The 72,089-nt window shown below is 33.0% G+C and overlaps 4 protein-coding genes across 13 annotated transcripts; 1 reads left to right on the top strand and 3 right to left on the bottom strand.

Moving 5' to 3' along the window:
• The first annotated feature begins 14,357 nt into the window (after positions 1-14,357).
• LOC105789167 (homeobox protein HD1) lies at positions 14,358-31,119 on the top strand. 2 transcript variants are annotated; one of them, XM_052627664.1, is made up of 5 exons: positions 14,358-15,195; positions 15,303-15,423; positions 17,263-17,453; positions 17,579-17,710; positions 30,964-31,119. In XM_052627664.1, the coding sequence occupies exons 1-5, from the start codon at positions 14,881-14,883 to the stop codon at positions 31,102-31,104; spliced, it is 900 nt and encodes a 299-aa protein (XP_052483624.1). In that variant the 5' UTR covers positions 14,358-14,880; the 3' UTR covers positions 31,105-31,119. The 2 variants fall into 2 exon arrangements, with proteins under 2 accessions (XP_052483624.1, XP_012471884.1); XM_012616430.2 differs by lacking the exon at positions 30,964-31,119 and adding an exon at positions 17,799-18,199 and having other exon boundaries at positions 14,367-15,195.
• Positions 25,142-44,070, bottom strand: LOC105789164 (putative disease resistance protein RGA1). 2 transcript variants are annotated; one of them, XM_052627663.1, is made up of 2 exons: positions 43,969-44,070; positions 25,142-27,541 (listed from the first exon to the last, which is right to left on the bottom strand). In XM_052627663.1, the coding sequence occupies exons 1-2, from the start codon at positions 44,046-44,048 to the stop codon at positions 25,651-25,653; spliced, it is 1,971 nt and encodes a 656-aa protein (XP_052483623.1). In that variant the 5' UTR covers positions 44,049-44,070; the 3' UTR covers positions 25,142-25,650. The 2 variants fall into 2 exon arrangements, with proteins under 2 accessions (XP_052483623.1, XP_052483622.1); XM_052627662.1 differs by lacking the exon at positions 43,969-44,070 and having other exon boundaries at positions 25,142-25,337; positions 25,448-28,150.
• A 3,989-nt stretch (positions 44,071-48,059) lies between these two features.
• On the bottom strand, positions 48,060-51,453 carry LOC128039263 (putative disease resistance protein RGA3). The gene is made up of 2 exons (XM_052627652.1): positions 48,662-51,453; positions 48,060-48,293 (listed from the first exon to the last, which is right to left on the bottom strand). The coding sequence occupies exon 1, from the start codon at positions 51,291-51,293 to the stop codon at positions 48,693-48,695; it is 2,601 nt and encodes an 866-aa protein (XP_052483612.1). The 5' UTR covers positions 51,294-51,453; the 3' UTR covers positions 48,060-48,293; positions 48,662-48,692.
• A 5,588-nt stretch (positions 51,454-57,041) lies between these two features.
• On the bottom strand, positions 57,042-62,855 carry LOC105789169 (putative disease resistance protein RGA1). Of its 8 annotated transcripts, none has more exons than XM_052627653.1 (6): positions 60,131-62,855; positions 59,743-59,793; positions 58,964-59,325; positions 58,403-58,520; positions 57,431-57,596; positions 57,042-57,300 (listed from the first exon to the last, which is right to left on the bottom strand). In XM_052627653.1, the coding sequence occupies exon 1, from the start codon at positions 62,692-62,694 to the stop codon at positions 60,136-60,138; it is 2,559 nt and encodes an 852-aa protein (XP_052483613.1). In that variant the 5' UTR covers positions 62,695-62,855; the 3' UTR covers positions 57,042-57,300; positions 57,431-57,596; positions 58,403-58,520; positions 58,964-59,325; positions 59,743-59,793; positions 60,131-60,135. The 8 variants fall into 8 exon arrangements, with proteins under 8 accessions (XP_052483613.1, XP_052483615.1, XP_052483614.1 ...); XM_052627655.1 differs by having other exon boundaries at positions 58,964-59,134; XM_052627654.1 differs by having other exon boundaries at positions 59,743-59,790.
• Positions 62,856-72,089: the final 9,234 nt, after the last annotated feature.

The raw sequence follows: 72,089 nt of genomic DNA, 5'->3' as shown, positions 1-72,089 counted from the left end.
TTTCCAAATGAAAAATGTTTTCCGCCAAACAAACACTGGACAAGTTGGAAAACAATTTCCGGAAAATCAAATCCTACAATCAAATGGACCCTTAGTTGAGGTATTGGTTTGAAAGAAGGCATTAGACCATTGATTTGTAAATTGATACGAACCGGTTGAACTAGGTTTTTTTTATTTAAATATATTTTTATTTTTCATGAATTTCTAATGATTTATTCAATTAAATCAGTTGGTCAGCGAATTAGTGGTCTAACTGGTTCGACTACAATCTAATTCTAAAAACTTATTTTTTTAGTATTTTTCATATCTGTTTTACAATTTATATTTAAAGTTTATGATTGTTTTTATGATTGTTCCTCTTAACAATATCTTCAAGATTCGAATATGGTTTCTTTCTTTAAAAATGTAATATATATTATCACTCCGTTGAACGCTAATTAGCAATTGCCACTATATCAAGAATTTAACCTTTTCTTTTTTATAATTTTGATTCATTTTATATTTTAATCAAATAGATCACTGGATGTGAAAGTGTGGAAAAGTTGTGGCATGGAAGCGAAAGCGGAGATGGTGATGGTGATTGAGCATAAGAAACAAAGGGGCAACATTTGGGTATTACATCGATGAAATGAAAGAAGAGAGGCGTAGAGCATGTTCTCTCTGGTCAATTCCCCCCAAAACGTCACTGTCTACTTTGTCAGTGTCCATCACCGGACCAGACCAGACCAAGGTTTTGGGCCTTCTTTCTTATCCTTTTATTTGACTTCATGAGAATGGATACCAAGAATTATACGTAACACAAGGTTAATTCTTATTTGGTATCTTGGTAATTATTTTGATGTTAAGATTTGAATTTTTTATAAGTTAAATTCTAAATTTGACATTTGTTCTCGTAGAGTTTGAACTAAACTATTAATTATTTCTATATTGGGGTTTAAATTTTTTTATTAAGTTAATCTCTGAACTTGATTTCTGTATTGGGCTTGAACTTGGTTCTCATATTGGGGTTTGAACTTAGCAATTGTTCTACATTAGTGCTTGAACTTTAGGATTTTCAAGACTAACTTGGACAAAAAAACCCTTCAAATGGAAATAAGTGCCAAATACAGGGCCTAACTTGAATAAAAGAAAGTTTAAGTCCTAATGTAAAAAGTTGTCAAATTCAGGCACTAAAAAGTGATTTAGCCCTACACATATGAAAACTTTCTAACTCCACTTTGTGAAGTTTTTTAAATCTTCGTAGATCTTTTCAAGGGTTGCCTTATATATCTAATTTCGAAAGTACATTTGGAATATATGAGGTTTGAACTAAAGTATAAGGGTTAATAAATGAATTCATACAAAAAATTAGGTATATTTAAAATATAGGTTGAGTTTGGACTCTAACATTCAAAGCAGGAGCCCTATTTAGCTCTTTCTTATTTGGGTTAATGTACTATTTACCCCCACAAAGTTACACGCAATTATCACTAGTGCCTAAAAAATTATTTTATCAGTTTGGTACTTGAAGTTTTCAATCCGTTATTATTTTGTCCGGCCGTTAGCAGACTTAAAAAAGGGTGATGTGACTCACTGAGCGTGCCACGTCACTCAAACTTTATTTTTCAGAAATAAAGTAAAAAAATAAAAACAGGGAAAATAAGAAAAAAATAGAATTATATAAAAACCAAGAATTTACAAAATATTCTTTTTTTTTTAAATACAAAAGTTTTCAAAAATTTAGAAAATCTCAAAATTTTTAACAAATTAGAAAAGATATATAGAAAGTTATATAAAATTTTGAGAAATTAAAAAATATTTTTCTGTTTAAAAATACATAAAGTTAAAAGAAAGTGTGAAAATACAAAAATTCAAAAAATTCAGAAAATCTCATTTTTTTAGAATTAGAAAAATATGGAAAGGTTTAAAATATTGAATTTTTTTTCACTTTGCCCATAGTGTAACATATTTTTAAAGATTTTGAATTTAATAATTAAATTTAAAGTTTTCCACATAAAATAAAGAAAAAACCAACCATTTTAATTTTATATTTCCGTTCACACATTTTAATTCTTTCCATATTTTTCTGATTTCTAAAAGAATTGAGATTTTTCTGAATTTTTGGCATTTCTTTTGTAATTTTCTCTTTTTAAATACTATTTTTAATAGAAAATATTTTTAAAAATTTTGGAAATTTTAAATAACTTTTCATATATTTTTTCTGATTTGTTATTTTTTAAAATTTTTCTGAATTTGTTTGACAATGTTTTGTATTTTATCTCTTTTTGTGTTTTATGTATTTTATAAAATTAAATTATATAGTTTTTAAATTCAGGAATTTTTATATAATCCTATATTTTTTTCCTATTTTTAAAAAATGAGAATTTTTTATATAATTCTATATATTTTTAATTTAATTTTGGAAAATAAAGTTTGGGTGGCATGGTGCACTCTCAGCGTGCCAAGCCACCCTTTTAACGCCGTATAACAGCTGGGGCAAACTGATAATTAATTGAAAACTTTGGGTATCAAAGTGATAATTGAGTATAATTTTGGGGGGCAAATATTACATTAATCCTTTTATTTTGTAATACATTTTAATTTTAATTTTATATATTATGTAATTTATATCAAATAAAACTGAATATACAATATTATAATGTAAAAATAAAAACATGTTAACTTATTTATGTTTAAAATTTTAATAATAGAAAAACATATTAAATTAAAACTGATATTTTTTAAAAAATAAAAATAATAATATGTGCAAAAAAAAACGAGCTTGAATTAATTATTTACAAATGTAAGTGAATTTGAACAAAATTTAAAATTTATGTTTGAGTCAGTCCAAACTTAATGAATTAAGCGTAAAGTATTTTAATATTTATATCATACATAGTTGTAGTCTGGAGCTCAACTCAGCCATAAATACTTCTATTCTTGAGAAAATATTCGATATAAAATAAACATTTAAGAATTTTCTAATATTAATATTAGTTTTCAAATTTAATAAACAACATTAAGAGATAGATGGGGATTTTTTAAAACAATTATTAAAAATAAAATTTAGAAATATTATATTGTCCATTTTAAAATAATAAAAACAATAAAATAGTTACTCAAGAAAAATATGTTATTTATTTCGTTTAAAGAATATAAATTCCCAAATAAAAACATTGACCATATGACTCTCTGCTTTGTCTTGCAGTTCACTTAAGTCGCCTTCAATCCAACACTATTGTTCTTCTACATTCTCAAAATTATTTTTTATTGCTTAAGGATGCCTTTAACATTGTTTGGAATTAAAAATAGATAAGAAATAGCTTTTGTTAATGAATCTTGGTTGAGGGATATTATATTTAAGTTTTTACTATGTCTGGATTCTGTTCAGATTTATTTTAATTTAAGTCTCATCATGTGCATGTTATATATGTAGAACAATCAATAGATAACGGGAAAAGAAAACATAGAGGAAAGCTGAATTGAATTGATTAAATTCTGAAAACAATTGAATGCCTTATATATATAGGCTTACATTAACACTCCCCCTTGACACCAATTTACTTCCTTTCCAACATACAGAGCTGATGACAGAAACCTTCGATCTTGTTGCCATTCAAGCCCTTCATGAATAAGTCTGCAACTTGCTCTTCCGTCTTAACATGTTGCAACCCAATCTCATCTTGCAACGCTTTCTCTTTGATGAAGTGATAATGAACCTCCACATGTTTAGTTCTTGTATGAAAAACCGAGTTCTCCACCAAACGTATTGCTAACATGTTGTCATAGAACAAAGGAGCAGCATACTGTGTTGGCTAATGCAAATCTCGCAACACTTGCATGAACCAAGTACTCTCTTGAGCTTCCATCGTTGTAGCTCAATATTCAGCTTCTATTGTCGACAATGACACAATCGACTGCCTTTTACTACACCAAGAAACCACTCCTGACAAAGCAAAAACACATACCTAATTGTTGAGCATTGAGTATCATGATCACCCACATAATTAACATCATAAAAACCAACTAGCTTGTAGTCTCCTCCTTTCTTGTACATAACACCATAACCAAGTGTCACGAGCCGTAGTTCAAAGCCCGTGACCATCGCACCAAATGCATCCAATGGAGGTCTATTGCTCAGATGGGGATCATTTGGCCTACGAGAACTGGCCCGATTCAAAGAACTATTGGACAAGCCTGTCAGATTGAAGCCTAGTTGGCCCGATAATGAAGAGATGGCAACTTAGGCTAATATGGTAACTAATCTTAGAAGATAGAGGGAATCATATCTTGTAAAGATTAGATTAGATTAGATAAGGCTTATCTTGTAAATCCCTAAAATTAAGGGATATGGGTTAATCTCATCCGTCGATGTAAATGTATCTTGACCGTCGGTTTTGGGGGAGCTCAACTATAAATAGAGAGCCTCCCCCTCATTTATATTCACTCCTGTAATTGTTTCATTATTCTTTGTGAATGAGAGAATTGAGAGCGCTCTTTTTGTTGCTCTTTGGTTCAGCTTCTTTTGGCATAAATCGCTTCCACTTTTTAATTTGGTACCTTGGAGGAGTTCTAAAAGAATCCTCACTTGAGTTAAGGCTGACTTGGGCGAGTTTGGACGAACGGATCGCCTAAGGCCGCACGGATTGCGAGACGAAAGGTCTAGCCCCGTGACACAAGAGTACTCTTCATATACCTCAAAATTCGCCGAACAACTTCCAAGTGAGGCTTCTTTAGACTTTGCATATATCAACTCATCACCCCAATTGTATAAGAAAAATCAGGTTTTGTCAAAGTTAGATTAAACTACCAACTAATTGCCAATACATTGTTGCAATTTCCAAAGCCTTCCCTTTATGAGCACACATCTTGGCATTTGGTTCCATGTGTGACTAAATTTGCTTGCAGTTCAATATTCCAAAATTTTTCAACAAGTCTTTAGCATACTATTGCTGATGAAAAAGGATCCCATCTTGACTACAATCAACTTCCAAACTAAGAAAGTTTTTTAGTTGTCCAAGTTCTTTCATATAAAAATGCACAAGCTTGAATCTGCACACGTTATCGAATAGTTGTTATGAGTCAAGAATTCAGCAATCTTTCCATACTAGGCCCTCAGTGCTTGCTTAAAACCATAGGGCACCTTTCGAAGCTTGCACGCATACTCTAGATAATCTCAATTCTAAAAATCCATCGGCTGATTCATGTAAATCTCCAAGTCTAGCTCCTCGTGAAGAAACACATTCTTCACATCCATTTGCCACAAGTTCATGCATTTACTGGCTGCAAGTGCAAGCTAAACTCGCATCGTTGTAAGCTTCGCCACCGGACTAAATGTTTCATCATAGTCTAGTCTATACTACTGACAAAATCCTCAAGCCACCCAACGACTCTTATGCCTCTCAATTGATCCATCTGTGCGATGCTTTGTCTTATAAATCCACTTGCAAGAGATAGACTTTACATCTTTTGGCTTTAACACAAATTCCCATGTTTCATTTATTTCTAGTGCAATAATCTCTTCTTCCACGGCTTTGAGCCACTTCAGACTTTTAAATGTTTCCTTAAACATATTTGGTTCCTTCTCATCTTCTTCGACTATAGCAGTGTTGGCCTTTGCATACTTGGGATTTGGCTTTCTTTCTCTTCCTAATTTTTTTAGTGGAGCTAATGCTTCTGGTTCATTCTACTCATCTTCACCATTCAGTGGTTGATGCACATCAATTTTGGTTAAATGTTGCAGTACATCAGTTTCAACTGGGCATAGATGCACACTGATTCGCCAAGGTCTTTGAGTTTCAGCTTCATCATCAACAACCTCAGCTTCTCCCAAACAAAAGTGAATTTGAGAATCCTGCCACTCATGCCTAAAAGCATCTGATTGTGGAGATACCTCCTTCTCTGATGGACACCATGAAGATGACTCATCAAACACTGCATTCTGAGATGCATAACACTTCCTGGTTGTAGGATGACAACATCTCCATCCTTTCCTTTGGCTGTTATATCTTACAAATATACACAAAATAACTTTCTTGTCCAACTTGCCACGTAAATTATCATAAACAAATACATAACAAACACATTCGAACACCTGAAAATAACTAATTATAGGTGTCATGCTCCACAATTTCTCAAAAGGAAAAAGAAAATAACCTTTGTTGAGGAAGCCTATTGATCACATCAAGTCACCTCTAACTATATTGTAAAAGAAAATTTTCATGGTTCTAGAAATTAATAGTCCAACTTTACATGGTAATCATGTAAAAAAAGCCCACCTCGGATCCTTAAACTCTTAAAATAGGACTCTTTCCACCATTAAGCGGATATACATGTTCAAGGTACGAAAACTTAGGGGTGTGCAAATTTCAGGTAAAATTGAATTAATTTGGTTAACCGACTGAATTAGGTTAATCGGTCAGTTAACCGAATTAATTCGGTCGAGAGTCGGTTAATAATTTTTTAGAAGTTCAGTTAACGGTTAATTCAGTTCGAAATTGGTCTGTTAATCGAATTAATTGAATTTAATAAATAATATTATAATATATAAGTATTCGGTCAGTTCGATTAATTTTTTAGAAATATAAATTAATCGGTCGATTAAGTCGGTTAATTTTTGATATGTTTTATACTTGTTTTAACCAAAAGTAAAAAATATATATAAATTTCGGTTAATTCGGTTAACCAACCAAATTAACCGAAAAAACTGGGTTCGGTTAACAGTTAAGGATTTAAAAGAGTCCATTAATTCAGTTAATGATTATTCGACTCGATTAATCAGTCGATTAATCGATTAAACACCCTTACCAAAACTCTGTCCAACCTCTCCCAAAGCACCTCAAACTTTTAAGCACCCCTTGTAGTGTCTTTCAACACCGCTAGAATATAAAACACACGCGACCTCCGTCACAAAATCTTGCATCAACCATACTTAAAAACTAAAGCTATTACTTTAGATTGCTCATGATTATCCTAAATTATTTAATTAAAAAATCTAATCGATTTAGACTTGAATTTGTCTTCTACTTAAGGTAATAACCGACATGATATGCCACACCGACAAATTAGATAAACTGCATCATATTATATTTAATATTTTAGGTGGGTAGTTGGAAATTGTTTACAAAAATCATACTTTTTATCTTTTGTGGGTTATCCTCAAAATCATGATTTTCCACTTTGAAGGTGCGTATAAATCGTAATGTTAGAGAAGAATCGAGCAATGTAGGAAGATAACGAGGATATCTTTGAATATTAATAACATTATTGCTTTTAATAATATTGCAGATTTTCCAATCTTGACAAGTTAAATCAATGTGTATTTTCAACCATACACGTACATGTAATTAGAGAATAATTTAGCTTTATTTAAGAGTAATAATGAAATTAATCTTTAATAATGTTTACAATTTTTCTTAATTTGATTCTATTTCATAGTTAAATTTAATTATTAATATTTTTAAAAAATCAAATCATATACATAATAGTTAATGCATTCATTTTTTTAATGATCTTTGCAAACAACTGAATGCCAATCTATATATACTTTATGCTGACATAGCACTATTTATCTTATTTGTCACGTCACAAAATCATTTAAAAAATTATAAAAATATTTTAAAAAATATAACAAAGTTAAAAAAAAAACATGAAGTGCATGTGGATTGCCATGCAATTTGCCATATTTAAAATAAAAAAAATAAAAGAACTAAGTTCTTAATTTGAAATAAAGCTAGAGTGATTAAATTCTAAATGTACGCAGAGTATAGAGGCTTAGAGCATTTTAACTTTCAACAAGTCATATCTAAGTTGTCAATATGTTAAGTACAAATATATTTAAAATTTAATCTATATATTTCAAAAATATCGCACATCAAATTTGATCTAAAATTAACAACTAAGCTTACAACTAATTTGAGGGAATGACCTAATTAATGTGATATGTACCCTTTATGGTTCATTCAAAATTTTTTTGAAAGATTGAGATTGATTTACATATTAGGTTATAGTTGAAGTATCTCTAATAAAATTAGTCTTATTTTTAGTATGGGAAGGGACAAATTTTTTAATTAGTAAGTATAAATTTATAAAAGGTAAACTATTAAAATAGTCACTTTTATTTGTCTCGTGTTATATTTTAATTATTCATGTTTGAAATGTTACGTTTTAGTCACTTATGTTATTGTTTTGTTTCGAAATTGTCACTTTGTCATTAAGATCTGTTACCTCTCAAATGATAGTTTGACGTGGCAATTAAAATGGGTTTAAATGCCAACGTGGATGTCCAGCCAAGTAAATTAATTACTTTTTTAATTAAATAAATTTAATTAATTGAATTTTCTAAATTAATTAAAGGAAAACATTAATTTAGTTTCCCACAATAATCAGATTAATCCTTTAAACGGAAAAAAGAACCTTTTGGTCTCCTTTTTGTTTTAGTTTTCGTTTCCATTTTGACTGAAAAAACCACCCATTTTCATAATCATCTTTGTTGAATCAAAACAATAGAAATCAAATTAAGTGCTTCATCAATCGGTTGGATTTTGGAAGAACAAAGGATCAATTCAATAAAGGGTCCAAGCATGAATTATAGTAAGTACGTAATGGATCTTTTTGTTCTTTACCCGAGTTTTGGGTTAAGATATTATGGTATTTTTGCAAAAAGATGGTCAATTTTTTCATGTTTTTCTGGATATGTACATAGATAAAGGACATGTTTCATCTTTGTTTATTTGTGTATTGTGGGCAGGTATAGAGGTTGGTGCATCCTTTTCTTCTTCTTCTTTTTTATCGTTCTGTTCTTCTCTTTTTTTTCTCTGGTGGTAAAAAGAAAAACTCAACTATTGCTTCTTTTTAAATCGAAAAAGATTAAGTTTTAAGGTAAAATTTTATATTCTATTTTGTTAAAAAAATTAACTTTTTTCATCTCAACTGGACATTCATGTTGGTATTTAAAACTCATTTTATCTGTCACGCCAGACTACTATTGGGAGGTAACAGATCTTAACAGTAGAGTGATCATTTCGTAACAAAATAATAACGTAAGTGACTAAAATTTAACATTTTAAAATTAAATAACTAAAATATAATCTGAAACAAACAAAAATGACTATTTTAACAATTTAACCAAACTATAAATAAACAAGTAAAAAACAAAACAACATAAATAAATGAATAGTGTGGTGAGGTGTGGTCCCCCGACGTTGGGTGTCGCCTGTCACGATCTTAGGTAGGGGGATAGGACAGAGTTACAGCTGTGACGTTGAACCCACTTCTACTTCCACCACCACCCCCAACGCCGATGCTTCTCTTTTTTGTTCTTTTCTTCCTTTGGAATTACGTCATTAACCTTCTATCTCTTTTGGTTTTTTTTTTTTTTCATTTTTCTTTCAATTATATCTAACATTTTTGTTTCTTTTCTGATGATTTTCTTTTTAATTTTTCGTGCAATTATCATATATATTGCTAAGATATTTGACTACTAACATATTTGTTAAGTTCTTGATTAGCTTCATCTTCTAGAAAATGGGGAATATTAATATGGTTTTTGAATAATATAATTGGAATTGTTTTGGTTTTATTTTATTTGGATCATTTTAACCCTCAGATTGTCATTTTCGATCTACTTCTGATATTTTGTGGGTTTCTTATAAGTTTTAGTCTATTTTATTAATGTTTTAAGGATTTTTATTTAAATATTGTTAATTTTAGTTTTTCCTAATATGTTAGTATGTTGTGATTATTTTTAGAATGTATTATATATATAATTATATGTGTCATCGTTTCATGGTTTGAGACTAATTTTATTTGGATCGAGTGGTATTTTAATAAAGCACTCCCAACGATAATGACTCTAAAATTTAGATTTAGTTCAAATACATGTAAGAGAAATCCATTTCAACAACATTAGATAACAAGAATATGTTATGTTTTAAAGTTTACAAACACATTACAATTGAAGTACAAGTACATATTCATGTATGATAACCACCAAGTGCATAATCAAATTATTATAGAACAAATGGACCAATAACTAGATCAAATAATCAAGCTATTACATCACAAGCAAATTATGATCGGAAACAAATTAGACTATGAATGGACTAACTGGACTGAAACCTACACATGGTAAGGCTTGAAGACCTACCCATTTAATTTGGGAGGGTTTGGATAATAATATTAAGCCCGAAAAATGGGTCTGGGTAAAAAAATAGGCCCATTTAAAATATTGGTCGAGCTCAAGCTTGAACATTCAAAGCTTGAGCTTGACCCCGCCCGACCCATTTTAAGTTTATAATACCTTATATTAGGTTATTTTTATATACTATGTAATTTATAACACAATAAAAAAATAAACCTAAAATCTCGTATGTTGACTTGATGGCTAGGGTGTTTACGGCCTAAGGTGTGGCCTGGGTTCGAGTCGCACTAGTCAATTGTTGTTAGGGCTTTTTCTTTTATTGTAATTCACACACACACAAAAAAAAAACTATACTAAATATATAATACTATTCTAATGTAAATATTAAAATAATAAACTTTCCATCCACGTCTAACTTGTTTGTGGGGGCATAAACCTGACAATCCAACAAGTAAATCGAGAATCGTAACATCAGTTCTTCTAGTTATAGAGTCTCCATTGATCGAAGACCCATCAACAGAGCTACATGTTTCGGCTTTATCAAGGTTACGCCGCATGAAATTAAAAGATTATAGGGATCGAGCCTCCATCTTTCAACAAGAGAAGATAAATATATAGGATAATTTAGGGTATGTAATATGGACTTTTGGTTTTCTGGTGATAAATAAATAAGTAGAATGAGATTTTTTTTTGTAAGATTTAGGGTTAGGATTCTATTGGAATTTTTAAATGGACCTTGACGACCTTAGGCTTCAAGATTAGTTTAACTTAAAAAATCGTGATTTTGATCCTTAGAGATTAGGAAGGGTATGTAATATGTTGTTATTTAATGGTTAAAATATGCTTTTAAGTCACTATATTCTTTATAGGTTTAGAATTTAGTCTCTCTCTATTTTTATTTTAAGTAAGTCTTTTACTTTTCAAATTTAAAAAGTCAGTTTAATTAGGAACATCGTGAAATTCATTTGTTAAACTCACTCGTGTGACATTTTGAAATAGAAAAATTATTAACTTAATAAACATGTAACAAAAAAAACGTTATATTGAATCTAAATTTAACACAAAATTTAAGGGTGTTTAATTACAACTGAATCAATTTTAGAATTTAAAAAGTAAATAAACTAAATTTTAAATTTACAAAAGTAAAAGGACTAGAAGCATATTTTCACCTTATTTAATCTTTCTTTAAGAAAATTGATGCTATAAAAGAAAATCATATGTACAAAAATTGCATAATATTCTATAAATGAGACATTACTTGTGAAACATTCATAAAAGAAAATTTAGTATATAAAACCATAATTAAAGAAAAATATACTTCTTTGCTTCCAAACCAAACATTTCCACCAAAATAACAAAAGTAAACAAAGGAAGCTACACTAATTTTACATGTTTTTATTGCTAGAAATAAAAAACTATTTTTTTTTGTTGCTAAAATCCTAAAGTGATTAGTAGGACCCAATGCCTAAAATTGTCCTAAAAATTGCCTACCACCAACAATTGGAGATATATAAAATTTACCGATCACCATGAATTGTATAGTTCGTTGTAAAAGACAATAATGATAATTATATTAATAACTCAAATATATTTGTTGATACACTATATCAATAGAATCGGAGAAAGAGGAGATAAGAAACGGATTGTCTAGAGAGTAGATTCCAAAAAAAAATTTTGGAAATGTATTTAAAGAAGGTTTTTCGGGTTGGATATTAAGTCACTAGAGTAAGTCGAACGGATCAGATTATGATATATTTTATTATAATTTTTTAACAATATTATATATAATTTGATTATATAGAGTTTATTTGATAGAATTAACGAAAACAAAGTTAATCGATTGAAAATAAGAATTTCCTACTCTAAGGACCATTTTAGAAACATATATTATACAAAATTATTTTATATAATAATGTTAATTTTACTTGAAGTATTTAAAATAATGTTAACTATAAAAAAGTTTGTGAGTGAACTTCTCAACAAATCGAAATTATCCTCATAATGCGAATGGTTTTCCTTATTAAGCAATCAACAAAGTACTTGACGAGGGTTTCTGTACCTTACGAACCTACCAACTCTTCAAGTGTTAGAAGAATTAAGAGACAAAATCCCCCCCAAAAAATATAGACACATCGACCTCGCCTCGACAAATAAATTATTATTTGCAAAAATATTAATTAAAATTAAAGGGTTATCATAAAAGCATTCCTCCAGCAAACCCGTCAAGATGGCAGCGCTTCCTCCAACTTAATTAATAAATTTGTACACAAAACGCCGAGTTTGGATGGGCGGTGAGATGCAGTGCAGTGAATTTAACTTACTTTTTATCTCATACTATAGTATCTAATCTTACCGTCACCGCTGTTTTTACACTAACGGCAAAGAAATACACCGTCCATCCAAACCTACCCAAAAATCGAATTAAAAAAAATTACCTCCAAACTATAAAATATATATATATATATTTAAAAACAAGCTTTTTAGCTATAAGTAAAATTATATTAGTTAATAATTATAAAATTTATACATCTGATTGATTACACATAAAATTAAACCTTATAAAACATAACTCAAATATAATCTACCATAAACCAGAATAACTTTGGACGGTAGGCCAATTAAATGAAAATTTTCCTTTTAAACCCTTAAAAAATTGAAACTATCAATTTAATTTTTGAAATATTTTAAATAAATTAAAAAAATGCATTTTGGTCTATTTTAAAAAACTAATAATTTATTTTAAGTCTTTTTAACTCAAATTTTAGCTTAATTAATTTAAAATTTTATAATTTTATCTCAACCTCTCGAATCTCTTCTTAACTCCGCTCTTACTAAATAGAATCCTAAATCTAAATAAGATATAAATCTAAACAAAACCCATACATAATTTATATAAGATAAGACACAGATCCAAATAATCAAAATTCAAACCTTTACCAATTACAGCAACATTTGAAAATTGTGGGTAACAAATACAAATATTTGATTGACATAAACCTTTTGCATATAACATATGAAATGATTACTATTTCTGATTTGATCAAACGATTATTTTTATCCAATCAAACGTCAATATCCTTATCCAACCCTTTCTGGTGGTCAGTCCACTCATATTCTAATAATAATAAAACAACATTATTGAACAATTAGTAGTTAAATTGTCCAAATAAAAGAAATCTGAATACATTAAATTTTAAATTTAATTAATTTTATTTTCAAAAAACATATGAATTTTAACATATATATTAACTAAAATTGTGTACGGACAAACATTGTTCAAAGATTGTAAAATACTCATTTAATTTGCAAAGAGAAAACATTAATTAGCAATTAGTATTAGAATTAAAGAAAAAGGAGAATCTAAATTAAGTAAAAAATAATAAAAGAAGAGCACCAGAGAAAGTAGGCAGAACAGTGACAAGTGACAGCTCAACCCTCAGCCGACTTTCTTAAATAACTAAACAATGACGAAGTTAATTCAAAGTTGCCTTTATCACTTGTATTTTCTTCTTCTTCTATTTTCTTTTAATTATTATTTTACTAACTTTATTTTTCTTAAATGGATGGTTGGATGATTAATTAATATGTAATTTCATTTTGCAATTTTACAGAAAAACAAAATAAATACGGGTGGGTTTGTACCATCATGCAAGCGAATTCATACGTAGAAAACACGAGTTAATTAATACCTATGACATTATATAATCTAGGAATCGTATCATATAAATAGATTTAATTCAATTAAACATTAAGTTTTTGAGGTAATTTTATGATGTTTGGATCTTTGGCGAGTTTGAATTAATTATTGATTATGACGATTAATTTTAATGATAATTAAAAGAAAAGAAGAAAATTATGATTAATAACCTTGAACCAAATCAACCAACCCAATTCTATTATGAAAAAGAAAATTCAAGGTTGATTATTAATTACATAATTCACCAAACTGAAATCAAAACCCCACTTGCTTATTTGCTTAAATAAAACAATATGTTGAAATAAAAGTAAAACAAATCAAATACCCAAGATTAGTTTTGTTTATCAAATTATAATTTTGGTTTTTCAATGTCATTATGAAATAAATACTAAATCGTAACTTTTAGATCTAACAAGGACCAAAACAAATATTTTTCCATTTTTAAAAAATTACAATAAAAGAGAAAAACAAAAAGAAATCAAAGTGTCAGTACATAGAACCAGCTTTATCTATTGGCTACATAATTTTTTTTTTTTTATATTTGGCCAAAATTTTCCATTGCTTTATTATCTGAGCTCTCTTCTTCCAAACAATGATTCTGATAGCCTCACACACCTTCTTTCTTTTTCTCTGATAAACCCTTTTCTCTTTAACCTTCAAAACCAAACAAAAGCTTTGAAAAATTCTCCCCATATCCACGCTTTTCTCTTTTTACACACACAGACATATATATTGAAAAATTTTCATGCTTCTTTAACTTTCCCTGCATATGTAAAAGTAAAAATGAAAACCCTGCAACATATAGCAGCAGTAAAGAGGGTGGTGCAGAAAGTCTTGTGACTCAGATCCCAATACACTTCCAATCTATATTACACCATTAACGAGAAAAAAATTATTTCACTCTCAAGCACAAAGGGTTCTTTCTTTCTTTCTTTATTTCCCTTGTGGTCCTTTATATATATATATATATCTATATATATATCAAAAACCCTCTTTTTCTCTTTAGAAGAAAAACCCACTTTTTTTTTTGTTGTTGTTGGGTAAAAGCCAAAAAAAAAAAAAAATGCAAGAACCAGGTGGGTTAGGTATGATGAGTAGTGGTGGTGGAAGTGAAACGATTGGAGGGTTAAGTAGCGGTGAAGTGTCAGTTTCCGGTGACCAGAACCGTCATCTCAAGGCGGAGATAGCTACACATCCACTTTATGAGCAACTTTTAGCAGCTCATGTGTCTTGTCTTCGTGTTGCTACACCGATTGATCAGTTGTCTTTGATTGATGCACAGTTAGCAGAGTCGCATAACATTTTGAGATCCTATGCTTCACAACAACAAGGTCACTCTTTATCACCACATGAAAGACAAGAGCTTGATAACTTTTTGGTCAGTTCATCTTGTTTTAAATCCATTTTTTTCTTTTTTCTTGTTTTGTCTTTTGTCTTTTTGAAAAGGGTTTTTTTTTTGGTTGTGGTTTGACATATTTGGTGCAGGCACAATATTTGATAGTGTTGTGTACTTTCAAAGAACAGCTTCAACAACATGTCAGAGTCCATGCCGTTGAAGCTGTCATGGCTTGCCGTGAAATTGAAAATAACTTACAAGCGCTCACTGGTTTGTCCCTTTTCTTTCTCTTGATAAAATAATTATCTTCATAGAATTATATGATTTTTTTTTTTATTTCTTTGTTTGAAGATATTCAATAATGTCGTGTTTTGGTGCGGTTGGTAGCAAGGCATGAAGGGATAAGGATTGATTATTTGGGTTAATTTTCTTACAAGGTTAACAGTCCGTACCAACATGTGGGTGCCGTAGGACCTACAAATAAAAGTCATACAATATTAGCCTCTATACATAAAAATATAGGTTATATATATAGGTAGGGTGGCTGCGGAATAGTTATAGTTTGGGGAAGAAGATTTTACCTTCGCTCCCACCCCAACCACCCTAGCCAATACTTTGATTCTAAGGTTTCATCACCATATTTGGAATCTAGGGTTGCTTTTATCCATATTACAATTTCGAGTTTAGTTTCTAAATTGTACCAATAAACTATTGATGGAGGTGATAGTTGCTTTGCCCCTAAGTATGATAACATAAACTGAACTCCTGAAAAACTTACTTGCTGAGAGGGTTTAGCTTTAAACACTCTTGACTCCATAAAAATTAAATCTTGAATTCAATTTTACCATGAAATATCCATCATATATGGATGGAACCCATATTTTTTGCTGAAACAATAATGAAGATATAAATATAATCTTACTTCTTAATCTTTAAATAAAAAAGAACAGAAAATACACACTTAAACTAATTCACCTCACCTTTCACTAATTATTAAAATAGCTAAAATATCAACTGAATTAAAGTTGAATTTGGGATACAACCAATGATTTTAAATTATGAAGCTATATGTAAATAGATCAAAGAGTAGGCTGTAGGGTCTAGAACTGAGGAAATGGTTGTCCCAATGGCATATATAAGTGGCTAAATTGGCTCAAGTTAATGCAACGATATTCGTGTCTTTCACAATTTGGTGCTAAATCCTGTCAGAAGTGTACAAAAAAAGTGGGCAGTTTGTAATGGTATATTGATGCTTTTAGGGTTTGGAAAAGCTTTGAAGATATCATTAAAGACAGTTTTTTGACAGCCATGCCTCGCATTGTTTACACCTTTAATGCTGACAGACAATAGGGGTCCAACCAGACCATTTTAATGGCCGTAACATATACATATACCTAGCCTGAGACAGTCGTTTCTAAAATAACAGTTTTGACCTTGACGATGACTGCAGGCTACTGAAGTCTAAGAACCTACCATGTTGTGTTTAAATAAACAACTTAATTAATATTTTGAAGGCTAAAAATAACATAGAGGATCCCTTGTATTTTATTTTTTATTAAAAAATATATAAATTAATATCAAATAAAAATTTACATATCTGACAAAATGAGTCACGTATATGTCATTATTATTATTTAAATTTATTTAAAAAACCTTAATTTTGCATTTCCAATGATAATGATTCTGAAAAAGAAATTCTCATCATAAGTTTATAAATGAAAATCAGATATTTAATGCATAGGTTTGGGAACATGGCATGTTTGTAGAAATTAAAACATTAGTGGAACAAATACATATATCATCATGGTAGTCTAAGTGTTTGGTATAATGACATGACCTGTTTGTATGATGAGTTAATAAAGTATAGTTTCATCATATGTCATCATCATCTAGTAATAGGGACATCATGTTCTATGTTTAATAAATAAAAGAAAAGATTAATCCTATTATTGCCTCATTTAAGAAGTGGGACAATAGCCCCCTCTATTTTTTGTAGATGCTTTTTCCCTTATTTAAAAATACAATTGAAAGAAAAATAAAAAATATATAAATTCATCTCTTATTTTTCTTTTTTGTCTGACTGTATGTATTACTTTTCCTATTTTGTAGGAGTAACCTTGGGTGAAGGCACAGGTGCAACAATGTCAGACGATGAGGATGAACTGCAAATGGACTTCTCTCTGGATCAATCTGGGTCCGACGGCCATGATTTGATGGGTTTTGGTCCCTTACTTCCCACAGAATCTGAAAGATCTTTAATGGAGAGGGTTCGTCAAGAGCTCAAGATTGAACTCAAACAGGTGCTTTTTTTTTTTTATCGAGATAAGTCAATATGAAAATTTTGATATTCAAATCCAAATATTTTGAAAACGACTCAAACCGAATCCAACAACAATTAACATAGATTATTTTTATGTCTGAACAGGGTTTCAAATCAAAAATTGAGGATGTGAGGGAGGAAATATTACGCAAAAGAAGGGCTGGAAAATTACCAGGTGACACCACTACAGTGCTCAAGAACTGGTGGCAACAACATTCAAAGTGGCCATACCCAACTGTAACCAACTAAACATCAACTTCCAGTTAAATTTTTTTTTTGCCTAAACATAAACCCTTAAATAAATTAATGAGTTGACAAAATGCAGGAAGATGACAAGGCCAAACTTGTGGAGGAAACTGGATTGCAACTAAAGCAAATCAACAACTGGTTCATCAACCAAAGGAAGCGCAATTGGCACAGCAATTCTCAGTCGGTCACCTCCTTGAAGTCCAAGCGGAAAAGGTAGACATCGAGTTCCAACGTGTTGATGGTGGTACAGCTTATCATGTAAGCTCGGGGGGGGGGGGGGTAAATAATTGTGGGCTAACATTTTGTGAAGGTGCTGAAAAGAATTTGGGAAGTTGGATGCTTTTTCTTTAAAAAAAACCAGGTATATAGGTTGTAATGGTAATGAGTTTTATGTTGCTTACACATATAAGTGTTTTGATTGAAGTTTCTGACGAAGTAAACTCGCATTCTTAGTGTCAGAATCTCTGTTTGTTTCAACATGTCTCTAATTTCTAATGTTTCATATAGTAGTTGCGATGCAAGCCATTGTTACAAGTCTAAACTCGAAAACTGGGGCTCATGCAAACTGATTTTCTTAATACTGATATGATTCTAATTGTCGAAACCATTTTTATTTTGTAAAAAAAAAAAAATTAGTTGTCGAAAAGGCTCGTGTAATAAAATTTAAAAGAATATTCAATTGTTTAGAATTTGTAAGGAAATCGGGCCCAATACGTTAGGGCACAATATCTCAAAATCCTAAGCATTGAATATTTCATTTATTGTTTTTTAGAAAAATCTTTATCTTGAGAAATTAACGCGTCACATCCAATACGTTAGGACACCACATGTTGAATTCCCAATGACAATCTTTATTTTGTTTGATTAAAGAGCAATTCTCGATTGTTAGATTTTACGAAGAAAATTGAAACCCAATACGTTAGGGCTCAATTTTCTTGAAAATCCTAAGTACGAGTATTATCTCTATTTTGAAAAATTTTCTATTGTTAAATTCAAGTAAAAGATGATATAATGTTATATTGTATGTATAAATAGATGTCGCTTAACAAATAACAATAATAAATGCAACAATGGTATAGAAATAATATAAACATAAATAAGGAAAAATAAACAATGACATGCAAAGTATCAAATAAATGAGCGAAATAAATAAGAAAATTTTAAAGTGTAAATGAAAACATAAATCAATAAACAAATGAAAATATAAAGAATAAAAGGTATATAATATATATATTGAAATTATAAAGAATAAAAGAAATACACATGGGTTTACATATAAAATTTTGGACTATAGAATTTATAACAAAAAATATATAATGCATTTATGAAAATAAAGAAAATATATAAATATATATATATATATTATAACATATGTGTGAAAAATATAAGTTTGTATTTAAGCAAATAAAAAAATAGACATGTATGTATATATATATATATAAAATATTCATTAGAAAATATATAAATACATACATGTACATATATACAAAAGTAAAAAAATTGAAACTAAATATAAAAGTATATATATGTATATAAAAGTTAGGAAGTAAAATAAAAATAAAAACATATGCATAAAATATATATAAGCATACGTATACTATATATAAAACTATATATATTACATAAAAACGATGCATACGCATGAATATAAAAATAATAATAATAATGATACAAGATTAATGATGTCACATAATAGTATAAATAATATTAAAATAATTAATTTAATAAAAAACTAAAATAACAAATAGAGGATTAAATAGCATCAATAATCAAAGACCAATGAATTTAAAATAAAAAAATATAAGGCAAAATAAAATGTAAACAAATTTGAAAATAATGAATTTGAAAATGAATAATAAGGGAAAAAGAGATTTGAAATCAACAATATACAAATCAATAAATAAATTATACACAAATCAACAAAATAAGAACAAGCCACGGAAAATAAGAACACAAGAGAGAGAGAAATTTGAGTAAATACTCTTAAGAATTATTATTTATCCCAACTCCCCCCATTTACAATGAAGGGAGAGGCCTCTATTTATAGTTGAGTCTCCCCAAATCCAACGGTACAGATCAATTACATCAACGGCTAAGATTAAAGGGTATCTACAAATTAAATCTCTAAGATTATAAAATCATATCTTCTAATATTGCATATCATATATAAGATTGTATATATCATATCTAAAATTGCATATATCATATCTAAGATTGCATATCCTTGAAGATTATGTTTCCATAAGCTTGTAGATGGACCTTCAACCTTTTCAAGTAATGGGCCATTCCGATCGGGCCAAATGATATAATTTTGTACTGGACTTAGACTTTGTTTTATTATTTTTTTGTGAGCCCGGGCTAAAATTGGGTATTACACTAATTATCTTTTTTTCTTCCAATTTTGGTTTTCCTTCGTAGACTTGATCATGGTGGTGTTTTATATATATATATATATATATATATATATATATATATATATATATCGATACAAGTTTAGAAAATTTTTAAATTGATAAGAATATTTTTATTTTTCATCATATGATAGAACTCTATGAATAAAATATAGAAAAATTATGATAATTACAAGTATAACTTAATTTATAATTATTAGTTAAAAATTACTGTAAAAAGGGAGATTTTAGTATTAATAAGTTAGAATTATATAAAAGGAATAAAGAGTTAGAGTCAAAGTTCTTTAAAGAGACAACATCAAGTCATATTCAAATAACAATGGCATCGGAGAAGGATTGAAGATTATGAAGTTCATATTGTGTGAAGTAAGCTCTCTTAAAATTATTATTTTTTATTCATCTGTTATTTCTTTGGTGTAGGTGAAAAAATAATTTTTAGGTTTGTTTTGAAAAATGACTCAAATTTCAACAACTTTTTTTAATCTCATCCCTAAATCATTTTTGATCCAATGATTTAAAAATGGTATAAACCCTGCCGGGCTTGTTTTCTAGACTCAACCTGAAAAATGAGCCTAAAATTTTGCCAAAGTCCGGTCCAGCCGCCCCTATTAAAATTTTTATATTATTATTTTTATATAAAAATAAATTTAAAAAATATAATACATCAAATACACTAAAAATATTAAAATAAAATGTTTCCCAACAAATTGAAAATAAATTTAATAAATATTTAATATTTATGCTTAAATAACACTAAGATATATGCAACTTAGCAAGCAAATTTCTTTAAAATAATAGCAAAGTAAATAATAAAATAAGAGTTATACAATATCTAAACAATAACAACAAAATAGTAGCAATATAATAACAAAATGACAGCAAAACAGTAGAAGCAGTAGTAGATTTTTTTTTTGCAAATTCGGGCCGGATTGGGCATAAGCCAAAAAACCTTACCTAAGGCCAGCCCATTTAGAAAACATGTCTCCTTTTTTGTTCAAACTTATTTTTTAAGTCTATATTTTTACTTAAACCCTCTCACTTTTCAAGCGAGCCTTTGGACCAAATAATCCGACCTAGGTGTAATTATACAAATAAAATTCTTCCCAAAATTTATATATAAAAAATGGAAAGGATCCGTGTATTATTTATCCTTACAAAATATCAAACAAAATAGAACGCTTTGAGAAAGAATATAATGAAATTTTTTGATTGATTTTTTCAGAGAGAGAAATGCTTAGTTTTATTTGACCCATGGGTCCAACAAAACCTAACCATTACACAATTAACAATTCCAATTAAATTAATATTTTTACTGTTTAAATATTCAAATGGACTAGAAAATTGGATTTAATAATTTAAATGGCACCGTAAATTATTTAATTAAATAAATGGATATAATAGAAATTAAATAGAATAAGAATAGAATTTAATAAAGTTCTCTAATTTCTAATTCGAATTTCGAATCTAAAACTAAAATAATAATAATAAATAAATAGAGATGTCTTATTCTTATTCGAAACGCCGCGTAATCTTTAACCAATTCTGCCTTTCAATATAATTACCAGGAGTAAATGCTATAGCCTGTTTCCAATACTCAACGGCTTGATCCAACCATAAAAATAAAAACATTTAAACTTTTTTAATTAATATCTAGAATAATATTCATAATGCTATCTCCCTTTTATGTTGATAAAAGAAAAGACCGGAGAATTAAATTTCGTGTTCGTCAAGCCTATAAAATTTTGAGTTTATTTATTTATAACAAAAGAAATAAGAAGCATAATTACACTTACACATAAAAAATCTAATTATTACATCATTGTCTTTGACACAAATCACATTACAAGCATACGTACATTGGGAATCAACCATTCATACTTTAACATGTATTGAAAACATCGAAGGCAACTTCAGCATCTTCAAAATTGACCTGTCATTTTAATAGATATACAAAATTTTAATACTAATGATAAATAAAGTAGTATTTGGTACCTAATTTGATTTAGAGATATTAGTATTTAAAAAGTTGATTCAAATAGCGTAGTGTTTGGTGACTTACCTTGTCTATTCATCATCTGTTGTTGAGGTCTTCATGGCTTCACAATAAAAGTCAGGGACATGAGCAACCTTAGACCAGTCTTCACCGGTTTCTTCAATGCATTTTTTTTTGTTTAACTTTGGACACCCTTCAATTCTTAATATTTTAAGTGCAGCGAGGTCTTGCATTCCTTCTGGCGGAGACGACAACTTTAAGCAATTTCTAATGTAAAGAATTTGAAGGGATGTGATATGTTGGAACCACGCCGGTAACATCAAGACATTCTCCAAGTTGCTGATGAACAAGTGCTGCAATGTTTTGGTGGATCCTAGTAGAATCCATTGGGGTAGTGACTCCAGCTTTGGCACTCCTCCAATCGCAAGGTTCCGGAGACTACCATATTCTTTTCTCTCAAGATCCAGCTCCCCATTAGTGAGATCAAGCTTTTCACAATCCGAAATTGCCAGAGTTTGCAATGTGGTTGGGTATTTTAAACCTTGTGGCAATGAAATCAAGTAGTTGCATTCATCGATGTACAATTCTCGAATGGCTGTGAGGTTTCGAATGCCTTCAAACAAATTCTCTAAATTTTCACATTTAAAAAAAACCCAAAGTCCGAAGAGAACTTAGGCACGATATTCTATTCTCTTGCAAACGTATGTTTGTTTTGTTGTTACCATTAATTTCCTAAGGCTAATTAGATACCTTATGTCTTTTGGTAACTCTTCAATTCCCCGACATTCATAAAGGTCAAGTGTTTGCAAACTCTGCAAATTGCAAATGGAATTTGGAAGTCTTTTTATATTTACATTGCTGGCTAGGTGCAAAATAACTTATATTGTTTGGCAAATGCTCAAAACTGCAGCCAGACAAATGTAGCACCCTTAAATGTTTAGACCTTGAGATGACTTTTGCAATAAGAGATTCGCTATCAGCCTTGCCTTCTTCATCTAACAAGAGAAGTGATTGCAGACGCCTCAAGTTATTTGGCAACTGGGAAGCATCTTGCTTCAATAGATCAAACAATAAATATTGAACATTCCCAGTCGAATAATGGTTACATGAATTCACCTCATTTTGCACCACTGATAATGCTAGATCATGTACAAGATCATGCATTTTGAAGCTGGAATGGAAAGGCTTATCTTCAACTTGGTGGAATAAAGATCTTGATAGCAACTCTTGTAGATATCGCTTCCCAATATCTTCTGGCTCTTCATTTTCGTACGGTGATTGCAAAAAGCCATTTGCCTTCCACAACGAGATCAAAAAGATATCATTCAATTCCAAATCTTTTGGAAAAACTGAACAAAAGGCAAAACATTGTTTTAAATACCAGGGCAAATGATCATAACTTAGTTTTAAAGCAGGCAAGATCTCATTTTCCTCCTGTTTCAACTTCCATAGTTCACTCTCTCTCACAAGTTCCCAATCATGTTGTACCCTAGTTGAACAGAGTAGGCTGCCTAAAGTCTTCACGGCCAAAGCAACGCCTTTGCATTTTTGAACAATTCCTTCCCCGATTCTTACAAGATTGACATGTTGTTTTTCTTCACCTTCTTTAAAGGCAAGTTTAAGAAACGATGATAGACAATTGTCATAAGAAAGATGCTCTAAATCATATCGAGGGATTGTACCTGTGACTGTAGCCACTTTGCGGCTATGAGTTGTGACAATGATTCTACTCCCTTGGGCTCCCCCACAAAACAAATCTTTCAGCTAACTCCATTTCTTCTAGAACCATAAAAAATCTTTTACCATTCAAACAATCTTGTAACACTTTATATAATTCCTCCTTATTCATGTCCTTGCATTTCATACCAGTGGCAGATTGAATGATTTTTATCATCAGTTGTTTGATGTCAAAATCCGCTGTAACACACACCCAGATTCTCAATTCAAAATGCGACTTCACACTCTCCTCATTAAACACCAATTGGGCCAGGGTAGTTTTCCCAATACCTCCGATCCCAACTATGAGTAGGTTTCCCTCTGACGATGTAAGCCATTAGTTTCATGTTTTTGAGTGAGAGGAAACTTGGCCTTGTTAGCTGCAACCTCATTCAATATCTCGTTTGCCTTTTTGATCTTATTGCCCATCCTAAAGCAACATGCCAAAATGCTTCCCTGTTCAAGGACTTGCCTCCTCAACGCTTGGATCTCGAACTCGTCTTTCAAATCTTCCATTTCATAGCAAAGCATCTTTGAACTTGTGCAGCCAATGACTAATCTCATGCTTCCGAGCCCGTTGTGGTTCAGCATCCAGGACCACAACTCTGATAGCAGCTAGGGTCAGCTTAAGCTTTTCAAACTCCCCTCGAACACCCCATGCCAAGCTAATTCTTTCATAGGTAGCACTCCCTAGTTTCTCCAATACTTCTGCGGCAATCTCGAATGCAAAGGATTCAGCCATGGTAATTGTTTCTTGTATGAATTTCAGTAATAATTTTCGGATACCAAGGTATTAGATGCCAAGGATGGCAGTTCTTGAAATTACAAGCCGACAAATCCAAAATGTCAAGATTGGATTAAAAAAATCCAGAATGCGACCCTGCCAACTAATATATTATCATTAGAAACCCGATATTAAATTTAATTGATTTAAACAATTATAGTAAAATATTTATTTACGAATTATGGCTTACTTTATATAAAAATATCTATTATCTTTAATCATGAGTCACACAATTACCATTTAAGTCATATATAATATGGAGCATGACAATCCTCTTAATTTTATAATTTATGATTTGGTTGAATCAGCTATAGATGTTATGATCAATTCGATGTTGGTTTGATTCTAAGAATATTGGTATAATTATAACAGTGAAATGTTTAAATTATTAATACATGAAACAACACATTAATTGGTAATGACCTCAACTTATAAAAAAATTATTTTTAAAAACTTTTATGTAAAATAAAAATCATGTATCATATATATAATATAAAAGAAAGAACTAAAATATATATGGAAACATAGACTTCTAAATTAATTATTTGAGTTCCAAAATACAATAAAGTAAATATATTATATCAATGGTCTTTGATACAAATCAACAATGGAAATTGAACAACTCAAAAACGTTGACATATATAAGAACCAATCCAAGACAACTTCAACATCCTCCACTTTAATAGATAAATAAATTCTATCACAAGAACCCTGCCATAACATTAAATTGAGACATCATATTTCTGATTAAATAAAATTCATTTATGCTAGTGAAAAATAGAGTGTATATATATATTGACATATAGTATTTGGTGTCTTACCTTATCTATTTCTCATCTGTTTCGTCACAATAAAAGTCAGGAACATGAGCAATCTTAGGCCAGTCTTCACCGGTTTCTTCAATGCATCTTTTGCTTAATTTTGGACACCCTTCAATAATTAATCTTTTGAGTGCAGTGAGTTGTTGCATCCCTTCAGGCAGAACCAACAGCTTTGGGCAAATTGAAATTTCAAGGCTTTGAAGCTATGTGAGATGTTGAGTCCACGTTGGTAATGTCAAGACATTCTCCAAGTTGCAGATGGCCAAGTACTGCAATGTTTTGGTGGATCCTAGAAGAATCCATTGGGGTAGTGACTCCAACTTTGGTACTCCTCCGATAAACAATTTTCGAAGGCTACCATCTTTTTCCCTCTCAAGTTCCAACTCCTCCATGGTGAGATCAAGCTTTTCACAATTTGAAATTGACAAACTTTGTAATGTAGGTAGGTATTTTAAACCTTGTGGCAATGAAACCAAGTTGTGGCATTCATATATGTACAATTCTCGGAGAGCTGTTAGGTTTTGAATGTCTTCAAACAATTTTTCTAAATTTTCACATTCAGAAAAGATCAACCTTCGAAGACAAGTGAGGCACGATATTCCATTCTCTTGCAAACGCGTCTGTTTTGTTGTTACCGTTAATTCTCTAAGGCTAATCAGGTACCTTATGTCTTTTGGGAACTCTTCAATTCCCCCGCATCCAGAAAAGTCAAGTGTTCGCAAACTCTGCAAATTGCAAATGGAATTTGGAAGTCTTTTAATATTTCCATTGTAGGCTAGGCTCAAACATCTCAACTGCTTTAAATAACTAATGTTGCTTGGCAATTGCTCTAAACTACACTCAGGCAAATCTAACACCTTCAAATGTTTAGACCTTGAGATGACTTCTGCAATAAGAGATTCGTTATCAGCTTTGCCTTCTGTATCTAATAAGAAAAGTGATTGCAGACAACCCAAGTTATTTGGCAACTGGGAAGCATCCTGCTTCGATAGATCAAACCATAAATGTCGAACATTCCCAGTCGAATAATGGTTACATGAATTCACCTCATTTTGCGCCACTGATAATGCAAGATCATGTACTAAATCATGCATTTTCAAGGTGGAAAAAAAAATACTCTCCTCTTCAACTTGTTGGAAGAAACATCTTGATAGTAACTCTTGTATATACCGATTCCCAATATCTTCTGGCTCTTCATTTTCGTATGGTGATTGCAAAAAGCCATTTGCCATCCAAAGGGAGATCAAAAAGGGATGATTGAATTCAAAATCTTTTGGAAAAACTGAACAAAAAGCAAAACATTGCTTTAAATACCAGGGCAAATGATCATAACTTAGTTTTAGAGCAGGCAAGATGTCATTTTCCTCCTGTTTCAACTTCCATAGTTCACTATCTCTCACAAGTTCCCAATCATGCTGTACCCTAGTTGAACAGAGTAGGCTGCCTAAAGTCTTCACGGCCAAAGCAACCCCTTTGCATTTTTGAACAATTCCTTCCCCGATTCTTACAAGATTGTCATGTTGTTTCTCTTCACCTTCTTTAAAGGCAAGCTTAAGAAACAATGATAGACAATTGTCATAAGAAAGATGCTCTAAATCGTATGGAGGGATTGTGCCTGTGATTGTAGCCACTTTGCGGCTACGAGTTGTGATAATGATTCTACTCCCTTGGGCTCCCCCACACAACAAATCTTTCAGTTCACTCCATTTCTTCTTGTCCTCGTTCCAGACATCATCTAGTACCATAAAAAATCTTTTACCATTCAAACAATCTTGCAAAACTTTATGTAATTCCTCCTTATTCATGTCCTTGCAGTTCATACCAATGGCAGATTTAATGATTTTTATCATCAGTTGTTTGATGTCAAAATCCTCTGTAACACACACCCAGATTCTCAATTCAAAATGCGACTTCACACTCTCCTCGTTAAACACCAATTGGGCCAGGGTAGTTTTCCCAATACCTCCGATCCCAACTGTGGGAAGGACAGGGATATCTTCCCCATCAGTTGGATTCATTAAGAAGTTAACTAGGTGTTGTTTAGCTTCATCTCGACCGATGACACTAGATGTCTTAACAAAGGAGTAGGTTTCCCTCTCACGATGTATGACATTAGTTTCATGTTTTTCAGTCAGATGAAACTTGGCCTTTTCAGCTGCAATCTTATTCAACATCTCGTTAGCCTTTTTGATCTTATAGCCCATCCTAAAGCCAAATGCCCAAGGATTAGAGCCAGAAAAGAAATGGCGTACCTTCCTTCCAGTGCTTCCCCGTTTCAGGACTAGCCTCCTCAACTCTTGGATCTCGAACTCGTCAATCAAATCATCCACGTCGTAGCAAGCATCTTTGAACCTTTGTAGCCAAAGACTGAGCTCCAGGCTACGAGCCTGTTGTTGTTCAGCATCCAGGACCACAGCTCTGATAGCAGCTAGGGTCAGCTTAAGCTTTTCAAACTCCTCTCGAACACCCCATGCCAAGCTAATTCTTTCACAGGCAGCACTCCCTAGTTTCTCCAATACTTTTCCGGCGATCTCGAATGCGAAGGATTCAGCCATGGTAATTGTTTCTGGTATGAATTTTAGTAATAATTTTCGGATACCAAGGTATTAGATGCTAAGGAGAGCAGTTCTTGCAGCTTTACACTGGAAAATAATGTCAACTATGGGAATCAGGACTGGTGCTTGAAGTTACAAGCCGACAAATCCAAAATGTCAAGATTGGATTAAACAAATCCGGAAAGCGGCCATGCCAACTAATAATCTCTATGCCTTGCTACCCAATTAATGAAAAGGAAAGGCTTGAAAGTTGAAATATAAAAATAGGTAAAAGCAAAAGTTATCACATATATCAACTTTTGGTGTTCACATATATCTTGAAAAATGATAAAAAATTGTTAAAAAAAACATCAAGTGTTGTTATTATGTAATAAATATTATGGTACACGTAATATTACTTATATAATATAATGGTTTTACTCGGTGCTTTTTTACTCACAATAGTGTGCCATAAATTTATTTTGTGTTAGAAAGGAAAAGTACGAGGTTTTGAAGCAACGAATAAAGAGAATTGTTCAACAACATTGCACGACGGGTGACGCCCCACACAGTACTCGTAACCACCCTTAAATAATTGAGGTAGTCCCCTTAATTTCAAATTTATACCCATAATTATATTTATTTTTGTTGATGATTTATTACCACGTAGAACATCACATCAATAGATAATGACATCAATTTATAAGACATAATTAATTTTTAAATTTTTATATAAAATAAAAATAATATTTTGTATATATAATATAAAAGTTCTAATTTAATAGTTTGAGTTCTAAAATAATTTTATAATTATATTTAAAATGAGTCTCATTTCTATAATTAAATTTCAATAATAAATGGTATTAATAAATGCAATAAAGCAAATATATTATTTACCACATTTTAGCTAATAATAAAATAATGGTGTAATCTTTGTTAAAAAAATTGTTGTACCATTATTTAATTTTTAATAATTTAAAATATTAAAATAAATATTTAATTTTATATTATTATCAATATTTTATAATTAAATTTAAATGAAAATGTATTAAAATTATTTAATTGATATTTGGGTGGGATCAAAGACAAAAAATTAATACATATTTAATATACCTCCACCTTTAATTTTTATATTTAATTTAATTTAATTAATCAAATTTATGAATTTAATTATTTAATATATATTCAATTTTAATTCATTTTATATTTACTTTAATTAAATTAAATCAATCAAATTTATAAATATATGGAATAAAGATAACATCACATTTATTTATTTAAATTATAATTTTTTATCTATTTTACGTTACAATATTATTTTTGAATTTTTTATGATCATAAGAATTTATATTTAATTATTTACATCATTTAAAAATACACAATTACTAAATTGGTCATTCGGTTAACTAAAATTTATAATGCTTAACTTTTATTACTTCTATAATTTAATCTTTATATTTTAGTTAATTATTCAATTGACAAAATTAAAAGACCAAATTCCAATTAACCTCTATCTTGAACTCATAAATATTAAATAATAATATTTTCAGACTTGATCATTGGAAATGGGATTCAAACCACCATTTTCAACACAGACTATTACATTCCAATTTAAAGCACAACAAGAATGAGCAACTCTTGCTCAACAAGTATAATCAGAACTTGTTAAGCATAGTTCTACTATTAATCTATATAAATGAGTCTTATTAAAACATTAAATCGAGAATTACTTAAAGCACAAGAATCTAGAAGTTATTAACTTTTTAATCATATAAAATTAATAAGTACACATTACCTAGAAAATATATTAGAAAAATTTTATAGATGTCTATTATTAAACAATATGTACCCTAAACAAAATTTCCCTCCCTAAGAGAGTTACCTAAAGTGAAGATGCTAAAACATGAGGAATTTTAGACCATTTCATTCTTTTATTTAATTTGAACCCAAAATTTAACAACATTTTTAAGTAAACCTTTTTAATGCATTTATCTAATTGTAAACTTAGGTGTTGCTTGTATTCGGATTTGGTCCTTCCAATCTTAGCCCTAAGCATGAGGGATCTTTGTTTCTGCCCGCAAAAGAATCTTGTTTAAAAAGCTTATAAGTTAAAGCCAAAAGATTTTGGTTTAATAGCTAATAAATCCTCTCCTTGAAATTTTTTTAAGTCCATGATTAAACACCCATTACGGGTATTAGAAGCAGTTAGCCATATTTTAACCTAAATTAAAACCTCTGAACTTTCTTTTTAGTCATAGCAAATAAGAGATGATTACACTCGCACACATAAGAAATCAATTTATTACGTCATTGTCTCTAATACAAAATCGGATTACCAATAAACATTGGAAACCAAACAATTAAAAAACTTTTAAGCATTTAAGATTGTGATGGGCTCTTAAGGATTGCGGTCAATTTGATAATTATCGAGGGGCATTGTTTTTTCGACCCAAGTTGGAGAAGTCAATGACTATTCATAATTATTATCTTGCACAGATTGAAGAAATTTGACAGAAGCTTGAGCTAGAAGGCTCGATGTCTTGCTAAGCAAACAAGCAAAATCAGCTAAAGAACTGGAGTAAAAACCAGAGAATGAAGAAGAATTCCCAGGGCTTTTCATTGCAAATGAATTGAGGCATAAAGCCATTACAATACCAGTCAATAAATTCTGAAAACGAAATTGACTCAAACCGAAATGAATCGAATCAGATTAAACCAATCCAACAACAATTAACATAGATTATTTTTATGTCTGAACAGGGTTTCAAATCAAGAATTGAGGATGTGAGGGAGGAAATATTACGCTAAAGAAGGGCTGGAAAATTACCAGGTGACACCACTACAGTGCTCAAGAACTGGTGGCAACAACACTCAAAGTGGCCATACCCAACTGTAACCAACTAAACATCAACTTCCAATTAAATATTTTTGTTTTGTCAAAACATAAACCCTTGAATAAATTAATGAGTTGACAAAATGCAGGAAGATGACAAGGCCGAACTTGTGGAGGAAACTGGATTGCAACTAAAGCAAATCAACAACTGGTTCATCAACCAAAGGAAGGGCAATTGGCACAGCAATTCCCAGTCGGTCACCTCCTTGAAGTCCAAGCGGAAAAGGTAGACATCGAGTTCCAAGCTGTTGATGGTGGTACAGCTTATCATGTAAGCTGTTTGGGGGGGGGGGGGGTAAATAATTGTGGGCTAACATTTTGTGAAGGTGCTGAAAAGAATTTGGGAAGTTGGATGTTTTTTCTTTAAAAAAAAACCAGGTATATAGGTTGTAATGGTAATGAGTTTTATGTTGCTTACACTTATAAGTGTTTTGGTTGAAGTTTCTAACCAAGTAAACTCGCATTCTTACTGTCAGAATCTCTGTTTGTTTCAACATGTCTCTAATTTCTAATGTTTCATATAGTAGTTGCGATGCAAGCCATTGTTACAATTCTAAACTCGAAAACAGAGGTTCATGCAAACTGATTTTCTTAACATTGATATGATTCTAATTGTCTTTTTTTCTTGCAATTTTGGTTTTCCTCTTCGACTGCATTCTTCGTAGACTTGATCATGGTGGCTGTTTATATATATATATATATATATATATATATATATCAGTACAAGTTTAGAAAATCTTTTGAACTGGTAAGAATATTTTTATTTTTCATCGTATGGATAGAACTCTATGAATAAAAATATAGAAAAAGTTATGATAATTACAAGTATAGTTTAATTTATAATAATTAGTTAAAAATTACTCACAAAAAGGGGAGATTTTTAGAATTAATGAGTTAGAATTATATAAAAGGAATGAAGAGTTAGAGTCAAGGTTCTTTAAAGAGACAATATCGAGTTATATTCAAATAACAATGGCATCGGAGAAGGATCGAAGATTATGAAGTTCATGTTTTGTGAAGTAAGCTCTCTTAAAATTGTTTTTTTTTTTTTTATTCGTTAGTAATTTCTTTGGTGTAAGTGAAAAATAATTTTTAGGTCTGTTTTGAAAAATGACTCAAATTTCAACAATTTTTTTAATCTCACCCCTAAATCATTTTTGATCCAATGATTTAAAAACTGTATAAACCCTAGAGGTGATTATGGGTCGAGTCGGGCTTTAACATAATTTTAGGCCCGTTTTCTAGACTCAACCTGAAAAATAAGCCTAAAATTTTGCCCAAGTTTGGTCCAACCGCCCCTATTAAAATTTTTATATTATTATTTTTATATAAAAATAAATTTAAAAAATATAATATATCAAATATACTAAAAATTTTAAAATAAATGTTTCCCAACAAATTGAAAATAAATTCAATAAATATTTAATATTTATGCTTAAATAACACTAAGATAGATGCAACTTAGCAATCAAATTTCTCTAAAATAATAGGAAAGCTAATAGTAAAACAAGAGTTATACAATATCCAAATAAAAATAACAAAATAGTAGTAATATAATAGCAAAATGACAGCAAAACAGTGGAAGTAGTAGTAGATTTTTTTTTTGCAAATTCGGGCCGAATTGGGCATAAGCCGAAAAAGCTTACCTAAGGCCCAACCCATTTAGAAAACATGCCTCGTTTTTTGTCCAAACCTATTTTTTAGGTTTATATTTTTATCCAAACCCTTTCACTTTTCAAGCGAGCCTTTGGACCAAATAATCCGACCTAGGTCTAATTATACAAATAAATTTCTTCCCAAAATTTATATATAAAAAATGAAAATGATCCGTGTATTACTTATCCTTACAAAATATCAAACGAAATAGAATGCTTTGAGAAAAGATATAATTAAATTTTTTGACTGGTTTTTCCCAGAGAGAGAAATGCTTCGTTTTATTTGACCCATGGGTCCAACAAAACCAAACCATTACACAATTAGCAATTCCAATTAAATTAATATTTTTTACTATTTAAATATTCAAATGGACTAGAAAAACGAATTTAATAATTTAAATGGTACCGTAATTTATTTAATTAAATTAAATATTAAATAAATGGATTTAATAGAAATTAAATATAATAAGAATAAAATTTAATAGAATTCTCTAATTTCTAATTCGAATTTCAAATCCTAAAATTGAAATAATAATAAATAAATAGAGAGCTTTTATTTTTATTCGAAACGCAGCGTGATTTTTAACTAATTCTGCACTTCAATATAATTACCAGAAATAAGCGTTATAGTCTGTTTCCAATACTCAACGGCTTGATCGAACCATATAAATAAAAACATTTAAACTTTTTTAATATCTAGAATAATATTCATAATGCTATCTCCCTTTTATGTTGATAAAAGAAATGACATACATACCATGGAAAATTTCGTTGTTCGTCAAGCCTATAAATTTTTGAGTTTATTTATTTATAACAAAAGAAATAAGAAGCATAATTACACTTACACATAAAAAATCTAATTGTTACATCATGTCTTTGACACAAATCACATTACAAGCATATGTACATTGGGAATCAACAATTCATACTTTAACATATATTGAAAACATCGAAGGCAACTTCAACATCTTCATATTTGACCTGTCATTTTAACAGATATACAAAATTTTAATACTAATGATAAATAAAGTAGTATTTGGTACCTAATTTGATTTTTTAAAAGTTGATTCAAATAGCTTAGTGTTTGGTGACTTACCTTGAGTATTCATCATCTGTTGTTGAGGTCTTCATGGCTTCACAATAAAAGTCAGGGACATGAGCAACTTTAGACCAGTCTTCACCGGTTTCTTCAATGCATTTTTTGTTTAACTTTGGACACCCTTCAATTCTTAATATTTAAGTGCAGCGAGGTCTTGCATTCATTCTGGCGGAGACGACAACTTTAAGCAATTTCTAATGTAAAGAATTTGAAGGGATGTGATATGTTGGAACCACGCCGGTAACGTCAAGACATTCTCCAAGTTGCTGATGAACAAGTGCTGCAATGTTTTGGTGGATCCTAGTCGAATCCATTGGGGTAGTGACTCCAACTTTGGCACTTCTCCAATCGCCAGTTTCCGGAGACTACCATCTTCTTTTCTCTCAAGATCCAGCTCCCCATTAGTGAGATCAAGCTTTTCACAATCCGAAATTGCCAAAGTTTGTAATGTAGTTAGGTATTTTAAACCTTGTGGCAATGAAATCAAGTTGTTGCATTCATCGATGTACAATTCTCGAAGGGCTGTGAGGTTTCGAATGTCTTCAAACAAATTTTCTAAATTTTCACATTTAAAAAAACCCAAAAGTCCGAAGAGAACTTAGAGACGGTATTCCATTCTCTTGCAAACGTGTTTGTTTTGTTGTTACCATTAATTTCCTAAGGCTAATTAGATACCTTATGTCTTTTGGTAATTCATCAATTCCCCTACATTCATAAAGGTTAAGTGTTTGCAAACTCTGCAAATTGCCAATGGAATTTGGAAGTCTTTTTATATTTCCATTGCAGGCTAGGTTCAAATATTTCAACTGCTTTAAATAACGTATATTGTTTGGCAAATGCTCAAAACTGCAGCCAGACAAATGTAGCACCCTTAAATGTTTCGCTATCAGCTTTGCCTTCTTCATCTAACAAGAGAAGTGATTGCAGACGCCTCAAGTTATTTAGCAACTGGGAAGCATCTTGCTTCGATAGATCAAACAATAAATATTGAACATTCCCAGTCGAATAATGGTTACATGAATTCACCTCATTCTGCACCACTGATAATGCTAGATCATGTACAAGATCATGCATTTTGAAGCTGGAATGGAAAGGCATATCTTTAACTTGGTGGAATAAAGATCTTGATAGCAACTCTTGTAGATATCGCTTCCCAATATCTTCTGTCTCTTCATTTTCGTATGGTGATTGCAAAAAGCCATTTGCCTTCCACAACGAGATCAAAAGATATCATTGAATTCCAAATCTTTTGGAAAAACTGAACAAAAGGCAAAACATTGCGTTAAATACCAGGGCAAATGATCATAACTTAGTTTTAAAGTAGGCAAGATGTCATTTTCCTCCTGTTTCAACTTCCATAGTTCACTATCTCTCACAAGTTCCCAATCATGTTGTACCCTAGTTGAACAGAGTAGGCTGCCTAAAGTCTTCACGGCCAAAGCAACCCCTTTGCATTTTTGAACAATTCCTTCCCCGATTCTTATAAGATTGACATGTTGTTTCTCTTCACCTTCTTTAAAGGCAAGTTTAAGAAACGATGATAGACAATTGTCATAAGAAAGATGCTCTAAGTCATATCGAGGGATTGTACCTGTGACTGTAGCCACTTTGCGGCTACGAGTTGTGACAATGATTCTACTCCCTTGGGCTCCCCCACACAAAAAATGTTTCAGCTTACTCCATTTCTTCTTGTCCTCGTTCCAGACATCATCTAGTACCATAAAAAATCTTTTACCATTCAAACAATCTTGTAACACTTTATATAATTCCTCCTTATTCATGTCCTTGCATTTCATACCAGTGGCAGATTGAATGATTTTTACCATCAGTTGTTTGATGTCAAAATCCGCTGTAACACACACCCAGATTCTCAATTCAAAATGCGACTTCACACTCTCCTCATTAAACACCAATTGGGCCAGGGTAGTTTTCCCAATACCTCCGATCCCAACTATGAGTAGGTTTCCCTCTGACGATGTAAGACATTAGTTTCATGTTTTTGAGTGAGAGGAAACTTGGCCTTGTTAGCTGCAATCTCATTCAACATCTCGTTTGCCTTTTTGATCTTATTGCCCATCCTAAAGCGACATGCCAAAATGCTTCCCAGTTCCAGGACTTGCCTCCTCAACGCTTGGATCTCGAACTCGTCTTTCAAATCTTCCATTTCATAGCAAGCATCTTTGAACTTGTGCAGCCAATGACTGATCTCATGGTTCCGAGCCTGTTGTTGTTCAGCATCCAGGACCACAGCTCTGATAGCAGCTAGGGTCAGCTTAAGCTTTTCAAACTTCCCTCGAACACCCCATGCCAAGCTAATTCTTTCATAGGTAGCACTCCCTAGTTTCTCCAATACTTTTGCGGCGATCTCGAATGCAAAGGATTCAGCCATGGTAATTGTTTCTCGTATGAATTTCAGTAATCATTTTCGGATACCAAGGTATTAGACGCCAAGGATGGCAGTTCTTGAAGCTTTACACTGGAAAATAATGTCGACTATGGGAATCATGACTGGTTCTTGAAATTACAAGCCGACAAATTCAAAATGTCAAGATTGGATTAAACAAATCCAGAATGCGGCCATGCCACCTAATAAATTATCATTAGAAACCCGATATTAAATTTAATTGATTTAAACAATTATAGTAAGATATTTATTTACGAATTATGGCTTACTTTATATAAAAATATCTATTATCTTTAATGATGAGTTATACAATTACCATTTAAGTCATATATATATGGAGCATGACAATCCTCTTAGTTTTTATAATTTATGATTTGGTTGAATCGGATATAGATGGTATAATCGATTCGATCATTGATCCGATTCTAAGAATATTAATATAATTATAACAGTGAAATGTTTAAAATATCAATTTTAAATCCATAATTATTAATACATAAAACAACACATTAATTGATAATGACGTCAACTAATAAAAAACAATTATTTTTAAAACTTTTATGTAAAATAAAAATCATGTATCATATATATAACATAAAAGAAAGAACTAAAATATATATGGAAACATAGAGTTCTAAATTAATTCTTTGAGCTCCAAAATACAATAAAGTAAATATATTATATCAATGGTCTTTGATACAAAATCAAATTACAAAAAAACAATGGAAATTGAACAACTCAAAGACGTTGACATATATAAAAACCAATCCAAGACAACTTCAACATCCTCCACTTTAATAGATAAATAAATTCTATCAGAAGAACCCTGCCATCATATTTCAGATTAAATAAAATTCATTTATGCTAGTGAAAAATAGTGTATATATATTGATATATAGTATTTGGTGTCTTACCTTATCTATTTGTCATCTGTTTCGTCACAATAAAAGTCAGGAACATGAGCAATCTTAGGCCAGTCTTCACCGGTTTCTTCAATGTATCTTTTGCTTAATTTTGGACATCCTTTAATAATTAATCTTTTGAGTGCAGTGAGGTGTTGCATCCCTTCGGGCAAAAGCAACAGCTTTGGGCAAAATAAAATTTCAAGACTTTGAAGCGATGTGAGATCTTGGAACCACGTTGGTAACGTCGAGAGATTCTCCAATTCTCTAATAAACAAGTGCTGCAAAGTTTTGGTGGATCCTAGAAGAATCCATTGGGGTAGTGACTCCAGCTTTGGCACTCCTCCGATAAACAATTTTCGGAGGCTACCATCTTCTTTCCCTCTCAAGTTCCAACTCCTCCATGGTGAGATCAAGCTTTTCACAATTTAAAATGAACAAAGTTTGTAATGTAGGTAGGTATTTTAAACCTTGTGGCAATGAAACTGTTGAGCATTGGTCTGCAATGCAACAAACTACCAGCATCGTGAGCAGCAGCAGCATGTCTGTTTGAAGATTGAACCGGAAGCAACTTTTTTGTTTAAATTTTGTATTTTTTGTGATGTTAACAAGTTGGCAAGTAGCTTGATATCTAAAGCTAGTATTTTTAGATTTGAAATTGATGGATGTAACAGCTGAATTTTTCAGCTTTTCTTTTGTAATATTTTAGTTGGCAACTTGCCAAATTTGGTAGGAGCAGTTACAGTTTAGGTAACTGACTTATTATTATTATTATTTTGTAACTCCTTTATATTTTGAAATGAAAATAAAAGCTGATGGATTTTTGCTTCATCGGTTACATGCTGCTCTTAGTCTTTCTTTTGTTTTCATTGTTTTGTTTTGCTGTTGCTTAGTGAAACTTCCTTTTTGATTTAGTTGCTGCCAAATTTATCCAACAAATGGTAATCAGAGCCTCCTATCTTTGAGGACCTCTGTTGTTTATGTTTTAGTTTTTTCAAAACAAAGTCAGTTTTTTTGTGTTTTCAAAGTCAGTCTTGGCAGCATGAGTTTTGCTCCTCCTCCACCACCAGTTTTTGCTGGAGACAACTACCACATTTGGGTTGTCAAAATGAAGACATATCTTCAAGCACTTGACCTCTGGAGTGCAGTTGAGAGTGATGCCGAGCCAGCACCGTTAAGAGCAAATCCTACCATTGCTCAGATCAGGCAACATGGTGAGGAACGAGCCAAGAAACACAAAGCTATGACCTGTTTGCAGAATGGAGTGTCAGATGTTATTTTCACTCGTATCATGGCCTGTGACTCTCCCAAGCAGGCATGGGACAGGCTAAAAGAGGAATTTATGGGATCAGACAAGACCAGGCAGCAACAAGTCATCAACCTGAGAAGGGAGTTTGAAAACTTAAAGATGAAGGAGTCAGAAACCATTAAACAGTATTCTGACAGGATAATGGCTACTGTCAATAACATAAGACTCCTAGGAGAGGACTTTAGTGACAGTAGAGTGGTTGAGAAGGTGATTACTACTCTTCCAGAGAGGTTTGAATAAAAAATCTCCTCACTGGAGGATTCGAGGGACCTTACAACCATTTCATTGTCTGAATTGGTTAATTCACTCTATGCACTTGAGCAGAGAAGGGCTAGCAGACAGGAGGAAAACCCTGAAGGTGCCTTTCAAGAAAGAACCAGGGAAGGGTCTAGCTCAAATCAGAGAGCTAAGAAACCTTGGCTTGAAAGGAAGGACAAGGCAATGAGAGAATCAAACAGAGAAGCAAGCAGAAGGAGGTTTCCACCATGCATTCACTGCAAGAAGACCAATCACCTGGAAAAATTTTGCTGGACCAGACCAGACATACAGTGCAAAGCTGTAAGAAGTATGGCCATCATGAGAAAATCTGTAGAAGTCATGAGAAGGCACAAGCACAGCCAGTATAAGTCAAGTTTGCTGAGGATGTCCAAGCTTAGGAGGAGCATGTATTTACAGCTTCATGTTTTGCAGCTAATAGCAAGAGCAGTTGGCTTGTGGATAGTGGCTGCTCACACCACATAGCTGCAGATGAGAGCCTTTTCAAGAACCTTGACAGGAGCTATGTCTCGAAGGTCAGGATAGGCAATGGTTGATTGAAGCAAAAGGCAGAGGTGATGTGGTGATTCACACTAGTTCAGGTAACAAAATCATTTCTGATGTGCTCTATGTGCCAGAAATAGACCAAAATTTACTCAGTGTAGGTCAGCTAGTCAAGAAAGGCTTTTCACTAGTTTTCAAGAATGATTCTTGTGTTATAAGTGATGCTCATGGTAGGGAGATTGTCTCAGCACCTATGGGAGACAAATGTTTTATGCTGGATGTGAGCCAGCTTGAGAAAAGTGCCTATACAATCTCAGTTGACAATACTGATCTTTGGCACAAGAGGTTTGGCTATGTTAACCTCAAATCACTTGATTTGCTGCACAAAATGAACATGACAGAGGACATGGTGAAGGTTAGTGCAAGTGAAGGTGTTTGCGAGGTGTGTCAGCTTGGCAAACAAGCCAGGTTGCCCTTTTCAGCTAACCAGGCATGGAGGGCTCGAGACAGACTTGAGTTGGTGCACTCAGATGTCTGTGGACCAATGAAGACACCTTCACTAAATGGCAGTAAGTACTTTGTTTTGTTTATTGACGATTTGACCAGATTTTGTTGGGTGTACTTTATGAAACAGAAGTCAGAGGTGTTTGACATGTTTGTGAAGTTCAAGGCTTGGGCAGAAAATCAAGCAGGCTGCAAGATTAAGGCCCTAAGGACAGAAAATGGCACAGAATACCTGTCTGAGAAATTCCAGAAGCTATGTAAGGAGACTGGAATCCATCATCAGTTGACCACAGTGTACACTCCTCAGCAAAATGGAGTGAGTGAGAGGAAGAACAGGACAGTGATGAACATGACCAGATGTTTGTTGTTCCAAAGCAGGCTTCCAAGCATTTTTTGGGCTGAAGGTGTCAACACTTCAGTGTATTTGCTCAACAAACTGCCAACACATGCTGTGAATGACAAGACACCTTTTGAAGCATGGTATGATCTTAAACCAACTGTTTCCCATTTAAAAGTGTTTGGTTGCATGTGTTTTGTACTTGTCCCTGCAGAAAGAAGAACCAAGCTCGAGAAGAGGTCAGTTCCTGGTATATTTGTTGGCTACAGTAGCTACAAGAAGGGCTACAGAGTATTTGATCCCTCAACCAAGAAGATTTTGGTAAGCAGGGATGTCAAATTCGATGAAGGAAGGTTTTGGAGTCTAGATGGCTCTAACACAAGTCAGTTTGAAGAAGAGCAGATTGATAGCAATCTGGAATTGGCAGAAAATGAAGTTAGTAATGCCAATGTAGATGATGCTCCTGTGAGAGGGACCAGGTCTATTGCTGATATCTACCAAAGATGCAATATGGCCATTGTTGAACCCTCAAATTATGAAGAGGCTGCTAGAAGCAAGAGCTGGAGGAAAGCTATGGAGGCTGAAATCGATATGATCACAAGAATGATACTTGGGATCTAGTGGACAGGCCTGAACACAGGAAGGTCATTGGTGTCAGGTGGGTTTACAAGGCAAAGTTCAATGCAGATGGCTCTCTGAACAAGCACAAGGCAAGGCTTGTGGTGAAAGGGTATAGCCAACAGGCTGGCATTGATTTTGAGGAGACTTTTGCTCTAGTAGCAAGGCTGGACACTATCAAATTGTTATTTGCCTTGGCTGCACAGAAACACTGGAAGGTTCACCAGCTTGATGTCAAGTCAGCTTTTCTGAATGGCTTCCTTAAAGAGGAGATATATGTAGAACAGCCTGATGGTTTCAAAGTCCAAGGAATGGAGGACAAGGTTTATAGGCTGAAGAAGGCACTTTATGGTTTAAAACAGGCTCCTCGAGCCTGGTATGACAGAATTGATGAGTATCTGTCTAATCTCAACTTTGAGAAAAGTTTGAGTGAACCAACCTTGTTTGTGAAGAAGTCCAATGATGAGACACTTCTGATTGTGTCAATATATGTAGATGATTTACTAGTAATTGGAAGCAAAATTGAACTGATTCAAGAATTTAAGGAGAAAATGCAGGACATGTTTGATATGACAGACTTGGGGATTATGAGCTATTTTTTTGGTATGGAAGTGTGTCAGATTGACCAAGGTATTTTCATTGGTCAACATGCCTTTGCCTCGAAATTACTCACTAAATTTCACATGGAAAATTGCAAGCCAGTGAGTACACCTCTAGTCATGGGACAGAAGTTGAGCAGCTATGGAGATGAAGAAAAGGTGGATGAAAGAGAGTATAGAAGTCTAATTGGATGTTTGCTATACTTGACAGCAACTAGACCTGACCTTATGCATTCGGTCAGTTTTCTATCTCGTTTTATGTATAGCTGCAACACATCACATTTAAAGGCTGCAAAGAGAATCCTCAGGTATGTGAAAGGAACCTAGAAGTTTGGAGTGATGTTCAAGACAGGAGGTCAGCTGAAGTTATCTGGCTACTCAGACAGTGACTGGGGAGGTTCGATTGATGATATGAGGAGTACCTCAGGCTACCTCTTTTCTCTTGGTTCAGGAGCTTTCTGTTGGAGCTCTAAAAAGCAACAAACAGTTGCTCAATCAACTGCTGAGGCAGAGTACATAGCAGCAGCTAGAGCAGTAAGCCAAGCTATTTGGCTTAGAAAATTATTGTGTGATTTGAATGAGGAACAATTTGAGCCTACTGAGATTATGGTTGATAATCAATCAGCAATAGCTATCTCTAAAAATGCTGTTTTTCATGGCAAAACAAAGCATTTTAAGCTCAAATTTTATTTTGTTCGAGAGGCAGTACAATCAAAGGATGTGAATCTTGCATATTGTAGTTCACAAGATCAATTGGCTGACATTTTGACAAAGCCTCTTGGCACAATCAGGTTTGAATTCTTACGAGATTCGATTGGTGTTTGTTGCCTACAGTCCAAGGAGGAGTGTTGAGCATTGGTCTGCAATGCAACAAACTACCAAAGATTGTGAGCAAAGCAATGACATGTTTGTTTGAAGATTGAACCGAAGCAACTTTTTGTTTAAATTTTGTATTTTTGTGATGTTAACAAGTTGGCAAGTAGCTTGATATCTAAAGCTAGTATTTTTAGATTTGAAATTGATGGATGTAACAATTTGAATTTTTCACTTTTCTTTTGTAATATTTTAGTTGGCAACTTGCCAAATTTGGTAGGAAGCTGATTTAGGTAATCGACTTGGCGATTTTTTTTTTGTAACTCCTTTATATTTTGAAATGAAAATGAAAGCTAATGGATTTTTGCTTCATCGGTTACATGCTGCTCTTAGTCTTTCTTTTGTTTTCATTGTTTTGTTTTGCTGTTGCTTAGTGAAACTTCCTTTTTGATTTAGTTGCTGCCAAATTTATCCAACAGAAACCAAGTTGTGGCATTCATATATGTAAAATTCTCGGAGAGCTGTTAGGTTTTGAATGTCTTCAAACAATTTTTCTAAATTTTCACATTCAGAAAAGATCAACCTTCGAAGACAAGTGAGGCACGATATTCCATTCTCTTACAAACGCGTCTGTTTTATTGTTACCGTTAATTCTCTAAGGCTAATCAGGTACCTTATGTCTTTGGGTAACTCTTCAATTCCCCTGCATCTAGAAAGGTCAAGTATTTGCAAACTCTGCAAATTGCAAATGGAATTTGGAAGTCTTTTAATATTTCCATTGTAGCTTAGGCTTAAATATCTCAACTGCTTTAAATAACGTATGTTGTTTGGCAATTGCTTTAAACTGCACTTACCAAAATCTAACACCCTCAAATGTTTAGACCTTGAGATGACTTCTGCAATAAGAGATTCGTTATCAGCCTTGCTTTCTTCATCTAATAAGAAAAGTGATTGCAGACAACCCAAGTTATTTGGCAACTGGGAAGCATCCTGCTTCGATAGATCAAACTATAAATGTCGAACATTCCCAGTCGAATAATGGTTACATGAATTCACCTCATTTTGCACCACTGATAATGCAAGATCATGTACTAAATCATGCATTTTCAAGGTGGGAAAAGGAATCCCATCTTTACCTTGTTGGAAGAAAGATCTTGATAGTAACTCTTGTATATACCGATTCCCAATATCTTCTGGCTCTTCATTTTCGTATGGTGATTGCAAAAAGCCATTTGCCATCCAAAAGGAGATCAAATTGGGATGATTGACTTCAAAATATTTTGGAAAAACTGAACAAAAAGCAAAACATTGCTTTAAATACCAGGGCAAATGATCATAACTTAGTTTTAGAGCAAGCAAGATGTCATTTTCCTCCTGTTTCAGCTTCCATAGTTCACTATCTCTCACAAGTTCCCAATCATGTTGTACCCTAGTTGAGCAGTAGTAGGTCGCCTAAAGTCTTCACTACCAAAGCAACCCCTTTGCATTTTTGAACAATTCCTTCCCTATTCTTACAAGATTGTCATGTTGTTTCTCTTCACCTTCTTTGAAGGCAAGTTTAAGAAACAATGATAGGCAATTGTCATAAGAAAGATGCTCTAAATCGTATGGAGGATTGTGCTGTGATTGTAGCCACTTTATGCTACGAGTTGTGACAATGATTCTACTCCCTTGGGCTCCCCACACAACAAATCTGTCACTCACTCCATTTCTTCTTGTCCTCGTTCGGACATCATCTAGTACCATAAAAAATCTTTTACCATTCAAACAATCTTGCAAAACTTTATGTAATTCCTCCTTATTCATGTCCTTGCAGTTCATACCAGTGGCAGATTTAATGATTTTTATCATCAGTTGTTTGATGTCAAAATCCTCTGTAACACACACCCTGATTCTCAATTCAAAATGCGACTTCACACTCTCCTCGTTAAACACCAATTGGGACAGGGTAGTTTTCCCAATACCTCCGATCCCAACTGTGGGAAGGACAGAGATATCTACCCCATCAGTTGGATTCATTAAGAAGTTAACTAGGTGTTGTTTAGCTTCATCTCGACCGATGACACTAGATGTCTTAACAAAAGAGTAGGTTTACCTCTCACGATGTATGACATTAGTTTCATGTTTTTCAGTGAGATGAAACTTGGCCTTTTCAGCTGCAATCTTATTCAACATCTCGTTAGCCTTTTTGATCTTATAGCCCATCCTAAAGCTAAATGCCCAAAGATTAGAGTCAGAAAAGAAATAGCGTACCTTCCTTCTAGTGCTTCCCCGTTTCAGGACTGGCCTCCTCAACGCTTGGATCTCGAACTCGTCTATCAAATCTTCCACATCGTAGCAAGCATCTTTGAACCTTTGTAGCCAAAGACTGAGCTCCAGTGCTACGAGCTTTGTTGTTGCTCAAGATCCGGGACCACAGATCGATAGCGACTAGGGTCGACTTAAGCTTTTCAAACTCCTCTCGAACACCCCATGCCAAGCTAATTCTTTCACAGGCAGCACTCCCTAGTTTCTCCAATACTTTTCTGGCTATCTCGAATGCAAAGGATTCAGCCATGGTGATTGTTTCTGGTATGAATTTTAGTAATACTTTTCGGATACCAAGGTATTAGATGCCAAGGATGGCAGTTCTTGAAGCTTTAGACTGGAAAATAGTATGAACTATGGGTCCCGAAAGTCATGCTTGCATGCGCCAAAAGCTTCCATGCCAACAAATATATTTCTCTTAAAAAACGAATAAAGTAATTGTTAATATCTATTCTTTTTAAAGTTTAAATGTTAGAATACGAACAAGATGATCAAAGTTACGATTTCCAAATTACAATGAGCTACTTTATACGAAAATACATGTACAGCCCATTTTCCGCCCGGGCCCAAATCAAACCCAAACAGCCCACTACAAACCTAGCCCAAAATGTCAAAACCCTAACCCAGTTCAACCCTCAACCACAGCCTCAGTGCGCCGTACGTCCTCTCTTGCTCTCGCAGCGTACTCTACGCCCGAAGCATGACAGACGCCATCGATTTTGCACCAAAATGGTTGGGGTTATCCTTCCAACACCCGTTGACCTTGCCCAAAACCTGCAAACCAGACAAAACGATAGAAGAGAACAGGGGAAAAGAACAGTAGAATAGAGTAAAAAGAAAATAACATAGTTGGCTATAAAAGCCGAACTAAATGTAATTCTCACCAGGTTTTTTTTTGGATTATCTGGTGAACAAGAAAACAGAAATCAAAAAGGTTGAGATTTACCCATTCATGCTCCTTTTAATCTGTTTTTATTTTCTTTCTATGTTCATCATTTACACGCAAAAACAGAAACGAAAAGAAAATGGAATAATCGGACAAAAGCAGATCTAAAAATCTAAGAAAAGGCCCGATTCCAATCCTTTTTCTATTTGTTTTTCATCTTCTTTATTTTCTTTTTTATTTTTATTTTTATTTTTCATTTACTTGTTTCAATACCTTTTTTAATAATAAAAAAGGAATTTAAAAGAGAAAAAGAAAAAGGAAATACCTGACCGCCTCGACGAACTGGTGCCGGAGTCCCACCTTGGCAGTCACCGGAGTTGGGCAGAAAGGAGGTGTTTTACCTTTTTCTTCTTTGGTCCCGTGGTCGAGAAGGTTTAGCCTTGGGGGACGCCGCAGAAGGGAGGCCGAGAGGCCGTTCTCGCACAACTCCGGCCGCTGGCCATGGAGGCTGCGATGATGGCCTTGGTCTAAGTAACCGAAATGAGGGAGAAGAGGGGATTCTTTTCTTTTTCTTATTTTTGAGGCTGAGTGCAGCTAGGTTAAGAGGGGGGTTAAGTTTTCATTAAACGGCGCCGTTTTGAGGCCCCATGACCCGCATGCGATCCGACCCGCTCCAGGGGGGATCCGCGCGTTTGCATGAAATGGGCTATTTGCGCCTTTGATCCATCCGTATTTTTTATTTATTTCGATTTCGTCCTTTTGCTTATTTATTTACTTTATAAATTCGGCCCGTGAGTTTAGCTCCCATTTCGATTTGGTCCTTAGACCATATGCCGCCTTTCTGTTAAAACGCAGCGTATTGGGCTTGGGATATATTTCCTCGCGAGTCCCTCATACTTTGAACGCGCTTTATTTCCGTCCCTTACGATCTTATTTTATGTGTTTGCAATTTAAGACCCCAAATATCATTTTGAAATTCATTTTAGTATTTCGCATTTTTTATGTATTTCATTTAATATTGCTATGATTAATGTTATTTATTATTATTTTTTATTCTGCTACATTTTATGTCTCATTCCAAAACCTTGTTTTATATATATATATATGTACATACTTATATATTTTACACTTTATGTTTAATATATGTGCACACTTTTTATTTTTGTAAGGATATACACACATTCATATTTTATATTCTTATATAATATTTATACATTTTAAATTTTACATTTTCTTATATGTGCGTGTACATATTCTTTTAAGTTTATATAGATATAAATGCGCCTACGATGTATATATTATTTGTATTTTATACTTTTTATACATACATATTTTTATTTTAGTAAATACATATACATATACACACATATTTTAATTTATGTTTATATACATATATATCTCTTTGTATTTTTATTCGTGTTCACTATTTATTTCATTTTCATTATTATTTTGAACAAATATTTTAATTTATTTGTTTGTATGCATTGTTATTTTATATGATTGTAGGTTTGACTTTTATTTATTATTGTTACTATTGCTCATATCATTTTATGCTTTTGTCTTCATTAAGATTTTGCCATGCATAAAAATGTAATTTGCTTTCACTATGATTTTGTGTTTTGTTTTACTCGATATAATATTTTTTTTAAATGGCATTTCGTGTTTGGATTCGAGAAAATCGGGCCCTAACTTACTGGGTTTCGATTTTCACAATAAATCTAAATCTACGAATCTTTTCAAACTCAAGTTTTAAATGATCTCGGGAATTAAGAAAAGATCGTGTCCTAACTTAGTGGGCATGATCCCTTTCCTAAACCCGAGATAAGAAAATATCTTTTAAAATAAATAAAATTTTAGCATTCATTCACAGATCGGAATTGAGACATTGTGTCCTAACTTCATTGGATATGATGCTTTCTTTCTCGATTAACGTGGAACGTGCCCTTTTCCCAAAATTTTCAACATTTTAATACAAGGATCATATTTTAAATTTCTTTAAAGTTTTCAGTTTTTCGACACTAAGACATTAAGTAATCAACTAGGTACCAATTTTGGGCGTATCGAGGGTGCTAATCCTTCCTCGTGCGTAACCGACTCCCGAACCCGTTTTTCTAAATTTCGTGGACCAAACTTGTTGTTTTAATAAAATCAAACCCTTTTATTAAAAACAACTACTTTTCGAGGTGATCCAATCACACCTCATAAAAAGGATTGGTGGCGACTCCCGTTCCATTTTTCAAAACCAAGTCGACCCCGTTTTTCATCCTAAAAATGGTGTCAACAATACATACCATCTTTAGTCAAATATAAGAATAAAATTAAAGAAGACTGATAACTACTCCAACTAAACAATAAAAGAAAAACAAACACAAGTAAAAAGGAATAGTTTAATGTTTCTAACATTAAAACCAAGTGTGAGAGGTCGACTATCAAAATAATGAATGAGTTCATAATCTTCTCACAAAAGTCATGGACATTAAATTATATGGACATTAAAGTTTGAATTTAAAAAGGGTTCAATTCGAATCTGACAATGCAAATATTGTGAATAAAATTAATAGAAGGGATGAGGATATAACATTTTTGGGAAAGCGCGCTAATGAAATTTATGAGAAGCAGAAGTCCTTTGAGAATGCAGTCGTCACATGGGCGCCTAGATCCAGCAATAAACTTGCTGATTTTATTTGCAAATTTTTATTGAGTAATAATTGCATTTGGAATTTTGATGTGAATTATCCAAAAGAGATTCGCGACCTTGTAATTTTGGAAGCTATAAATGAAAGTTAGGCCTTTAAGGTCTGTTTTGTTAAAAAAAAAAGAAAAAGTTATGTTAGAAGAACTCTACCATAACATTAAATTGAAGCATTATACTTTAAAGTGAAGTTTTATTGCTGAGTACATAAAATTCAATTATCTTAATGAGAAATAAAGTAATATTTAGTGCCTAATCTGATTTAAAAGTTAATAAGATATATGTATCAAATAGTGTAGTGTTTGGTGACTTACCTTATCTATTCATCATCTGTTGTTGTCTTAAAGACATCATAATAAATCTCAAGGATATGAGCAATCCTAGGCCAGCACTGGTGCATCTTTTACTTAATTTTGGATACATTGCAATGCTTAATTTTTTGAGTACAGTGAGGTGACAACTTTAGGTAATTTCTAATGTAAAGGCATTGAAGCGATGTGAGATGTTGGAACCACATTAGTAACGTCGAGAGATTCTGTAAATTTTGAAAATACAATAAAATTCAAAGACTTTAATATATATATAAAAAGAGAGCACCAAAGACAACTTCAACATCTTCAAATTTTTACCTGCAACTTTAACAGATAAATAAATTTTGGTAGAAAAACACTACCATAACATTAAACTGAGGTATTATACAAATTTCTTTTAATTTTTTTCACCTTTCTCTTTTAAAAGGAAGAAATGTAAATTGCAAGTGAAGTTTTATTTGCTTCAAATAAATTTCAATTATGTTAATGGGAAATAAAGTAGTATTTGGTGCTTAATTTGATTTAGAAATATTAACATTTAAAAAGCTAATAAGTTATTTATAAATATCAAATATAGTATTTGGTGACTTACCTTATCTATTCATCATTTGTTGTTGAGGTCTTCATCGCTTCACAATAATCTTACGGGCATGAGCAATCATAGGCCAGTCTTCACTGGTTTCTTTAATGCATCTTTTGCTTAATTTTGGACACCCTTCAATCTTTAATCTTTTGAGTGCAGTGAGGTGTTGCATTCCTTCGGGCAGAAACGACAGCTCTGGGCAATCATCAATTTCAAGACTTTGAAGGGATGTGAGGTGTTGCATCTCTTCAGGTAGAAACGACAGCTTTGGGCAATCATCAATTTTAAGACTTCGGAGTGATGTGAGATGTTGGAACCACGTTGGTAACATCGAGACATTCTCCAATTCTCCGATATACAAGTGCTGCAATGTTTTGGTGGATCCTAGAAGAATCCATTGGGGTAGTGACTCCAGCTTTGGCACTCCTTCAATGCACAATTTTCGAAGGCTGCCATCTTCTTTCCTCTCAAGTTCCAACTCCTCCATAGTGAGATCGAGCTTTTCACAATCCGAAATTGCCAAATTTTCTAATGCAGTTAGGTATTTTAAACCTTGTGGCAATGAAACCAAGTTTTTGCATTCATATATGATCATTTCTCGGAGGGCTGTTAGGTTTTGAATGTCTTCGAACAATTTTTCTAAATTTTCACATTCAGAAAAGGCCAAAGTCCGAAGAGAAGTTAGGCACGATATTCCATTCTCTTGCAAACGCGTCTGTTTCGTTGTTACCGTTAATTGTCTAAGGCTAATCAGGTACCTTATGTCTTCTGGTAACTCTTCAATTCCCCTACATCCAGCAAGGTTAAGTGTTTGCAAACTCTGCAAATTGCAAATGCAATTTGGAAGTCTTTTTATATTTCCATTGTAGGCTAGGCTCAAAACTCTCAACTGCTTCAGATAACGTGTGCTGTTTGACAATTGCTCTAAATTGCAGCAAGCCAAATCTAACACTCTCAAATGTTTAGACCTTGAGATAACTTCTGCAATAAGAGATTCGCTATCAACCTTGCCTTCATCTTCCAAGAAAAGTGATTGCAGACGGCTCAAGTTATTTGGCAACTGGGAAACATCTTGCTTTGATAGATCAAACCATAAATGTCGAACATTCCCAGTCGAATAATGGTTACATGAATTCACCTCATTTTGCGCCACTGATAATGCAAGATCATGAAATAAATCATGCATTTTGAAGTTGGAAAAGAAAGACTCAGGTTCAACTTGTTGGAAGAAAGATCTTGATTGTAGCTCTTGTATATACCGCTTCCCAATATCTTCTGGCTCTTCATTTTCGTATGGTGATTGCAAAAAGCCATTTGCCATCCACAATGGGATCAAACGGAAAGTACTGAATTCAAAATCTTTTGGAAAAACTGAACAAAAGGCAAAACATTGCTTTAAATACCAGGGCAAATGATCATAACTTAGTTTTAAAGCAGGCAAGATGTCATTTTCCTCCTGTTTCATCTTCCATAGTTCACAATCTCTCACAAGTTCCCAATCATGTTGTACCCTAGTTGAACAGAGTAGGCTGCCTAACGTCTTCACGGCCAAAGCAACCCCTTTGCATTTATGAACAATTCCTTCCCCGATTCTTACAAGATTGCCATATTGTTTCTCTTCACCTTCTTTAAAGGCAAGTTGAAGAAACAATGATAGACAATTCTCATAAGAAAGATGCTCTAAATCATATGAAGGGATTGTGCCTGTGATTGTAGCCACTTTGCGGCTACGAGTTGTGACAATGATTCTACTCCATTGGGCTCCCCCACACAACAAATCTTTCAGCTCACTCCATTTCTTTTTGTCCTCGTTCCAGACATCATCCAATACCATAAAAAATCTTTTACCATTCAAACAATCTTGTAAAGCTTTATGCAATTCCTCCTTATTCATGTCCTTGCAGTTCATACCAGTGGCAGATTGAATGGTTTTTATCATCAGTTGTTTGGTGTCAAAATCCTCTGTAACACACACCCAGATTCTCAATTCAAAATGCGACTTCACACTCTCCTCATTAAACACCAATTGGGCAAGGGTAGTTTTCCCAATACCTCCGATCCCAACTATGGGAAGGACAGGGATATCTTTCTCATCAGTTGGATTCATTAAGAAGTTTATTAGGTGTTGTTTAGCTTCATCTCGACCGATGACACTAGATGTATTAACAAAGGAGTAGGTTTCCCTCTCACGATGTATGACATCATTAGGTTCATGTTTTTCAGTGAGATGAAACTTGGCCATGCTAGTTGCAATCTCATTCAACATCTCGTTTGCCTTTCTGATCTTATAGCCCATCCTAAAACGAAATGCCAAAGGGTTAGAGCCAGAAAAGAAATGGCGTACCTTCTTTCCGGTCCTTTCCAGGACTTGCCTCCTCAATGCTTGGATCTCGAACTCGTCTATCAAATCTTCCACGTCGTAGCAAGCATCTTTGAACCTTTGTAGCCAAAGACTGAGCTCCTGGGTACGAGCCTGTTGTTGTTCAGCATCCAGGACCACAGCTCTGATAGCAGCTAGCGTGTCTTTAAGCTTTTCGAACTCCTTTCGAACACCCCATGCGGAGCAAATTCCTTCGTAGGCAACATTGCCTAGTTTCTCCAATACTTTTCCGGTAATCCCGAATGCAAAGGATTGAGCCATTTTCTTTAGGTAGAGGAATAGAAGTAATACGGGTTATTGTTTTTGGTATGAATTTTGGGATTAGAAGGTAATGAAAGCGGACATGGGGCCATTGTTGAAGGTATATAGGAAGATAAAAAGGAATGATTTGGGTTGCTTGTGTTGCAGCGTAGATTGCAAGTTTGTGAAGTAATGTTCTTAATGTTTCCTTTGGGTGCAAATTAAGGTTTGAAGTGATGGTTGGGTAACGGATTTATTCATTGGTGAGGATGGGGCATCCTAATATTGCAAAACCCTGAATTCATGAAATTATAAGATTTTATTCATCAAGCTTTCCTGCTAGAACACACTTTAAGATTTTAACTATACATATAAAAGTATATTTGAGAAATTGTTACCTAAAATTTTCAATTAAAATCTTGATATAATGACTTATTTGATCTTCTAACTTTAAAATAAAGTTAATTAATCTCCTATTTAATTTTATATTATTATCAATATTTTATAATTAAATTTAAATGAAAATATATTAAAAATTATTTAATTGAAATTTGGGTGGGATCAAAGACAAAAAATTAATACATATTTAATATACCTTCACTTTTAATTTTTATATTTAATTTAATTTAATTTAATTAATCAAATTTATGAATTTAATTATTTAATATATATTCAATTTTAATTTATTTGTATTTACTTTAATTAAATTAAATCAATCAAATTTATAAATATATGGAATAAAGATAACATCACATTTATTTATTTAAATTATAATTTTTTTATCTATTTTATGTTACAATATTATTTTTGAATTGTTTTTTATGATTATAAGAATTTATATTTAATTATTTAAATCATTTAAAATACCCAATTGCTTAATTGGTCATTCGGTTAACTAAAATTTATAAAGATTAGCTTTTATTACTTACTTTTATAATTTAATCCTTATACTTTAATTAACTGTTCAATTGACAAAATTAAAAGACCAAATTCCAATTAACCTCTATACTAACCTCATAAATATTAAATAATAATATTTACGAACTTGATCATTGGAAATGAGGTTCTAAAACCACAATTTCCAACACACACTATTACATTCCAACTTCTAAAATACTGAACTTCTCCACTATATATTTGAAAGGAAAAAGGGGATAAAAGAATGAGCGACTCTTGCTCAACAAGTATAATCTGAACTTGTTAAAAGCATAGTTCTGCTATTAATCTATATAATTGAGTCTTATTAAAACATTAAATCGAGAATCACTTAAAGCACAAGAATCTAGAATTTGTTAACTTTTTAATCATATAAAATCAATAAGTACACATTACCGAGAAAATATGTAAGAAAAATTTTATAGTTCACTTTTGATGTCTATTATTAAACAATATGTACCCTAAACAAAATTTCCCTCCTCTAAGAGAGTTACCTAAAGTGAAGATGCTAAAACATGAGAGATTTTTAGACCATTGGATTCTTTTATTTAATTTGAACCCAAAATTTAACAACATTTTTAAGTAAACCTTTTTAATGCATTTATCTAATTGTAAACTTAGGTGTTGCTTGTATTCGGATTTGGCCCTAAGCATGAGGGATTCTTTGTTTCTGCCCGCAAAAGAATCTTGTTTAAAAAGCTTATAAGTTAAAGCCAAAAGATTTTGGTTTAATAGCTAATAAATCCTCTCCTTGAAATTTTTTTAAGTCCATGATTAAACACCCATTACGGGTATTAGAAGCAGTTAGCCATATTTTAACCTAAATTAAAACCTTTGAACTTTCTTTTTAGTCATAGCAAATCTCTAATACAAAATCAAATTACCAATAAACATTGGAAACCAAACAATTCAAAAACTTTTAACATATATAAGAAATGATGGGCTCCTAAGGACAAAAGAAGATTGCGGTCAATTTGATAATTATCGAGTGGCATTATTTTTTCGGAGGAGTCAATGACTATTCATAATTATTATATATCTTGCACAGATTGAAGAAATTTGACAGAAGCTTGATCTAGAAGGCTCGATGTCTTGCTAAGCAAACAAGCAAAATCAGCTAAAGAACTGGAGTAAAAACCAGAGAATGAAGAAGAATTTCTGAGGGCTTTTCATTGCAAATGAATTGAGGCATAAAGCCATTACAATACCAGTCAATAAATCCAAATATTCTGAAAACGAAATTGACTCAAACCGAAATGAATCGAATCAGATTAAACCAATCCAACAACAATTAACATAGATTATTTTTATGTCTGAACAGGGTTTCAAATCAAGAATTGAGGATGTGAGGGAGGAAATATTACGCTAAAGAAGGGCTGGAAAATTACCAGATGACACCACTACAGTGCTCAAGAACTGGTGGCAACAACACTCAAAGTGGCCATACCCAACTGTAACCAACTAAACATCAACTTCCAATTAATTTTTTTTTTTTTGCCAAAACATAAACCCTTGAATAGATTAATGAGTTGACAAAATACAGGAAGATGACAAGGCCGAACTTGTGGAGGAAACTGGATTGCAACTAAAGCAAATCAACAACTGGTTCATCAACCAAAGGAAGCGCAATTGGCACAGCAATTCCCAGTGGGTCACCTCCTTGAAGTCCAAGCGGAAAAGGTAGACATCGAGTTCCAACGTGTTGATGGTGGTACAGCTTATCATGTAAGCTGTGGGGGGTTTAATAATTGTGGGCTAACATTTTGTGAAGGTGCTTAAAAGAATTTGGGAAGTTGGATGTTTTTTCTTTAAAAAAAAACCAGGTATATAGGTTGTAATGGTAATGACTTTTATGTTGCTTACACATATAAGTGTTTTGATTGAAGTTTCTAACGAAGTAAACTTGCATTCTTACTATCAGAATCTCTGTTTGTTTCAACATGTCTCTAATTTCTAATGTTTCATATAGTAGTTGCGATGCAAGCCATTGTTACAATTCTAAACTCGAAAACAGAGGCCCATGCAAACTGATTTTCTTAATATTGATATGTTTCTAATTATCCTTTTTTCTTCCAATTTTGGTTTTCCTCTTCGACTGCCTTCTTCGTAGACCTGATCATGGTGGCTCTGCCCGAAGGTCTATCCAAAATGTGAGAGAATTTGGACAAAATTATGAGACAAGAATATTTTTTATTTTTCACCATATTACTAAATTAACTTTTTAAAATAATTATAGTTTAATTTAAAATTATTAGTTAAAAAATATCTATTATCTTTAATCATGAGTCATACAATTACCATTTAAGTCATATATATAATATGGAGCATGGCAATCCTCTTAGTTTTTATAATTTATGATTTGGTTGAATCAGATATAGGCGTTATGATCGATTCGATCATTGGTCCGATTCTAAGAATATTAGTGTAATTATAACAGTGAAATGTTTATATATATCAATTTTAAACCCATAATTATTAATACATGAAACAACACATTAATTGATAATGACGTCAACTTATAAAAAACAATTATTTTTAAAAACTTTTATGTAAAATAAAAATCATGTATCATATATAAAATATAAAAGAAAGAACTAAAATATATATGGAAACATAGAGTTATAAATTAATTCTTTGTGTTCCAAAATAGATTAAAGTAAGTATATTATATCAATGGTCTTTGATACAAATCAAATTACAAACAAACAATGGAAATTGAACAACTCAAAGACGTTGACATATATAAGAACCAATCCAAGACAACTTCAACATCCTCCACTTTAATAGATAAATAAATTCTATCACAAGAACCCTGCCATCATATTTCAGATTAAATAAAATTCATTTATGTTAGTGAAAAATAGTGTGTATATATATATATTGATATATTGAATTTGGTGTCTTACCTTATCTTTTCGTCATCTGTTGTCACAATAAAAGTAGGGGACATGAGCAATCTTAGGCCAGTCTTCACCGATTTCTTCAATGCATCTTTTGCTTAATTTTGGACACCCTTCAATAATTTATCTTTTGAGTGCAGTGAGATGTTGCATCCCTTCAGGCAGAACCAACAGCTTTGGGCAAATTGAAATTTCAAGACTTTGAAGCGATGTGAGATGTTGAAACCACCATCAAATGCTGACCCGATTAGGAAATGATATACTCTTTTATTAAATGTCTATTATTACTATTTTGATGGTCTTTTTTTTGTATTTTCATACTTTTATATAGTTTTAAAATAAAAGAATTAAAATTAACATGTCAAGAAAATTACCACGGCACCAATAATAATATCATTGCGAAAAAAAAAAGTGATCATTTTAGTTTATTATTGGAATAGTGTGCACCGACCGTGCAACGGAATTTATGTGGAACCAACTACATTGATTTAAACCTATGTCAAATTATATTGAAAAAAAAAAGCCTTAAATTTACCACTTAACCAAGACTTTATTTTGTTTTGATTTATAAAGCTCTTTATTGAGTTGGTGTGGATCCCAACTCAATTAAGAAAATTACTTTAATGTTTCTTCGCATTTAAAATAATTTATATTATTTGAGAAAAAATAATAATAAAATATGCATAAAATAAAATTTGAACCCATGTAAATTGAATTGACAAAACCTTAAGGGCACGTTTGGTTCGCTGTAATGGAATAGAGGTGTAATGAAATAGAGGCGTAATAGGTAATTCTTTTGTTTGGCTGAATGGAATGGAATAGAGGCATAATAGTATTCTTGTGTTTGGTTGAATGGAATAGAGGTGTAATAGCATAAGAAAAAAAACTAAAATAACTAAAATACCCTTAGCAGAAATTTGTTTAGGTAAATGATTATTGTTATTGTTGTTAAATTTTAATAAAATTATTAATATCAATAATAAATAATTTAATCATATTTTAACATAATTATTATTAAATATATTTTAATTAAAATATATAATTTAATAAAATTCTTAATAATAAATATTCTTATATGAATTTACTAAAATCATAATATATGATACTATAAAATATAATTTAAAATAATTATTATTAAATATATTTTAATTAAAATATATAATTTAATAAAATTCTTAATAATAAATATTCTTATATGAATTTACTAAAATCATAATATATGATACTATAAAATATAATTTGAAATAATTATTATTAAATATATTTTAATTAAAATATATAATTTAATAAAATTATTAATAATAAATATTCTTATATGAATTTACTAAAATCATAATATATGATACTATAAAATATTTTTAATTAATGCGTTGTATATGAATATACACATTTAATTAGTTTTATTTTTAATAAAATATTTCTAATTAATTCCTTCAATTTTAATCACCTTACAATTTATTCATTGTATTATATCTAACGGCTCATCTAAGTAATCACTAGTGCAATAAATCCTATAGTTTCGTACAGGTCTTGTAATTGCTCGATTAAAATTTTCGAACTACCTCAACTTAAGAAATTCGATCCCAAATTCAAATTTTTCAATACCAATAAAAATCAACTTATTACATCACCACTTGCAAAATATAACTATAAAAACATTACTATGGAGTAAACCATATAAAAACAGAACATATAGTTCTCAATGACACCGAAACTTGAGTTCAATGATGAAGTATCGTAATTGAGCCCATGATCCCTTAAATACTCATCATGGTCGATATAACTCCTCAAGGGAGCAACATCTATCACTCTATCGTCTAAGCTGATGCTTATAACAGAGGTATCAAACGTCTTCTTATATCCCTTACATTCACAACAAAGAATTCCAGCAAAACCAAAGTAACATGCATACAAACAAGCAAAATAGAAGGAATTCATTCAAACTTGTGCTTTAAAATTAAGTTCAATCAATTGCTAAAATCTGTAGCCCCTGAAATAAGAAAAATATAGAAGGCTTGTATGTGAATACATGGCAATATGACAGCACAGAAAATGAAAAAGGCTTGGCTCTTCAACAAAAGCAACATGTACAACTCAGAGGATCCACAACACAGCTTAATCTAACAACATCTTTTACTAATAGCCTAAAAAATGCACATGATGAATTGCTGCATATACCATAGACCATAGACCTGAAAAATATCAACCCAAATTATTAGTAGCTGAAATCGCATCAAATTTCAGTAAATTTGAATGCTATGCAAATTGGTTAAGTTAAAACCAAGGTACACTTCGATAGCCATGAAAGAACATGGAACTTACAAAACGGCTTGAGTTGTCATTTCTCAATGTTTTTGCATTACCAAATGCTTCTAGGATAGGATTGGTCTTCAAGATTTCATACTCTATTCCACTCCCACCACCAAGAACTGCCAAATATTGCATTGCTATCTTTGCTGTCTCAGTTTTTCCTGCTCCACTCTCACCACTACCAGCAAATAGCAACACGACCATTACATGCGTATGCACATGTGATAAAAAACAAACAAGAGCTATAACAAATCCCCAAAATGTGCTCCGTCATTATGATCAGATATTTTAATACAAATTATTAAAAATTCAATTTACTCTTATAAAATTTAAGGCTTTACATTCCACATCACAAATTTGCCGAACTGTGTTAAACTAGCAAAGGTACCAAAAAGGATGCTAATCAGAGAACAAAATATTTATACATCCACAAATAAGAAAGAGTCTATACAGAGATAACTTAAACTAATCTGAAGTAGGAAAAATAATGCAACAGTACAAAAGATACTTTACTAATTCATGTCCAAATTTAGACATCCTAAACACGGAATAAATCAAAACTCAGAGCACCAACTTCAATAGGAGGCAAAGATAGAGGTAATTCTTCAAAAAACTGTGCTCCTCTTTTTCATCTTAATTGTATCCTAACTCAATATAAGTATTTGCGATCATGCATGTTTCAATATGCCCTACAGTCTCAGCATCTGACAAGCAATTTACTTTTTAAGTATTTGATCCTTATTACCAAAGAAAGCAGAGCTACACAACAGAGCATCTTAATAGCCATAGGAGAGACTGGTTGCTTTTATAGATAAACTCTGATATTTTTATTCAACAATCGTCGACAGAATGTGTTACTAGTTTTCTATTATCAAAATATTAAGTAAGAAGGACTCTGTATAGGATGCGCATAAAATAAAACTAGTTGAAAATCCATGTACAATATATTAACAGAGAAAGGAAAAAAAGACAAAGAAGACCAACCTTATGATGATAGATTGATTTATCATTCCTAGCAGGGGAACTCAAGTTGGTTACACCATTGTTCCCCAAATTTCCATCAGCATATCTAATGAGATCGCAAGTCGGAGAACCCATGAACCTAAAATCAATAGGCCAAGATTTAGTAAACCGGTGGGAAGGAAGAACCTCAGTTTTCTGAGACATTTCTCTTAAGTGGTTCAAACTCTGAGGTTTGAGCTTTAAGTATAAAGGTTTGACTATCACTTGCTTTTCTCATTATCCAAACAAAACCATATATATATATACATATATCATGATTTAGTTTCCCTTCCTTTCTCAACAACCAAACAAATAATTTCCAAATAAAAAAAAAGTAAATTCCAGCAAAGAAGAAGCACAGATTAAATCCTCAGACCCAGTTTAAGACTTTTTACCAGACTAACATGAACATAACAAACCAATCAAATAAAAATCAAACTTGTTCATTCATCTTGACTTTCCTCTCTCATCATCTAAACAAAATCACAATAAACAAATTGCCAAAAAGAAACCCAAATCCAATATTTTCTAACCCATTTTTACCTTTATTACTCACATCCTCAACGGGCAAAGCTACATCCTTGACATGGGCTTCAGCTACTGAAGCAGATTCTATAACAGGGTCAAGCTTCTTTTCAACGGGAGAATCCGATTCGGATGAGTAGAACCTGAGTCGAGACCGAGTTGAAGCGGCGAGTGGGTTGAACGGCTGAACTGGGTTTTGGTATAAGAGTGAAAAATATTGCGAGTAGTGAGTGAAATGCCTCTGAACAAAACCCTTTTCATGGCTTCCAAACAAAATGGTTAGTATCCAAGTGTTTTCCCGTTCTTTGGTTTTCAGAGTTTCTTTGATTTCATTTGGGGGCAAAGACGTTGGGAGAGAGGGTAAAACAGGTCTTAGAAATCTGGAGAGTAAAACGGAAGGCTAATCTGAGCTTTTGCAAGGGAATAGAAAGCATAGAATTTTGGGGGCCCGAAACAGGGCATTACACCCAACCGAACATATGAAAAAGTGGGGCCCACGGAATATGGGTGTAATGGCAAACCAAACATGCTGTAAATTTACCAATAAAAAATCTGTGCTCTACATGCATAATTTTCATTTCTAATATTTATAATTTTTTTTTATTTTGCAAAAGTTAAAAGATATAAATACCAAAAAAATAAAAATATTTTATTTATTTAATTATAATAAAGAAAATAAGAAGCAAACAAGTGATGATTACATTTAGAAACCAAAGGAATCAAATTATTACATTATTGTCTTTGATACAAATCAAATTATAAACATACATACATTGAAACCCATAATTCACACTTACATATGGGAAAGCACCACAGATAATTTCAACCTCTTTAAATTTGACCTGCTACTTTAATCAATAAATAAGCTGTGTTAGAAAATCTCTGCATAACATTAAATTGAGGCATTTTACATTTCTTTTCATCTTTCTCTTATAAAATGAAAAATGTAAATTCTTATACATATGACAATTTTTAATATTGCTTATAGAATAAAAAATATTGACAATATGCCAAATATTAATCCATTAAATAATTAAAAAGACATTGAACATCCTATTAGTCATTAGATTCACTTTTGAAATATTTTTATTCCACTAGTTGTTTTTCAAGTGAAGTTTTATTTAGTTCAGAGTAGATAAAATTCAATTATGTTAGTGAGAAATAGAGCAGTGTTTGGTGGCTTACCTTATCTATTCCTCATCTGTTGTTGTCTCCCAGTCATCACAATGAAAGTCAGGGACATGAGCAATCTTAGGGCAGTCTTCACCGGTTTCTTTAATGCATCTTTTGTTTAATTTTGGACACCCTCTAATCTCTAATCCTTTGAGTGCAGTGAGGCGTTGCATCCCTTCTGGTAGAGACGACAACCTTGGGCAATTTGAAATTTCAAGACTTTGAAGCGATGTGAGATGTTGGAACCATGTTGGTAACGTCGAGAGATTCTTCAAGTTGCGGATGTTCAGATCCTGCAAAGTTCTGATGGATCCTAGAAGAATCCATTGGGGTAGTGACTCCAGCTTTGGCACTCCTCCGATCCACAAATTTCTAAGGCTACCACCTTCTTCCCTCTCAAGTTCCAACTCCTCCATAGTGAGATCAAGCTTTTCACAATCAGAGATTTCCAAACTTTCTAATTTAGGTAGGTATTTTAAACCTTGTGGCAATGAAACCAAGTTGTGGCATTGACGTATGTTCAATTCTCGGAGAGATGTTAGGTTTTGAATGTCTTCAAACAACTTTTCTAAATTTTCACATTCAGAAAAGATCAACCTTCGAAGACAAGTGAGGCACGATATTCCATTCTCTTGCAAACGCGTCTGTTTTGTTGTTACTATTAATTCTCTAAGGCTAATCAGGTACCTTATGTCTTTTGGTAACTCTTCAATTCCCCTGCATCCAAAAAAGTCAAGTGTTTGCAAACTCTGCAAATTGCAAATGGAATTTGGAAGTCTTTTAATATTTCCATTGTAGGCTAGGTTCAAATATCTCAACTGCTTTAAATAACTTATGTTGTTTGGCAATTGCTCTAAACTACACTCAGACAAATCTAACACCCTCAAATGTTTAGACCTTGAGATGATTTCTGCAATAAGAGATTCGTTATCAGCCTTGCCTTCTTCATTTGATAAGAAAAGTGATTGCAGACAGCCCAAGTTATTTGGCAACCGGGAAGCATCCTGCTTCGATAGATCAAACCATAAATGTCGAACATTCCCAGTCGAATAATGGTTACATGAATTCACCTCATTTTGCGCCACTGATAATGCAAGATCATGTACTAAATCATGCATTTTCAAGATGGGAGCAAAAATATCCTCTTCAACTTGTTGGAAGAAAGATCTTGATAGTAACTCTTGTATATACCGATTCCCAATATCTTCTGGCTCTTCATTTTCGTATGGTGATTGCAAAAAGCCATTTTCCATCCAAAGGGAGATCAAATAGAGATGATTGAATTCAAAATCTTTTGGAAAAACTGAACAAAAAGCAAAACATTGCTTTAAATACCAGGGCAAATGATCATAACTTAGTTTTAGAGCAGGCAAGATGTCATTTTCCTCCTGTTTCAACTTCCATAGCTCACTATCTCTCACAAGTTCCCAATCATGTTGTACCCTAGTTGAACAGAGTAAGCTGCCTAAAGTCTTCACGGCCAAAGCAACCCCTTTGCATTTTTGAACAATTCCTTCCCCGATTCTTACAAGATTGTCATGTTGTTTCTCTTCACCTTCTTTAAAGGCAAGTTTAAGAAACAATGATAGACAATTGTCATAAGAAAGATGCTCTAAATCATACAGAGGTGTTGTGCCTGTGATTGTAGCCACATTGCGGATACGAGTTGTGACAATGATTCTACTCCCTTGGGCTCCCCCACACAACAAATCTTTCAGCTCAATCCATTTCTTCTTGTCCTCGTTCCAGACATCATCCAGGACCACAAAAATTCTTTTAGTATTCAAACAATCTTGTAAAACTTTATGTAATTCCTCCTTATTCATGTCCTTGCACTCTCTGCCAGTGGCAGATTTAATGATTTTTATCATCAGTTGTTTGATGTCAAAATCCTCTGTAACACACACCCAAATTCTCAATTCAAAATGCGACTTCACACTCTCCTCATTAAACACCAATTGGGCAAGGGTAGTTTTCCCGATACCTCTGATCCCAACTATGGGAAGGACAAGGATATCTTCCCCATCAGTTGGATTCATTAAGAAGTTTTGTAGGTGTTGTTTAGCTTCATCTCGACCGATGACACTAGATGTCTTAACAAAGGAGTAGGTTTCCCTCTCACGATGTATGACATTAGTCTCATGTTTTTCAGTGAGATGAAACTTGGCCTTGTTAGCTGCAATCTCATTCAACATCTCGTTTGCCTTTTTGATCTTATAGCTCATCCTAAAGCGAAATGCCAAAGGGTTTGAGCCAGAAAAGAAATGGCGTACCTTACTTCCAGTGCTTCCCTGTTCCAGGACTTGCCTCCTCAATGCTTCGATCTCGAACTCGTCTATCAAATAGTCCACGTCGTAGCAAGCATCTTTGAACCTTTGTAGCCAAAGACTGAACTCCTGGGTACGAGCCTGTTGTTGTTCAGCATCCAGGACCACAGCTCTGATAGCAGCTAGGGTCAACTTAAGCTTTTCAAACTCCTCTCGAACACCCCATGCCAAGCTAATTCTTTCATAGGCAGCACTCCCTAGTTTCTCCAATACTTTTCCGGCGATCTCGAATGCAAAGGATTCAGCCATGGTAATTGTTTCTGGTATGAATTAAAGTAATAATTTTCGAATACCAAGGTATTAGATGCCAAGGAAGTGGTAATAACCCCAATGCAAAAGCCTAGAAAAGTTAGAAATACATGCACCTTTGGAATTTAATCTGACCCACCACCTTTTTTGAGGGTGTTTCCTGGAATGATCTTAATGGAGAAATTCAGGACGAAGACAGTAATGGTTTCCGAGTGGGTCAGTGTCCTCTCATGGCCGACTAACCATAATGAATGGTCTTTTTATTTTTATTTTTTCATACTTTTATTTAGTTCTAAATAAAAGAATTAAAATTAACATGTCAAGAAAATTACCACGGCACCAATAATGATTACTAAGTAAACTTTAGAAAGAATAACTTTCGATATAAATTGTTTTCTTCCACCAAATTTGTGTGTCTATACTATTAATAAATTCTTTGATTAAGTTGGTGTCACGAGTCAATTGGGCACCAACTTAGTTAGGAGAAATAACAAAAATATCCTTTCAAATTTAAAATAAGATATATTATTTAAGGGTACTTTAGTCTTTTTACTTTTTTAAAATAAAAAATGCATATTGTGAGATTTGAACTCATACCAAATTACATTGAAATTTTTTAATTTTATCACTTAACCAAAAATTTATTTTAATTTACTTATACATTTTAATTTTATTATGCATATTTCCTTACCTTTTAAAATGTAAACCTATACGTATTATTAATAAAATCCCTAAGCGATTTGATGTCATGAGTGAGTTGAGCACCAACTTGATTAGGAAAATTATGAAAATGTCTTTTCTTATTTAAAATAAGTTATATTATTCAATGACACTTTAATATTTTTAAAATTTTAAAAAATTGCATATGATGGAATTTGAACCAAGGTAGTAGTTAGTATCACACGGTGGACGTATCACTTTCTATTGAATCTAGTAAGTGCTAATATTCATCTATTTTGATGTATCGTTTGGATTTATCAATGTTTTTGAAAAGCATTTAATGCATAAAATATTTAAATATATCAAATGAATTAAATAAAATAATTTCAAATATAAAAAATATTAATTGATTACATAAAACACTCATCAATAAACTTCACAAATAAAATTTTATTATTTAACAAATTTAAAGTAAACAAAAGAAAATTATTTCACACATTAAACAACAAAATTATCCACAACATTATTTTAAAATCTCATGCTAAATACATAAAATAAAAGTTTAATAAAACATGCACATAATGTTGTGTTGGTGAAACTTTTAGCATTTATCTTCTTTTTTTGCCTTTTAGTATAAAATTTTTACTTTTTATTATTAATTTTCTACTATAATTTTGAAAGTTGTTCATTTACTAAAGTTTAAAATTTAAATTTAGTTATTAAAAAATTAATGTTGGTAAAAAATAATAATTTTATCTATTTTTTAACATTATTCTTATATCGGTTGGTGTGTAATGTTTCAGCTGGTACAACTGAAATTGGTCGGAATGAGCTAGTATAACTGATATAGATTGAAATTTACACCAGTGCGAAAAAAAGTGATCATTTCAGTTTATTATTGGAATAGTGTGCACCGACCGTGCAACAGAATTGATGGGAACCGACTGCATTGATTTAAACTCATGTCAAATTATATTGAAAGAAAAAAAGCCTTAAAGTTACCATTTAACCAAGACTTTAATTTGTTTTGATTTATAAAGCTCTTTATTGAGTTGGTGTGGATCCCAACTCAATTAAGGAAATTACTTTAATGTCTCTTTGTATTTAAAATAATTTATATTATTTGAAGAAAAATAATAATAAAATATGCATAAAATAAAATTTAAACCCATGTCAATTGGATTGAGAAAATCTTAAATTTTCCACTCAAAATTTGGGCTCTACATGCATAATTTTCACATGCAATAGAGTTTCTAACATTTATAATCCTATTTTTTTTATTTTGCAAAAGTTAAAAGATATAAATACCAAAAATAAAATAAAAAATTTAGTGTTGTTCCTCAAACATATAGCCGCCTTTTAGTAGAAAAAAAATTATTTTATTTATTTAATTATAATAAAGAAAATAAGAAGCAAACAAGTGATGATTACATTTAGAAACCAAAGGAATCAAATTATTACATTATTGTCTTTGATACAAATCAAATTATAAACATACATACATTGAAACCATATATATATATATGTATGTATATATATGGGAAAGCACCACAGATAATTTCAACCTCTTCAAATTTGACCTGCCACTCTAATCAATAAATAAGTTGTGTTAGAAAATCTCTGCATAACATTAAATTGAGGCATTTTACATTTTTTTCATCTTTCTCTTATAAAATGAAGAAATGAAGACATTTAGCATCCTATTAAATTCGCTTTTGAAGTATTATTATTTCACTAGTTGTATTTCAAGTGAAGTTTTATTTGCTTCAGAGTAGATAAAATTCAATTATGTTAGTGAGAAATAGAGTAATACTAAAATTTAAAAGCTAATAAGACATATACCAAATAGAGCAGTGTTTGGTGACTTACGTTATCTATGCGTCATTTGTTGTTGTCTCCTAGTCACCACAATAAAAGTCAGGGACATGAGCAATCTTAGGCCAGTCTTCACCAGTTTCTTTAATGCATCTTTTGCTTAATTTTGGACACCATTCAATCTTTAATCTTTTGAGTGCAGTGAGGTGTTGCATCCCTTCGGGCAAAAACGACAGCTCTGGGCAATCCTCAATTTGAAGACTTTGAAGGGATGTGAGATGTTGAATCCACGTTGGTAATGTCAAGACATTCTCCAAGTTGCTGATGCACAAGTACTGCAATGTTTTGGTGGATCCTAGAAGAATCCATTGGGGTAGTGACTCAAACTTTGGCACTCCTCCGATAAACAATTTTCGAAGGCTACCATCTTCTTCCCTCTCAAGTTCCAACTCCTCCATAGTGAGATCAAGCTTTTCACAATCTAAAATTGCCAAAGTTTCTAATGTAGGTAGGTATTTTAAACCTTGTGGCAATGAAACCAAGTTGTGGCATTCAAATATGTACAATTCTCGGAGAGCTGTTAGGTTTTGAATGTCTTCAAACAATTTTTCTAAATTTTCACATTCAGAAAAGATCAACCTTCGAAGACAAGTGAGGCACGATATTCCATTCTCTTGCAAACGCGTCTGTTTTGTCGTTACACGTAATTCTCTAAGGCTAATCAGGTACCTTATATCTTTTGGGAACTCTTCAATTCCCCTGCATCCAGTAAGGTCAAGTGTGAGCAAACTCTGCAAATTGCAAATGGAATTTGAAAGTCCTTTTATATTTTCATTGAAGGCTAGGTTCAAATATCTCAACTGCTTTTCTCTAAACTACACTCAAACAAATGTAACACCCTCAAATGTTTAGACCTAGAGATGACTTTGCCAATGAGAGATTCGCTATCAGTCTTGCCTTCTTCATCTAATGAGAAAAGTGATTGCGAATAGCTCAAGTTATTTGGCAACCGGGAACCATCTTGCTTCAAAAGATCAAACAATAAATGTCGAACATTCCGGTTGAATAATGGTTACATGAATTCACCTCATTTTGCGCCATCGATAATGCAAGATCATGTACTAGATCATGCATTTTGAAGGTGAAAGTTAAAACTTATCTTCAACTTGTTGGAAGAAAGATCTTGATAGTAACTCTTGTATATACCGATTCCCAATATCTTACGGCTCTTCATTTTCGTATGGTGATTGCAAAAGCCATTTGCCATCCACAACGGGATCAAATAGAGAGGATTGAATTCAAAATCTTTTGGAAAAACCGAACAAAAGGCGAAACATTGCTTTAAATACCGGGGCAAATGATCATAACTTAGTTTTAGAGCGGGCAAGATGTCATTTTCCTCCTGTTTCAACTTCCATAGCTCACTATCTCTCACAAGTTCCCAATCATGTTGTACCCTAGTTGAAGCAGTAAGTCGCCTAAAGTCTTCACGGCCAAAGCAACCCTTTGCATTTTTGAACAATTCCTTCCCGATTCTTACAAGATTGTCATGTTGTTTCTCTTCACCTTCTTTAAAGGCAAGTTTAAGAAACAATGATAGACAATTGTCATAAGAAAGATGCTCTAAATCATACTGAGGTGTTGTGCACGTGATTGTAGCCACATTGCGGATCTGAGTTGTGACAATGATTCTACTCCCTTGGGCTCCCCACACAACAAATCTTTCACTCAATCCATTTCTTCTTGTCCTCGTTCCGGACATCATCTAGTACCATAAAAATCTTTTACCATTCAAACAATCTTGCAAAACTTTATGTAATTCCTCCTTATGCATGTCATTGCAGTTCATACCAATGGCGATTTAATGATTTTATCATCGGTTGTTTGATTGTTGGAACAATGGCGTGACAAAAAAAATGAAGTTGCAAAGCGAAATTTGCAAAACCGAAGCAAGAAGTATCGAAGCAAAAGAGAACAAGCAAAGCAAAAACAGTGAACAAAATGAATATTCAGCAAATTGTAACTGAACATCATCATCTTTCATTCAAAATTTGAATATATAAAAGAGTTACAAATTTGATTCATTTGACAGTTACCTAATGACATAACTGCTCCCACTTAAACTAAACTAATACAAGCTTAAGTCAAATACAAAATAAGTGACATATCGCCTTTTACATCATCAATCCAATCACAAACTTAATCCAACTAACTTTGGAAACTAGTTAAAGTTGAACTAAACTAAATTACAAAAGAACAAAACATCCAAAGTTGATTGCTTCATCCTGGTTCGACTTGGTCTTGCACACCAAGCTCGATGACCAACCATGTCTGCCGGCCACATGTTGCTTTTTGATCCGACTTTCAACACTCCTCCTTGGACTGTAAGCAACACATACCAATTCCATTTCTCAATACATCAAACCTAGCAGCTCCTAAGGGCTTAGTCAGCATATCAGCTAATTGTGCCCCTGAGCTACAATGAACAAGGCTGATCTCTTTTGTTTGTTCACCTCTCGAACAAAGTGTAACTTTATCTTAAAATGTTTAGTTTTCCCATGAAACACGGGTTCTTAGCTATAGCAGCTCACGATTGATTGTCCACCCAAATTTGATTGCTTGACTTGTGTTTCATTAAGGTCTCAAGCAATTTCTGAGCCAAATGGCTCGATTGATCTTCTTGCATTGCAATGTACTCGCTTCTTGGTGTGGATGAAGCAACAGTTCTTTGCTTTTTGAACTCCAGCAAAACATCCCCGATCCAAGTGTAAAGAAGTATCCTGAGGTACTCTTCATGTCATCAAGGGATCCTGCCCAGTCATTGTCGAGTAGCCTTCTAGTTTCAGTTCCTTTCCACTTCCAAACATTACACCAAAGTTAGCTGTGCCTTTGATGTATCTAAGAACCCTTTTGGCAGCCTTCAAATGCGCCTCATTACAGCAATGCATGAACCTTGATAGCAGACTAACACCAAACATAATGTCTGGCCTAATTGCTGTTAGATACAACAAGCAACCTATTAGGCTTCGATAATGCCTCTCATCAACCCTTTGCTGATCACCATTGCTTGTCAATTTTTCACCTTGGGCCACAGGTGTGCTGACTGCTTTACAGTTATGCATGCAAAATTTGTCTAGGATCTTCAAAGCAAATGAGTGTTGGCTGATGAAGATACCTCGATCAGACTGGTGAACCTCCATGCCAAGGAAGTAAGTCATGATCCCCAAGTCTGTCATCTCAAACACTTGCTGCATTTGGACCTTGAACTCATCAATGAGCTCAACTTTGCTCCCTGTCACTAACAAGTCATCCACATACAAGGAGACAATCAGCAATGTTTCAAATTCTGACCTCTTAACATACATAGTAGGTTCACTAAGGCTCTTCACAAATCCAAGCTTGGTCAGATAAGCATCAACTCTGTCATACCAGGCCCTTGGTGCCTGTTTCAGGCCATAGAGGGCCTTTCTTAACTTGTACACTTTGTCTTCATGTCTAGCAACTTCAAAACCTTCAGGTTGCTCAATGAAGATCTCCTCCTTGAGAAAACCATTTAGGAATGCTGATTTGACATCCAATTGGTGAACTCTCCATCTGCTTCGAAATTTGCTAAAGCAAGCAATGACTTAATTGTATCGATCTTGCTCTTTGGAGCAAAGGTCTCAAGTAGTCCACACCATATCTTGATGTAGCCCTTCACCACAAGCTTTGGCCTTGTGCTTGTTCGATGAGCCATCAGCATTGTACTTGGTCCGGTACACCCATTTAACTCCAATGACCTTCTTGTGTTCTAGTGCGGTCACCAACTCCCAAGTCTGATTTTGTTGATCATTTCTAACTCATCTTCCATAGCTTTCATCCACACATTCTTGGCGACCTCTTCAAAGTCCGAGGGCTCAATCACAAGAACATTGCACCTCGATAGACATCACCAAAGTCCTAGTGCCCCCTTTGGTATGTCATCTCAACATCTTCACTTGGTCCCTCTTCTATAGGTTCATCAACCAAGTCCAACTGGTCCATTTCGGACATGTCACTTCAACACCATTCCAATTCCACACTTTTTCTTCATCAAACTTTACATCTCTCACGACTAAGACCTTTTTTTGTGAGGATCATACACTCTATAACCCTTCTTGTTGTTGCTATAGCCAACAAAGATTCTGGAGTAGCCCCGCTCTCAAGCTTGGTCCTCTTCTCTCTTGGAATAAGAGCATAACATATCTGACCAAACACTTTTAAATGTGTTACCATAGGTTTGACTCCATGCCAAGCCTCAAAAGGTGTTTTATCCTTGATCGCTCGAGTTGGCGGTCTATTGAGCAGATACTGCGAGGTGTTGATCGCCTCACCAAAACCGGCTTGGAAGCTTGCCTTGAAATAATAGACACCTAGACATATTTAGCACGATCCTATTTTTCCTCTCACAGACTCCATTCATTGAGGAGTATAGACTATTGTGGTGATGGTGAATTCAGACTATCACAAAGCTTCAAATCTCTCGGACACATATTGAGCCATTATCATCCTCAAGGCTCTAATTTTGCAGCCTGACTGATTTTCAGCATATGCCTTGAATTTGCAGAAGGCCTCAAACACTTCTGACTTTTGCTTCAAGAAGTAGACCCAGCACAACCTTGTTAAATCATCTATAAACAGGGCAAAGTACCTATTCTCACTGATTGAAGGTGTTCTCATAGGGCCACAAACATCAGAGTGCACCAATTCGAGCTTGTTCTGAGCTCTCCAAGCCTTGTCGTGAGAAAAGGCGGTCTAGCACGCTTACCAAGTCGACATATTTCACAAACATTCCACTAACTTCAATTTTGAAATGTCATCAACCAAATTCACCTATGTAGTAGATCGATGGATCCGAAATTTGCATGGCCTAGTCTCCTATGCCACAAGTCGGTTCTTTCAACAAGGTGGTGTATGCCTTTCTTTCTATTTGGCTAACATCCAAGATGAAGCACCTATCACCATAGAGACGGTGACTAACTCCGGACCATTCATGTCTTGAACAATACAAAGAACCATCCTTAAAACCAATGTATAGCCCTTTTCAACTAATTGGCCAACACTAAGCGATTCGGTCTAAGTCGGTACAAAAACACATCCGAGATCGACTTATTACGAACCAGTGCTAATCAACACATTGCCCTTGCCTTTAGCCTCAATCAGCCTGCCATCTCCAATTCTAATCCTCGAGTGGAAGCTTCTATCTAGGCCCTTGAACAGCTTCTCATCTGCAGCCATATGGTGTGAGCAACCACTGTCTAGTAGCCAATCATTCTTTGGCCTTGGTTGTGCCAACAAAACAAGTTGCGTTGTGAACACATGCTCCTCCTGAGTTTGAATGTCCTCAGCAGGTCTAGCTTGTTGCAGAGCAGCTTCCCTTGGTTTGCCCTTGCACACCTTCTCCACATGGCCAAACTGCTTACACTTTCTACACTGAATATCTGGCCTAAACCAGCAATACTTTTCTGAATGTGTTGTCTTCTTGCAATGAACACATGGTGGGAACACCCTTTTTGCTTCATCTCTTCCTGACTTGACCCTTTTGTTGTGCCAAGGCTTCTTGCCTTTTGCAATCACACTCGAGCCTTCACTGGCTTTAGCCTGGAAAGCAGCTTCAGGATTCTCCTCCTGCCTATTTGCCCTCCTTTGTTCAAGTGCATACAGGGAGTTTATCAGCTCAGACAATGAAATGGCTGATAAATCCCTCGAGTCCTCAAGTGAAGAGATTTTTGACTCAAATTTCTCAGGGAGAGTTGTAATGACTTTTTCAACAACTCTGCTCTCTGTGAAGTCCACTCCCAGGAGCCTAATGCTGTTGACAATGGCCATTATCCTGTCTGAGTACTGCTTGATGGTCTCAGACTCCCTCATCTTCAAATTTTCAAAGTCTCTCCTGAGGTTGATCACCTGCTGTTGCCTTGTCTTGTCAGTCCCCATGAACTCCTCCTTGACTTGTCCCAAGCACCTTAGGTGTGTCACATGCCATGATGCGTGTGAATATCACATCAGACACTCCACTCTGCAGACAGGCCATAGCCTTGTGCTTCTTAGCTCGTTCCTCAGCATGTTGCCTCATCTGTGCAATAGTGGGATTGGCTCTCAATGGAGGTGGTTCAAGATCATTCTCGATCACACTCTGGAGATCATGTGCACGGAGGTAAGTTTTCATTTTAACTATCCAAATGTGATAGTTTTCTCCAGTGAACACAGATGGAGGTGGTGGAGTGAAACTCATCCTGCTAGACTGAATCCAGATGCTTCGATCTTACCAAATTTTGAACTTGCTGTTGGTTTTGATTTAAACACAACAGATTGCATACAAAGGCCCCTCAAAGACTCGGGCTCATGATACCATTTGTTGGAACAATGGCAGCAGCAAAAAGAAACAGAAGTTGCAAAACAGAATTTGCAAAACTGAAGCAAGAAGTATCGAAGCAAAAGAGAACAAGCAAAGCAAAAACAGTGAACAAAATGAATATTCAGCAAATTGTAACTGAACATCATCATCTTTCATTCAAAATTTGAATATATAAAAGAGTTACAAATTTGATTCATTTGACAGTTACCTAATGACATAACTGCTCCCACTTAAACTAAACTAATACAAGCTTAAGTCAAATACAAAATAAGTCGACATATCGACTTTACATCATCAATCCAATCACAAACTTAATCCAACTAACTTTGGAAACTAGTTAAAGTTGAACTAAACTAAATTACAAAAGAACAAAACATCCAAAGTTGATTGCTTCATCCGGTTCACTTCGGTCTTGCACACCAAGCTCGACGACCAACCATGTCTTGGCCACATGTTGCTTTGCGATCCGACTTTCAACATTGATGTCAAAATCCTCTGTAACACACACCCAAATTCTCAATTCAAAATGCGACTTCACACTCTC

This window comes from Gossypium raimondii, chromosome 2 (genome assembly GCF_025698545.1).
Source record: "Gossypium raimondii isolate GPD5lz chromosome 2, ASM2569854v1, whole genome shotgun sequence".
NCBI lineage: Eukaryota > Viridiplantae > Streptophyta > Magnoliopsida > Malvales > Malvaceae > Gossypium > Gossypium raimondii.
Note: the sequence above shows the minus strand (reverse complement) of the source record. Positions and strands in the feature narration are given on the sequence as shown.

Bases quoted from the DNA above. Each gene is read 5' to 3' on its own strand.
- LOC105789167 (XM_052627664.1), top strand. From the start codon at position 14,881: ATGCAAGAACCAGGTGGGTTAGGTATGATGAGTAGTGGTGGTGGAAGT. The intron at 15,424-17,262 runs GTTTGTCCCTTT...CCTATTTTGTAG, and splicing joins TAACTTACAAGCGCTCACTG to GAGTAACCTTGGGTGAAGGC. The intron at 17,454-17,578 runs GTGCTTTTTTTT...ATGTCTGAACAG, and splicing joins TCAAGATTGAACTCAAACAG to GGTTTCAAATCAAAAATTGA.
- LOC105789164 (XM_052627662.1), bottom strand. From the start codon at position 28,002: ATGGCTGAATCCTTCGCATTCGAGATCGCCGGAAAAGTATTGGAGAAA.
- LOC128039263 (XM_052627652.1), bottom strand. From the start codon at position 51,293: ATGGCTCAATCCTTTGCATTCGGGATTACCGGAAAAGTATTGGAGAAA.
- LOC105789169 (XM_052627653.1), bottom strand. From the start codon at position 62,694: ATGGCTGAATCCTTTGCATTCGAGATCGCCGGAAAAGTATTGGAGAAA.